The sequence below is a fragment of the Nothobranchius furzeri genome, chromosome 16, assembly GCF_043380555.1.
Source record: "Nothobranchius furzeri strain GRZ-AD chromosome 16, NfurGRZ-RIMD1, whole genome shotgun sequence".
Lineage (NCBI taxonomy): Eukaryota > Metazoa > Chordata > Actinopteri > Cyprinodontiformes > Nothobranchiidae > Nothobranchius > Nothobranchius furzeri.
The window spans coordinates 28,814,419-28,885,028 of record NC_091756.1 but is presented as its reverse complement, the minus strand read 5'-3'; the positions used below and the strand labels follow the sequence as shown (position 1 = coordinate 28,885,028).

General features: G+C 43.9%; 4 protein-coding genes across 6 annotated transcripts; 2 read left to right on the top strand and 2 right to left on the bottom strand.

The window, feature by feature from the left end:
- Window positions 1-17,027: 17,027 nt before the first annotated feature.
- slc38a10 (solute carrier family 38 member 10) lies at window positions 17,028-49,565 on the top strand. Of its 3 annotated transcripts, none has more exons than XM_015963596.3 (18): window positions 17,028-17,415; window positions 17,570-17,814; window positions 18,495-18,612; window positions 18,730-18,775; window positions 18,918-19,011; window positions 19,103-19,246; window positions 23,013-23,137; window positions 40,419-40,521; window positions 40,609-40,791; window positions 42,492-42,603; window positions 43,998-44,104; window positions 44,198-44,348; window positions 45,396-45,569; window positions 45,644-46,048; window positions 46,130-46,216; window positions 46,487-46,507; window positions 46,755-46,895; window positions 47,710-49,565. In XM_015963596.3, exons 2-18 carry the CDS (start codon window positions 17,725-17,727, stop codon window positions 48,849-48,851), a joined length of 3,243 nt encoding a protein of 1,080 aa, XP_015819082.1. In that variant the 5' UTR covers window positions 17,028-17,415; window positions 17,570-17,724; the 3' UTR covers window positions 48,852-49,565. The 3 variants fall into 3 exon arrangements, with proteins under 3 accessions (XP_015819082.1, XP_015819081.1, XP_015819083.1); XM_015963595.3 differs by lacking the exon at window positions 23,013-23,137 and adding an exon at window positions 22,236-22,360; XM_015963597.3 differs by lacking the exons at window positions 23,013-23,137; window positions 46,487-46,507 and adding an exon at window positions 22,236-22,360.
- ndufaf8 (NADH:ubiquinone oxidoreductase complex assembly factor 8) lies at window positions 49,484-51,106 on the bottom strand. Its single transcript, XM_015963600.3, has 3 exons — window positions 50,822-51,106; window positions 49,739-49,849; window positions 49,484-49,668 (listed from the first exon to the last, which is right to left on the bottom strand). The coding sequence occupies exons 1-3, from the start codon at window positions 50,978-50,980 to the stop codon at window positions 49,648-49,650; spliced, it is 291 nt and encodes a 96-aa protein (XP_015819086.1). The 5' UTR covers window positions 50,981-51,106; the 3' UTR covers window positions 49,484-49,647.
- A 121-nt stretch (window positions 51,107-51,227) lies between these two features.
- Window positions 51,228-58,787, top strand: tepsin (TEPSIN adaptor related protein complex 4 accessory protein). Its single transcript, XM_015963601.3, has 13 exons — window positions 51,228-51,344; window positions 51,602-51,674; window positions 51,960-52,051; window positions 52,129-52,222; window positions 52,315-52,382; window positions 52,464-52,545; window positions 54,223-54,294; window positions 54,368-54,559; window positions 54,698-54,869; window positions 55,110-55,223; window positions 56,472-56,550; window positions 56,642-56,776; window positions 56,854-58,787. Exons 1-13 carry the CDS (start codon window positions 51,306-51,308, stop codon window positions 57,412-57,414), a joined length of 1,773 nt encoding a protein of 590 aa, XP_015819087.1. The 5' UTR covers window positions 51,228-51,305; the 3' UTR covers window positions 57,415-58,787.
- Window positions 58,788-61,041: 2,254 nt separating this feature from the next.
- LOC107388188 (protein VCF1) lies at window positions 61,042-63,050 on the bottom strand. Its single transcript, XM_015963603.3, has 3 exons — window positions 62,478-63,050; window positions 62,156-62,261; window positions 61,042-62,020 (listed from the first exon to the last, which is right to left on the bottom strand). The coding sequence occupies exons 1-3, from the start codon at window positions 62,492-62,494 to the stop codon at window positions 61,790-61,792; spliced, it is 354 nt and encodes a 117-aa protein (XP_015819089.1). The 5' UTR covers window positions 62,495-63,050; the 3' UTR covers window positions 61,042-61,789.
- Window positions 63,051-70,610: the final 7,560 nt, after the last annotated feature.

Here is a 70,610-nt window from a genome sequence, read left to right as displayed (position 1 = left end):
TTTTCTCCTTGTCTGGTTCGATGACGTCACTTTCGTAAAGTGCATTAAAAGTACTGGACTTATTTTAACACAAAACCTTTAATAGCGTTTGATAATAAGCACGTTCTTGGTATCAAAATGTTTCTTTAAAATTAATGAACACCATAAGTGAAATCCATGGCACTAAACAAGTCGAGTTAGAAAATAGCGTTTTTAGCCCCGTTGACTTGCATTCATTTTTTCGTTCTTCCGGGGACCCGTGGTCCGGAAGTAGATTGTAGTGGATGGCAAATATAAAGAATCACGTTTGAACTACTGGGCATTAACTTGCTGACTCCTCTCGATATGGAGGAGCAGCGGGTCTACTCCGAACCCCTCCCAGACAACTGAGTTTCTCAGTCTATCTCTGTGAGAGAGCCCAGCCACCTTGCGGAGAAAACTCGTTTCAGCCACTTGTGTCTACGATCTCGTTCTTTCGGTCACTACCCAAAGCTTGTGACAATAGATGAGGGTAGGAACGTATCGACCGGTAAATCGAGAGCTTTCCCTTCACCACGACAGATTGGTAAAAAATAGTAAAAATAGTTATTTACCTGACATGTTTCAACTAATGCTTCTAGTCATCATCAATTCCGGCAAACTCTGATGATGACTAGAGGCATTAGTTGAAACATGTCAGGTAAAGAACGATTGTTTTAAACTGTAATAAAGAACAGATTAGTGGACACTGCTTCTAACAGACACATGAGAGAACCTCAGCTCAGCTGAGCTGCTACAGTCAGTTTCCAAAACCAAAACCAACTCCGAACCCAACCTCCTCCCCCTCGCATTTCAAGGATCCCGGGGCAGAGGTGGCCATTTAGGAAGAAGTTATTTTGAATATTTTGTTTTGGGTTTCTGCATAAATGTTAGGAGCCTGTAGTGTCTGACCTGTAGCTCCTTGTACAAATAACTGCTAGCTCATGTGTCTGGTCAGAAAGAATCCCTTTTTTCAGAACTGGGGTTGTTCCAACTTCTACAGCAGGTAAGGTGTTACTCTTTCTGTAATCAACATTCACCCCAAACTAATCATTCACACATTTTTACAGATAATGAGTAAAAACATACCTAACACACACTCTGAGAGCTTACAGATTGTGGTGGATATTGTGAGACAATGAACATTAGATTATTCTACAGATTTAACCTCCATCATTTCTGATCGTGGATTAAAATTTATGAAATTGGGTGGGTGGTTTGCTTTACTTGAAAGTAGATTTTCTGCTTCTTGGATTGCCGATTTGTACAGCAAATTTTCCCAACATGAATGAAAAGGTCTGCAGTGTTTCATGGTGAAACATGCACATCACGTGAGTATTATTAGGCCTTTCTGGGGAGCTATCCATTAATTTGGGGTTAAAGTCCATTTGCATAGAGACAAAAGGGGCGTGAGACATCCATCTCAATGCTGGGGGGGGGGGGGGGGGGGGAGAGAAGGAAGCAAATGGGGAAGGGTGTGTGTGTGTGTGCATGTGTGTGTGTGTGTGTGTGTGTGTGTGTGAGGGATGGAAGTGAAGCTCCTTTAGCAGATAAATCTAATGCCCTCAGGGGTGCGTTTACATAGGTGAGGGCTGACTGTTCTGCAAGCTGTGAGTGATTTATCTGAAAATACCGACACACACGCACACTGCCTGTGCTTTTTCTCTTTCACTCACACAGTGTGTTGGGATTAGGGCGCAGCTGCACCTGAACTCAGGGTACTCCGAAAAATCTAGACTTTTTCCTAAGAAAAATGCGATTAAAATGTGAGGTGTTTCCTTAATGCTGCAGCCTTGTAGGTCCTCCCTCACAGGCTGTAGAGAGGATTTCCTAGCAACCACACACACACACACGCACGCACGCACGCACAAAGCTCAGCGCTGGAGCTTCCTTTCCTCTAGCTATCAGATGGGCACCCCCCTCCTCCTCCTTTCTTCTCCCTCGCTGTTGCTCAGCCGTTGAGTGAAGGAAGGAAAGAAAATAAGGAGAGAGAGAGAGAGAGAGAGAGAGAGAGAGAGAGAGAGAGAGAGAGAGAGAGAGAGAGAGAGAGAGAGAGAGAGAGAGAGAGAGAGAGAGAGAGAGAGAGAGAGATCCACTGCTCTCCCCTGGAAGCCTGAGCTGCTGGCTACATTGCGGTTACACGGGCAGCCTGCCTGCCTCCCTGCGCACCGGAGCAGCTGCGCTCCGACGAGTTTTAACCTTTTACGCAAAAACGGTAACGGAACTGCACGTGACGGAGGAAAAGACGCAAAGACAACGAGGCTACGTACGCTATAGACGAGAAATCGCGGGAGAAAATCCGATATTCCTCTGGTCTTTTTAAGAGAGGTGGAGAAGAGGGGGATGGGAAGTCCACGGATCTCTGAAACGTGCGCTTTGAAACAAAAAGTCACAAGAAGAGGAGCGGGGAGCGGGACCGCGAGGCTCTGCCGGCGCAATACCGGGGACGGTTTCTTTTCCAGACACTACAACCGACGCAGGAGCGTAGGCTGCAGCTCCCGTGTGCGCGCAGCACGAGACAAATGGCACGCCCTCCTCTTCCTCCTCCTCTTCATCCTCCCGCTCCTGACAGGGAGCCGTTTGCAGGGGCGCCATTTTCAAAAGGCTCCCCTTGCATATGTGATGCGTTTGGCTGCAGCCTTCTCAGGTTTCACCGCCGAGAGGAGCGCGCGGAACAAGGAGGACAGCACGCTCTTCTTTAGTTTCACCTTTTATATTTAAAGTTGTTGCACAGGTGAGAGATAGTTAGATTCATTCATTTTCTCATTTACAATCACATTTAAAAGCATCAAAAAGAACGAGATTTACAAATATTACTAATAATTTTATATTATCCTCAAAATAACCAACATTTCAGTCCTGTTTTCAATTCTATTCTTCCACTTGCAGCCGAGTTTCTATAATTAGAAGCGTGCGTGTGTGTGTGTGTGTGTGTGTGTGTGTGTGTGTGTGTGTGTGTGTGTGTGTGTGTGTGTGTGTGAATATATTAAATAAAGAGAACTTGTATTTTAAAATAATAACAGTTTAAATATTTTGATAAGTATTGAGTATTTATTTTAAAAATGTAAAATTATTAGTTAAAAACACTTTTCTCTCTCAGTTTAAGATCTTTTTCGTTTCGTCGGTTTGTTGTAAAAATGATATTTTATCCGGTTTTTCCTGTTTCTTTGTGGTGCAATCTGATGATGTATCCTCCATCAAAGTGTGCAGGCTTCAGGGAAAAAAGATCCTAAATTACAGGCTGGCAGCAGGAGTAGACCTACTTTACATAATTACATACAGTGGAGCGGTCTGCTCACTTTGAAGGAGACGCTTTTAGTTCAGCTAATCATCACAGCGTGTTCAACAGCAGCAGATTAAAATGCAAACATATTATCCTTATTATCTTATTCGCTGTTTGCGTTGTGCGGTCGGAACATTTACAACAAGCTTTTCTGCCTCTACGGCATTTATTTATTTATTTATTTGTTTGTTTATTTGCTGCTTGCAGTAGATGTAAGGTAGAGTTAAGCGTTCTGGTGCGTTTGGATCAAACCTAGAGACAAAACAAAAAGCTGCACAGGCATGGGGGAGGGGGGGGGGTGCTCGGACGGAGGAGCTTTCTCGTGCCACAAAATAAAAATAAATAAATGAATAAATAAATGAATAAATAAATAAATAGGATATTTTACTAACGATGATAAACCCGCAGGTTTAAAACAAGAATATGACGTTTTCAAATAGTCAGTGTTTTAACCCTTTATTGGAATAAGTACATCAAAATATAAAAAATATAAAATCAAAAATGTAGAATAATTTTCAATATATGTATGGATAGAATGTCACTCTGGGTTTTCGAACAAGAATATTTGACTCAAGAAGCAATTTTCAAAGATGTTTGAAATCGGTTGTGACGCCACTGTCACCACGGGTCCTTAAGGGTTATTTAACTAGCCAACGCATTTTATTTTTAACTGTCAATTTAACTTAATTAGAAAAAACAAAGGAGGGAGGATAGATGTACCAAAAACAAAAATGAAATATTTAAAGAGAAAATTATTATTATTATTATTATTATTATTATTATTATTATTATTATTATTATTATTATTGTTGTCAAAACATAATAAATAATTTTAAGTACTCATTTTACTTTGTATATTTTATATTTGTTGTCGATTTTAACAAAGGTAAGTTAGAATATTGTGCATTTTTTATATTTTCTAATTTCTCCTGCACATTACAATATTGTTTAAATGGTAAAATAATTTTCATTTAAAACAATGTTTGCTCCTCGTACTAAAATAGATTTATACTTTCAGAAAAATGTGGTAATAGAAACACATTAGTTCGTTTTTTAATATTTTCACTAATTATCTGCTTTTATCTTAATGAGGATTTTTTTGTGTTATTGTGGAAAAACGCGTTTCTCTAAAACATCCGGGTGTTTCCATATATATATATATATATATATATATATATATATATATACTAATTTTTATGCTGATTATTATTTAACACGACCTGTTTTCACAAAAAAATCTGTCTGTTTTAACGAAACCTGCACCTTTAATTTTTGATCATTTTCGCTAGCTTTTGTCATTTCCCGCTTTCTTGTGCGGCTAAAAACACAGAATGCGCACATTTCTGCGCATTGTTGTTCTCAGTGCATGGCGCCTTAGTGCGTGCGTGTGCGTCCTCTTCATGAGTTTGTAACTAAATATGCGTCTGGACTATTTTTGAAAATTTGCAAGACAAACATTAACAAACGTGTGTGTGCTTTATGTAAACCTGGAGGAAGGAGCTGCTGCCTCCGCTGAATGAGGAAGGTTTGATTTGGAAAACGCGCTGTGTGTGTGTGTGTGTGTGTGTGTGTGTGTGTGTGTGTGTGTGTGTGTGTGTGTGTGTGTGTGTGTGTGTGTGTGTGTGTGTGTGTGTTGACTCACTGAGGTGCTGCTGTGAGCCTCTCTGGACACTGGGATGTTTAGGGGGGGTTCGGGAGCTGCTCCAGAGCATCCACGTTTCCTAAATTTATCACATCCTTTCTCCAAGATAAGGATCAGGTCTCATTTTCCTAAATTTATGAAGACTTTAGAGAGGAGAAGCCTATTTTCTCTTGCAGTTGATTGTTTTGTAAGACAGAGGCGGAGCTGAGAGGAGGAGGGGGGGGGAGGGAGCCCTTCTTCCCCCTCCCCCCTCTCAGCCCCCACTGCCCTGGGATTGCCCACAGACACAGCTCCCCCTCCCTCATCCTCACATCCCATGTATGAGGCACCCAGCTACGAAATACAATACAAACTCAATTCAAAGCGCTCTCTGCTGCGATTTACGGCAATGAATGATAAATTGGTAGTCGTTCTCACTGTGTAGGATCTCTCACAGTACAATAATAGGCAGAATCATTACGTAAAATGTGCATAGACACACATTTACCAAATTTTATCACGTGAGGGGAGGGGTGGTCTATGCCTTTTGTTAGGAAATTCCTGCTCAAATCAGAAGGGTTAAATCAGAAGGTTGTCAACCTGCTATCTTCACCTCACTGTTCCTCAGACAGGGACTGGAGGACGAACATGGAGAAAGGAAAAATAAACAGAGATCTTTGAGTTTCACTCTATTTAATGATGTCTGTGGCTCTCTAATGTGAAATTGGCACATGACAACAGGAAGAGTAAACAATGATTATATAAATGTAGGAAGAGTCCGGCAGAAAGCAGCTTGTTACCTGCAGTAACATTTCCTGTATTTATTCATGTACATGTGTTTGAGATCGAGTGGTTCATTTGAATTTACTTAGGCAATGAAAGAATATTTGGAATATTTCATTTTCCATATAAATCCACAAACTATTGAAAGATTTTGCATCCATGATTTTGAACCCTATGAAGTTATATATATATATATAATACAAAATGTCTGCTTTTTTAATTTGCTCTTGAAGCCAACCTAATGAGTAACGTTTAGATTTTACATTTAGAAATTAGATCAACTCTTCATTTTCTAAAATAAAAAACATAAATACAATGTCATTAAAATAATGTCAGGGAGTATTCCCCACCCTCAATATTACAACAAAGTATTTATGATATTTATTGTTTTGTTTATAATAAGTTGACCTGAGTGAACATTTAGATTTTATATAAAAACAGGAAGGTCCTGGGTTCGCTTCCCGGCCTGGGGTCTTTCTGCATGGAGTTAGCATGTTCTCCCTGTGCATGCGTGGGTTCTCTCCGGGTACTCCGGCTTCCTCCCACAGTCCAAAAACACGACTGTTAGGTTGATTGGTCTGTCTAAATTGTCCTTAGGTGTGTGTGTGTGTGTGTGTGTGTGTGACTGTTTGTCCTGTGTGTCTCTGTGTTGCCCTGCGATGGACTGGCTCTCTGTCCAGGGTGTACCCCGCCTGATTGCCCATTGACCGCTGGAGATAGGCACCAGCGCCCCCGCAACCCTGCGTGGACAAGCGGGTTCAGACAATGGATGGATGGATAAAAACAAGATGGCGGTTTATTTAAAAAATAAAACATAAAAAAAAACATGAAATTGTCAAATTTTACATCAAGATCATTTTTGTTGAAGCTGCATTTTGATTAATCAATAAATAATTTAATAACCTAGCATATTTCACAGCAAATTATATAACATTTATAAAAACCTTTTTACATATTTTACACCAGGTTAAATGACAAACAATATACAATTTTTATTATTTTTTCAAATAAAAGATTTAAATTAGAAAATTAAAGAACTTGTTTAATTGATTATTGTTTAACTTCTCAGTTAAACCGTCACAGACAGCTTAAATATCAGGTTGATTTGGCTCAAAATTAACAAAAATATTTTGTATAATTTTTTTTATTCACTGAGTTTACAACAAGTGAATGAATCATTTCTTGTGGCGTATTTTAGCCAAATTCATCTCCAGAGTGTATAAATAAACCACAAAACTCACATTCAGCAAATATTTAGCAGTGTCACACGTAGATACCAGCTTCTGCACCCTTGGAGTAGAAATACATCAAACACATCTTTCAGATCCATTCATACACACTTCAGATTCAAAAACTAAACTTAGCCTTTTTTTTTACTAAAGATCATATTTGTCTTTTTTAAATTTGTCATCTGTTAAACGGTGAGGGACTGAGCGGGCAGGGTTCACTAACGCTGCAGGAGAGCGTAGCGAAGCTTCAGGGACGTCACTTTAGGTTCATCATTTAAAAGGAGAGAAGAAACAAAAGGTGTGTGGAGTGGGGGAACAGATTCATAAACAAATCAAATACTACATTTTCAAACAGACGTCTTCTATTAGGTTTACAGTCCGCCTGCAAAACAGGAGACCTTATATTTAGATTTTGATGAGTGTGTCTGGAAGTAGCTCTGCAGCCAAAATAAAAAAAATCCGACCAGAGCCGTGTATCATGGCTAAATATTGATTTTAGAGTGTCTTGAGAAAGACAGAGGAACGCTCAATCCTTCCCTCTCCCTCCATCCTCCCTCTCTCTCGTCTTTATTCCATTAATCTCTTGGAGCGGTGTGAGATACTGGAGGGTTAGTGTAACACTGTGCCGCTCTAATATATTCCAGCCGTCACTTTGCCTGTGGCATCCGTGTGTTTAATTCCACTACAAATGTTTCAGCAGCAAATGAAACTTGTCTCTTTCTCTCTTTTTTCACCCCTTCTCCTACATCAGGCTGTGGTTTGGGGAGGAAACAAAGCTAATTGTTTAGTTTATCTGATTCTAGAGGGATGTTCTAAAATAAGAGCCCAATATCAGCGATGCTTAACCAATGCTCACGTGAAGTGCTTCTATTTCCTCTGGCTGATCTCAGACCTGCAAATCCACCTGTTTATGGCTGAAAATGCAAAAATGAAATGTATTATTTACAAAGCTGATGAAGAGCTAATGTCATGGGGTGTCTGTTGTTTCAAAATAAAGGAAAATAAAAGATTTTAGTTTCACTTTCTGCCTTTCACGTGAATTAAAAGCATCTAAACACACAAAGAAGACAGGCATGATCTGCAAGTGTGTGTCTGCGTGTGTTTAATCGACAAGGAACTCTCTGTACTTCACACACACACACACACACACACACACACACACACACACACACACACACACACACACAAACAGGATTTTGTGTGCAGGGTGAAGAGATGTGGCGACCAGGAAGGAAGGAGGCCTGTGAGGTCAGCGGGGGAGAAAAGGATAACAGCGTAAAGAGGGCTGGAGAAATTTAGAGTTTAGGATGTGTGTGTGAGAAGCAAGGCCACAGTGGCAGGGGAGGTTTCTAACGTGGGCTTCCGGTGCAGAAAAGCCCATTCATCATCCTCACATGCCAGCAGTAGAGAAAAAAGGGTGAGAAGCAGCGCTACGGCGAGAATTAATGGGGGTGAGTGTGTGTGTGTGTGTGTCTGAGTCGGAGGAGGGGCGCTAAAGAAGTGGACCGATGACCAAACCAGATGTGAAGGTGTGTGAGTGTGATTCACTCTCACCTTCTCTAACCCTTTTTGGGGACAACTTCACCTGCTCACACACACACACACACACACACACTTGGGGCTGAGTCTGAATTCTTCTGCAGACACAGAAAACACACGTGTTCACCACACACACATACAAAAACTAAAAAATGACACACATCACAACATGGAGCTTCCCTTGATCACTGTCTTCTTCTGCGATGACATCACACCAGAACTTTGTGGTTCAGGGTCAGGTCAGGTGACATAACAGATGATCTCGTCAGTGTCTCAAACGAACCTCCGTTGCCATGGCAACGGAAAAATATGCAGCTCAAAGAGAGGAGGAGGAGGAGCTTGAGGTCAGAGGTCAGAGAAGGAGGTGGACAGACATCCTCTGTCGGTGTAAACTTCAACCGCCACGTTATCTACACACACACTCACACACCTTTCTGCAGGTTTTTGTCTGTTAGATTCTGAATCAGCTCAGCTGGAATGCCTGGCTGCCTGCTGACCTCTGATCGCAGCAGGATCAGCTGGTTTTGTGTTCTGCGAGGCCAGCAGTGGGGGGAGAGAGAGTGTTAAAGGGTGAGCCACAGCCTCCCCTACTGGCCATGAACCAAACCGCAGCTCGTCCTAACCAAACCAGGATCCATGGGAGCAGGTGAGATCCGATCAAAGGTATGTTTGACTCTTGGGGAGGAACGGTGAGGGTTGAGAGAGGGGACACAGAGGTGAGGACATCGCTGGAACTGAGAACACCTGTGGGATTTGTAATTTTCCAATACGGGCAGAAAACATGCGTATTCCTTTAAGACCGGGACTCTCTCTCTCCTCTGACCCGGCTCAGGGTCACACAGAGGGAGGCCAGAAGGAGTTTCAAATGTTCACATTATTTATCATTGGCCATCATCTCACTGTACAAATCCCTTACAGATGTGTGTGTGTGTGTGTGTGTGTGTCTGTGTTTGATTGCTGATTGACTTGAGAAGAAATGAAGGATGATTTTTATGTGGCAGCTTATTTGTTTCTGAACGCAGGCGGCCCCTAACTAAAGGCACAAGTACAAGGCAAGAGGGGGCATCCGTCAGCATACTGTCAGCACACACGCACACACACACACACACACACACACACACACACACACACACACACACACACACACACACACACACAGCTCTGTCTTGTGATCGGCCCCTTGTGAGCTTCATTTGAGAGAAAATGGCTCCTCTTTTTGCAGCGAGAACCAGATGATCGGTCACACACCAGATGCAGTTTCACAAGGTGGAACGTCTGATGAGTCCACAAGATACAGAGAAGTGATAGTGTGACCCAAAAACGGAGACGTCTCCTGTTACATCCAGACAAAAGCCAGGCTGCTGTGGTGTATCTTACCAAAGCCTTGAGCAAACGTCAGTTAAATATCACAGAAGTTAACAGTGTTGTTGTTGTTGTTGTTGTTGTTGTTGTTGTTGTTGCACCGAAACACGAAAAGGAAAGTTTTTATTTAGTTTTCTTAGTTTCAGGGTAAAGAGTAAATTCTAAATACATCTTAAATAAAACCAAACTACAAGCACTTGTTTAAACCAGTTTTAGGTGGTTTTCTGTCCACAAGCGTAAATTAAAAATAAAATAAAAGTTTTGACATTTATGTTATTCATTCGACCTAGATAAAATATTTCAGGAGGTAATTATTAAATTAAATTAGCAATGAACTTTTCAGTTAATCACAGCAATATTTCACAAATGTTATTTACAGTCTTAATTACTTAAAAAACTTATATTTAGTAACGACCATGTGGAACTTCACTCATCATTTATCCTAAAATTCCTATTTCCTGCCTGTCTTTGTGGTGTCACAATTTAGACAAATGTCCTAAATCCTTGCAGATGAAATAAAAAGACAGATTTTGTTGTTTTATTCCTTCCATGTGTGAACCATAATTAAAACACTGATTATCTTTGAAAGAAAAATAACAAACAGCCCTTAAATCACAATGTTATACAGGCTTTAAAATTCAAATGCAAACATTAGAGATAACCCTAACCTGCTTAATCAATGCTGCTGAAAGGATGACTCTGGCTAGTAGTCACAGGTGACATTCTGGAGAGGGGAGCTGTTCCTGGTGAGGTCTGGTAGTTATGAGACTCCTTTAAAGGTCAGAGGAGAGGAGAGGAGAGGAGAGGAGAGGAGAGGAGAGGAGAGGAGAGGAGAGGAGAGTGCTCGGGTTTATCAAGCTGGCCTTGGGACATGGGGTTGGCCCCGTCACTGCCTGAATGACACCACTGACCTTTCTAATGTCAAACCGTGGTTCTGTGTGTGTGTGTGTGTGTGTGGATGTGTGTGTGTGTGTGTTTGTGTGTGTGTGTGTGTGTGCGTGCGTGCGTGTGTGTGTGGATGTGTGTGTGTGTGTGTGTGTGTGTGTGTGTGTGTGTGTGTGTGTCCAGCCTGAAGGAGGTTTGAGGGCAGGTCACATATAAATAAGCCCACGTGTTGATTCGAGGATACAGATTTTTGTTTTGTTGGGAGGGTGGGAGTTAGATATCTGCAAATAAAAATGCACTAGAGCAGGAGAAGGAGGATGAGGAGGAGGAGGAGGAGGAGGAAGAGGAGGAGGAGGAGGAGGAGGAGGAGGAGGAGGGAGTTTGGTACTTTCTGAAACACCTAGGGTTTCTGTTTTTGGCCCACATTCTGGAGAGTCCTTGGCAGAGGCTAAATGGATGAAAGTAAATAAAAGTGGCCATTATGTGTGGGCTCCAGTAAATAGCTGCTCTCTTGTCTATCTGGGCTTCAAACAGAGGGGCGGAAGATGCAATCACAAGGAAAGCCCGTGTCTTTTCTTCTCCAACAACTATAGCAAGACTCGGGGGTGAGTTTGGCTCGCCCCCCCCCCTTTACTCCACTTCTTTCCCTCTTTTCTCCCATTGCTTCCTCTTGTTCCCTCCAGTCATTCCTCTCCTCTCTCTGACGTTAAAAACTCCCAGCTTCACCCGCCCGGTGCTTCTGCAGGAAAAGGGAGAGAGGGAGGGTGAGAGAGAAAGAGAGAGCGAGAGATCAATGGTGTCCTCGGAGAGGGAATTACACAGCTGAATTTCGATGAGAGTAGAAGAAAAGGAGGAGGAAGGAGAGAACAAGCAGAGGCGGGGAAGGCATGTGAACAGGAAGGGGGGGGGGGGGGGCGTTAAAGGAAAATTGGGAATTAGGGGGAATGTGGTAAACTATGATTGATTAGGAGAGTTAATGCTGGAAAAAAGGAAGAAACATGAATGAAAGTTTTTATATTTGTTACAGAGACAACATTCCTACATGTGTGTGTGTGTGTGTGTGTGTGTGTGTGTGTGTGTGTGTGTGTGTGTGTGTGTGTGTGTGTGTGTGTGTGTGTGTGTGTGTGTGTGTGTGTGTGTGTGTGTGTTTATGAGATTTGCGTAGGCTGTAGCTGATTAGATCCATCCTCTTCTGCTACTTCCAGCTCTAAACTGTAAGTCCTGGTTTCCTTTCATGCTTCTTTAACGCTTTTGCAGCATTTTTTTGGATGTTCTGGTTCCTGTCCGTTCAATCTTTGATGCAATAAATCAGCAAAGCAATAAAAGCTGCAGAATCTTAATATTCTTTGACTAAGGGCCCAGTTGTTCATGTGCTAAGTACCACTCCTAAAATCCTAATGATGCTGCTGGCACCACAGAGCCACATAAAGCTGCTTTTCAAAAAGAGAAGCCTTTTTCAGGTTGAGCCGAGTCTGTGGGGGAATGCGAGGAGGAACTCCGTCTCTCCTGGCTCTGAGCTCAGCAGTGGGCCCAAAACCCTGTCAATTACAGGGAGATATATGGGCTGTCCCGTTTCCACCCTTTCACCGAGTCCCCTTCGGTTGCGGCCCTACTCGGACTGTAAATTATCACCGAGCTTTGCTGCAGATTTTTTGCAGCCGCCCTGTTTGGAGGAATTTCCCTCCCCTCCGTGTGCTGAAGCCTTTTGAGTCTGTGGAGCATGCAGCAGCACGTGGACACGCTCACTCGCAAGCGTTGATTTAAACGCACACAAATGCACACAAATGTTGGGTACATAAACCGTCCCCTGGAGCTGTAGATCACCGGGAACAGGTAGAGAATTTTTGCGTGAACACACAGGCCGTAGATCACCGAGGTGGGCAGAGGACGTCAGCACCCTCACACACAGCAGAGCCTCACAGCGGCTTTAATGGAGCAAACCCAGCATGAATCCCTGCAGTCATTCTGTTCCAGTCAAACGTACCATTCACCCCCCCCCCCCCATGTGTGTTAATGCACACACATGTAGGAGCGTTGGTGTTACACATTACATACTGTATGAGTGTGTGCTTGTGTGATTGCTGCAGTGATGTGTGTGTGTGTGTGTGTGTGTGTGTGTGTGTGTGTGTGTGTGTGTGTGTGTGTGTGTGTGTGTGTGTGTGTGTGTGTGCGCATGTGTGCGTGTGTGTGTGCGCGTGTGTGCGTGTGTGTGTGTGTGTGTGTGTGTGTGTGTGTGTGCGCGCATGTGTGCGTGTGTGTGTGTGTGTCTGTGTGTGTGTGTGTGTGTGTGTGTGTATGTGTGTGTGTGTGTGTGTGTGTGTGTGTGTGTCGGGCATCAGTGCTGCTCTGTCACCTCTTCTCTTTATGAGTCTGGCCTTATGAAAACACTGAGTTTACAGCCTTTTGGGCTCTCTCTAAATGCGCCTCTGATGTACGGAAAAAGTTTCATTTCCAGTCAAGAGAGAGGATTTGAAAGCAAACATTGAAAGTGACGAGGAGATTATTAGCGTTACGTAGTTTGCTGGAAACTTTGCAAGAATGGAAAGTGTTTTAAAATTCCCACTGTTGCTTCTTTCCTGCAAAATTCCTGGGAGAATAAAAAGCAGCATGCGCTGGAAAATAAACATAACTGATAAATAAATAAATAAATAAATAAATAAATAAATAGTTAATGTGTTAATAAATGTGCTTGTGTGACAATTTCAGGTGTAACTATTTTTTAATTCTCTATTCTTAGCGTGAGCTTTATTTGCCTCTTCTGCTGCAGCTCTGGAAAACAGTCAGGATCAGCGAGCTCTGACTTTAGTAGCATTACATAAGGTGGAGTTTGCAGAAAAACGCAGATGTTAATGATCAGAGAACTGCTCATGGGTGAGACAGTTATTTATTACAAACGATAGTTTTTGCACAGTGTAAGTTAGAGGCTTACTTTGTGTTGTCAGGAAGTGACACGACCGTGCTACTGTGGTGACCCTGATGAGCCACTGGCTGCAGCTTTAACATTTCTTTGTACTTTATTTTGTCTTTTGCTGCAATTTGGAGCTTTAAAGAAGTCATTCTCACATTTCTTTTAAATGGAAAATGGTAAATGGCCTGTATTTGAAATAGCACCTTCTAGAGTCCTAGAACCCCTCAAGGCGCTTTACAACACAATCAGTCATTCACCCATTCACACACACATTCACACACTGGTGGGGATGAGCTACAATGTAGCCACAGCTGCCCTGGGGCGCACTGACAAAGGCGAGGCTGCCGAGCACTGGCGCCACCGGTCCCTCCGACATTTTCTAAAATTCCTTGTAGCACAATGCAAACATCATGACTGGTGTTGAGATTGTCACTGAAAGGCCTACTTCTCCCAGGCTGCAAAACGTCATCCAACAACAACAAGAAAAACGTTTTAGAGGTTTTGTTGCAGTGTAAGAATCCTCTAAAAGAAGCACCCTTAGAATATGGAGAGCTGGAGGATTTTCCCTGAGACTAAACATCCTTTATCTGCAATGTTAGGTGCAATGTAATTGTGGATGGGGGTCTAATGTGTGGTCCATTTGCTTCATTAATGGGGCAGACGCTGGCTGTTCAGCCAAGAAAACGTCTATTGTTGCCTTTACCTTCACATTTTTAATGTGTAGCATTAGTCCCAGTGGTTGTTAGTGCTGGGCCGTGCTGCTTTGATGATGGTCAAATGACAAAGTCTTAATAGAATATAGTGGGATAGGCAAGACAAAGGTGGGCAATGTTCAGCTGGATGCAGCCCATTTCTGAGCGAGAGGCCTGCCTAAAAAACCCATTCATGGGCCGTCTAATGCTGCTGCGTAATTAAATGTGATTACTGGAGCAGAGGGCTTCGCTCTGCCTCTCCGAGGGCCACACACAGGACCGGAGGGAACGTGCATGTGCTCATTAAGGAGGCGCTAACAGACGTACACAAGCAGGAACCGCAGGCATACCCCAAAAGCGGAGCTGCGCATCTTTTCCTGACCCAAACACAAACACATGTAAAAAATGACATGTCTCAAAAACTTTCAGACATAAAAAAAAGGGGAAAAGCTGGAATAATTCTTAATTTTTTTTTTTTTTTTACATCCAAACACGAGGCCTCCTGGCCTGACTGAGGGCTCTGAAAGAAGAAAATACACAAAACCAAACTAACACCAAGTCATTTGGGGGTTAATACAATCACAGTCCATCTTTAGTCGGTGATAATCAAACAAGCAGAAATATAAACACAACACAATTATGGTTTCCATCGTCACACACCTTGTCTGGCCCAGTCTCTGCTTCAGCTTCCTGGGCAGACGAAAGTCCCCCTGGTGCTCATGGGAAATCCTGAGCACGCCAGGCCCCACAAAGGCGTCCTTTCAGCCGCCCGCATGCTTGACCTCTGCAGGGTCAGCGCTCCTCTTTGTGCCCTGCGACTCCCGAGTGACCCAGAGGTCACACTGAGGGTTTGAGGTCAAATCCAGATGCCAATTTCTCCCCAACTGGGTTATCCGTCCAAATCTGCCCTGAAATTGGTCCCCCTTCCTGCTCACCCGGCTCGTCCTTGGCCCCCTAAACCCAACTCCACCAAAAACCGAGCCTCGTCAAAAACACAGGGGCACTCTGCAGCCTAATTGGACTACTGTGGAGTAGTGCTCACACTCGAGCTCACACACACACAAGCGGTCCTGACCCCCTGTAACTGCACTAATACCCCGTCCCACGGCCGGAGGTCAATCTGGATGGATTAGGTGCAGAAAGACACAAGCACACACACACACACACACACACACACACACACACACACACACACACACACACACACACACACACACACACACACACACACACACACACACACACACACACACACACACACACACACACACACACACACACACACACATCAGGACAAGCTGAGGCCTTGAGGGATTATGTGCAGAGAGACAGGACCCTCCAGCCAATCAGCCGCTCTGTCACATTGATTTTGAGGGGTCACCGGTGCACAATGGCCAGGGCTTTCCTGTCTTAACCTTTCTGATCACACACATGCACACACAGTCATGCATATGCACACATAAGATAAGGAACATCATTCAACTGGGAGGATAGATGTCAAACATGATTTTCAGAGGGAAAAAGTCACAATAATTAAAAGGTTAAAGTAAAAAAAATGTCTGAAATACACACATGGCCCTCTTCAGTTCAGAATTCCCCTTCTGCCTCCCTCCATCACATCCCTCTCGGGGCAACACCCCCCTACATCCCATACCCCCTCGCTTTCCTGGTCAAATGACACAATATCACAGAGGGCACCAGGCAGGCTCTTTTCCAAACGGAAACCAACCGGGTCAGTGCAGAGACCGTTTCAGGTGTAAGGCTGTTTTCCCACGTCATCCACGTTTGGTCTTTTTCTGGAGCTTGTTTCCTTTTTCCTGAAAGGGATATCTCGGGCCTCTGGAAAAACAGGATTTGAGCAGGTCTGTCAGTGCTTTAGTTAAGTAAATATAACACTGTTAAAATGTTCTTTTACAAGTGAAGGTCCCTCAGGGGGAAGGTTACCAAAGCACTTGCAAGAAAATATCCTCAAATGTAAAATCGCTAACATCTCAAAAGCACATCTCATTTATTATATTAGATTTGCTCTGATGCACCGGCATGCTGTTGGCATTGAGTTGCATGAGATCAAGTCAGTTGTTCTTGTGCTTTAGAAAATAAGGGTTTGGCATTTCCAGCAGGTCACAAAAAATCAATATAAAGAAGAAGAAACAAGAAGAAGAAGAAGAAACAAGTGCCTCTCATGCACAAAATTTTTTAAAATTTAAAAGATTTGTTAAGAAATAAATAAAACATGGAAACATACAAATTGTGAAGAGATAGAAAGAGAAAATGAATTTAAAAAAAGTAATCAGTGGATTCTGGGAAAGGCCGCAATGGTAGAAAGAGCAGAATGAGGAGAGGGCGGTGCTGCTTTTTAAAGGAGACCACTGAGTCCACTGATCTCAGGCTCAGGGAGGGAGAGAACTCCAGAGTCTGGGGGCCACAGCAGCCATGATCTGCTTCAGGAACCTTTGGTCTTTAGCCTGGTGCGCTGCACACCCCCTAGGCTTTGGTCACTGGACCTCAGGGACCTACTGGGGGTGTAGGGACTGAGAAGATCACCAACGTATGATGGTGCTTGTCCATGTAAGGCCCTGTAGACCAGAACCAGGATCTTGAAATGAACCCTGAAGTTGACTGGCAGCCAGTGAAGCTGGAGGAGAAGCAGGGTGATGTATGCCCTTCTGGTCATGTATATTTATATAGATATGATGTGGGACTCCCCCTGGGGATGAGATGTTGGAATCTGAGCAGCAGAAGTTGAGAAACAGCCTGCAATCAGGATGAAGTAGAGAACAACAGTTAGAGAGAGCTGAGATTTGTCCAACAGCAACAGCAGCAGTGTGTCTGGTGTAAAACACTATGAGGCCGTTAGGGGGCGCGCGAGTATTTCAGCGGCCCTGAAAGCAACACGCTTGCTTGTCTTCTCGTCCCTCCCCACTCGTCTACAAGCTGCACTTCCTGGATACGCGTGCTGGAAAACAGCTCACCAGGATTTGTTTTTATTTTCCCATGAACACATTTTTCCTTTTACCTTCTGCTTTTACACAAACAAAAAGCCATTTCTAAACGACGCTTGCTTGTGCTCGCGGGATTACCGATGATAACGTAGCAGGACAGCGAGGTGGAGGGCGGTAAGTTAGCAGCAATATTAATGGTTATTTCATAGTTTATTATTCTTCTGTTAGCATTTTATTACACTAAAGTAACGTTTGACGGGAGGCTGTGTTGAAGCGGAACTAGAGATGAAAGTGCGGTAAACGTAGCTGTATTTCTGTTTCCTCTCAGAGCGCCACGTCACCGATTACCTCTCAGCCAGAACAACAAACCCTCGGCCGTCGCTGTGAAGCAGACCGCGAGCAACCTCCGCTGCTGCTGTCCCCGACCAGTCTGGCTCGGGTTTTCCTTGTTCCTGAGTAAGAACGGTCACCCAGCAGCTGAAGATGACAGCGTCTAACTCGGGCCTAATCATGAACGTGGTGAACAGCATCGTTGGAGTCAGTGTGCTCACCATGCCCTTCTGCTTCAAACAGGTGGGCTGAGTCCCAATTACACGTTATAACTACATCCTGCTCAGTTACAGGATGGGTTTGTGCTCCATGAACTATAAAAATACAGCATGCACTCGGGAGAGCCGACCTGTATTCACACTACAGCTCAGAATGTTTACACCACTGACACAAACAGCTGGATCCAGTCAGATCAGGAAACCAGGACGTGCAGACATGATCAGAGTTACAGGGGCCTTACGGGTGATCAGAAACGCCTACATCTAGCAGAAAAAGCAGAATGACTGGATAGATCTGTGGTGCTACAGGAGCCACAGATTGTACACTTTGAGATCAGGACAAAGACAATAGTTCTTTAGAAAGAATTAAAACTATATTTTAACAAAACAAAGGAGAGCAAACAGATTTTAATGAGAATAATAAACATCTGCTGTCATGCAAAATACTGCTATTTAGGCGTATCTCTCATTATTACACCTGAATCACTCTGCAGGTTGAGCTGTAAATGCCACTCAGAGCTGGAAGGTGTTTTATATTTTGTGTGGTGCTTTAACTTTAGGAATCATTACAAAGCTGAGCATCACGTTTTGCTCTTTTGTTGATGTAATGGTATAAAATGAGCAGTGGTTGTATTTGATCTGGTCACCAGTTTGAAACAGCTCATGGGTGTTGGTGTGATGACCTCTGCCTCTGTTTTTTCTCAGTGTGGAATAGTGCTGGGCACCTTCCTGCTGTTCTTCTGCTCCTGGATGACCCACAAGTCTTGCATGTTCCTGGTGAACACAGCCAGCACCACTAAACGAAGGACCTACGCTGGACTGGGTGTGTAAAGCAGCTTTTACTTTGTCACAAAACAGAAGTTAAATAAACAGCTATGCTGGTGACGTGTTCTCAGCTGTTTATGTAATCGTCACTCTGGTTCCTGTTCCCTCTCTGCAGCTTTCCATGCTTATGGAAAAGTAGGAAAAACTCTGGTGGAAACCAGGTATGCTTCTTTAATGACCCTTCCCGTTTCAACATCCATACTGAGAACACAGCAAGTTTATTTCCTGCATGTTCGTAATCTATATGTGAGGGAGCTGGAGTATTTATTATGCATCAGCTGAATACGTCCTCTGTCCCTACAGTATGATCGGCTTGATGCTGGGGACGTGTATCGCCTTCTACGTTGTCATCGCTGACCTGGGCTCAAATTTCTTTGCTCAGCTGATGGGTTTACAGGTTGGACTTCAGCTCTTTCGCACATCTGCACATTTGCTATCACGGATCAGATCCAGGTGTACGTTCGTGTCCCTCCTGCTCTCCTCTGAAGGTGACCGGTAGTTTCCGTGTGCTGCTGCTGATCGCCGTGTCGCTGTTCATCGTTCTGCCCCTGAGTCTGCAGAGGAACATGATGTCCTCCATCCAGTCCTTCTCAGCCATGGCTCTCATCTTCTACACCCTCTTCATGTTCACGGTGAGCCCAGCACGTCCCATACTGGTGTGTGTGTGGATGAGCTGTAGCATAGAGTACTTTGGTTTTAACAGGCGTTGATCAGAAGAAAATATAAAAAATTATTAATTACGTTTTCAAAACGCTAAATAAAACCCAAAGCTGGTTAAAAAGGTTCAAGTTTGCACTAATAAAGATCAGCGTATTCTGGCACAGAGCCGCTGTGTTATAGCCGTGTGCCATGCAGCGGCGGGTTACAACGGTGCTTTGTCGTAATGTAGTCCCAAGTCTAAATCAGCGCCTGCAAATCCTCCGTGTTACTTCTTACTTTTCATTTGCAGTCGATATGATTATTGAGCTCACCAGGAATAATTGGTGTCATCATTGAGTCGCTTTAATCACTTTTGCACATAAAAAGCTAAAGCGGACGGACGGCTGCCAGACCAGGAGAATGACTGCGCTGGTTACAAAATGCTTTTTTCTCACTTCTCTCTCTCTGGGGAATATGGAAACAGACACATTTTCACCTAGAGGTGGAATATCCCTTTAATGTGGAGTGAGAACTAACCTAAGCAGAGGTTTAAAAAGAAGCTTCATATGGAACCAAGTGAATCTTTATTAGTGCAGCTGATTACCAGTGTTTGTGGTCGTTTAAACACCCATGCACTAAAGCTTTTAACTTTTATAACTAAAACCGTGTGAAGCATTCGTTTTACTACTGATTGATGTTATTTACAGTTCAGCTCCTCTACAGTTATATTTCTGACCAGTGCTGTTTTGTTGAATTGTGCTAATTGTTGCTGTGCCCGTCTGTTTACTTACCAACACAAAGAAGTCTTGCTCCTCTTTTTAAAGAGCAAATCCGCCCTAAATCACCTGAAACAGAAAACTGCTGCTGATGATTCTCATTTTAATTGTAACATCCATGTTAAATATATATATATATATATATATAAAAAACTGCTGTTAAAAGGATATTTGAAAGGCAACGACTAAAAAGCTAAAAACAACTAGCTACCAGGAAAGGCAGTGGTATAAAGACGTGTTTCTGTTTTCACTTCACGTCCAAAGGAAGCTCATTTCACAGCTTCGGGGCCCCAAATGCAAAGGCTCTACCCTAGGGCTTGGCAGTCAATTCAATAATAAAAAAAAGTTAAAATACGCATGTGTGCAGGTTGGCGATATTCTTGTCCCATTAAGAAGCTGTTCCATCTCGAGTCACGTGAAAAAGCAACTCAATGTGATTCACAAGGCGTCCACCATTTATTGGACACCTTGTTTCTGCACATACCTGTAGTTATCAGCCATTTATCGTTATTGAAGTGACTTCCTCGATGTATTGTGATGTTGATTTTAGGCCATATTGCGAAGCCCCACTCTACCCTCACCATATCTCACCTGTGGAAGTACCAGCAGTGACCAAAGCTCACAAGCAGGTGGCCACCGTACCACATGGTCAGATAAATAAGCAGGAGCTGTTCTCTGGAGACGTAGAAACAAAAAGTAGCGCCTTAAATTAGATCCTAAAATCAATTGGGAGCCAGTTTAGAGGGGCCATGACAGCTGTATGTTATCATTTTCATATCTGACCCAGTCCGGTCTGTGGTTCACACTCAGATGTCTCTGAGTGTGTGGCGGCCGTGAGCGGTGAGGAGACTCTGAGATGAAGCACACAGCTTCCTACAGTCTCACTGAGCAGCGGTGCGGCCCAGCAGCCAGTCGTCGTGCGGCCGCGGCTGTTTCCCGCCTAAACATGCAAAAATCTTGCCACAGAGAAATGTCTTGAAAACTATCAACTGGACTGTTAACAGTTTCACACACATTTTGTCAGTGATTCATAAGAAATGGTGTCTGAGCAAAGAGCATTCAAGCATTTTTACCATTTCGATTGATCTGGGCACCAGGATGCTATCATTCAAACGTAAGGAAGAACATTTGTTATTGTATGTTTGAGCAGCACTGAAGCACCAGAAGACATGACATTTGCTCTTAACAGTGGTTAATAACAGTAGTCCAACACACAGCTGGGGCCGTGCTGCAGCAGCTGTGTTAGCTCTCACTAACTACCTAAACATTTAATCAGGCTACCTACGTGTGTCTAACGGCAGCAGCAATTATAAACACTTCATTACGGTATTTTGGAATATTACCTAATTTCTTCTGGTGTGTCAGGATAATTCAGAATTATTTGATGATTCCTGATCATTTCTGATCAATTCTGTCAGTTTAAGAATTTTTTCTGAGCAGAGTTTGATCATTCCAATAAAATATAATATGTAAATGTCAAATAGCCGCAATAACACTCCCTATTAAACAGATACTAACTGGCAGCGTTTAAAGGCATTGTCCTACGTGGTTCATGATTGTCCTGCCTGAGACGCGTCTGCCATGATGCCAGATTCAGCTATTCGGCCCACCTCATACAAGGAGATGCTGGCTGGTTGAGAATGGGGTGTGAGTTTACTTCATCGGAGAAGTGAGAAGAAGACTTGATGCAAATTCAATAAGAAAAGAAGAAACATGACTGTGAGTCTAAAATAGATGATGTGGTGTTGCTTTAAACAGTTCAGCCGGCCTGCACTGGTCTGGACCGGTCTGGACCCTGAGAGTTCAGCAGCAGTTTTCTGGCCCATGTGGTTTAGCTTGTTTACTCTTTAAGCGTACACACACGTGATGTTTACAACCCTTGTTTTTACTGAACCTCAGTGCTGCTTCCAAGCCATGTTCTCTCTGAGTGGTGTAGCATGTTGATAACCTACAACCCTGGTGTGGTGTGTCCGGCGCTAGACCCAGGCCTGACCCGGCCAGAACCTCTCACCCTTCTAACAAATAATGTATCTCCTTCCCTCCCTTCTTCCATCCTGCCCCTAACCATTCCCCTCTTTTCTCACTCTTTCGTATACAACCTCATTGTTTCCCTCTCCTTTCTTCCTTGTCCTGTCTTCCCCGTCTCACCCTCTGCACCTTTACGTGTACACCCCCCCCCCCCCCCCCCCCGCTTCTGGTGCTGTAGATAGTGTTGTCGTCTCTGCGCTACGGCTTAATCTCGGGCTCCTGGGTGAAGCAGGTGCACCTGTGGCGCTTCAAGGGCGTCATTCAGTGCCTGCCCATTATCGCCACAACCTTCTGCTGTCACCCGTAAGTAAAACCCCTCAACAATCACCACTGTAGGGCAGTGGGGGAGGGGTGGAGAGTGAAGGAAGCCCAGTGGGTTTCCCCCTGCAACTTTACACTCCGTAAACCCTCCTCATGCCTTTGTTCACTTTCCTCATCCGCATTGTTCCCCTTCAGTTCTGGTTTGACTCATCTGGGGGTGTGTGTGTGTGTGTGTGTCTTTGGTGGCAGTAGTAACAAGGCAGAGGCGTTAAACATGGTGAACTAAACATAACTTTGCTGCCCTCCATCCAGCGACCCAGAATGAGCTAGCTCGGTGTGGAGGTGTTTATCAGGCAGTGAAAGGAGCAAGACGGAGGAAATGCATGCTGGCGAAAAACCTGCTGGGTTTCTCTAGAGTATTCCGTCCACACTTGTTTACTCAGCGTAACTATATATCCAGTGAAACAGGGTTTTCCGTCCAGCATACAGTTTCTTTTATTCCACTTTTTTCATTTTCTCTTATTTGTTTTCTTTCCTTCACTCATTACTATCAAAATGTGCGAGCTGTCGACATGGATCCAGCCTCCCCGCCTTCACCTCCTCTTATTCTGCTGTCCGTGTCCTCCCTCTCCACCTGTGTTCATTTGGTTTGGGCTGTAACTTCCCCTCCTCCTCCCCGCCTCCTTCCCCTCAGATGGTGCTGTCCTCGTTCAAACACGGGCTGCTCAGCGGCTGGTGGCTAGGGCAGGTCAATGTGGTGCGCTGGGAGGGTGTGTTTCGCTGTTTCCCCATCTGTGGGATGGCCTTCGCCTGTCAGTCGTAAGTACTCCTCACGCTTTTAAGGTGACTTCTTCAATTATGAACAAAAACTAGAGTTTGATTAGAAAAGGGCATGTTGTGATGTAAGAAGGGGTGTAACGGTACACGCAGGTTATGGTTAAGTACACACCTGTAGTCTAGTCTGGTGCAGGTGCATGAGAAACAAAACAAATCTATTTCATATCAGCCTCAAAATAATATTCTCTAAATTTAAAAAACAAAACACAACTTGCATATTTTAAAAAAATGTTACCTGTCCTGTTTTTCTTTTTGAACGTGGCACTGTGTAGTTTCCTGGCACTAGGGGGCAGTACATACAAACATTTCAGGGTAGTTTTACATCATAGTTTAATAGCAACCTCAGTGTGACTCCTCCGACTGTGATGGTTAATTCTATCGAGAGAATCCAACGCTGATGCTAGTTTAGTGGTGCCGTAGTTTCTGGATCTGCTTGGGATCCTGCGCCTGCTGATGACGTCTTCTTCCGGCTCTTGGAGAGTACAGACGCTTTTTTCCTCCTCTCCTCCCTATCTTATCCCAAGGCTCTTTGTCTGTCTTTGGGTGCACGGCGCTTCTGCATTTTTTCTGTAAACTGGAAATGATTAAACATGGACCTGGTCAGTTGGTCTCTCAACGCGATTGACAAGATTTTTTTCAACGATGAGAACGGGAGAAGGAGCTCCCGGGTACCCCTCTGGGACAGAGCCAGTTGGGCATACCATGGACTCCTGGAAACAGTGGAACCTGATCTGCCTCTCCCAACTGTCTGTAGAGGATTCTGAAGACGTCTGGATATTTGTTGTGTTGGTGTCAGGTTTCCTGCTTTTTGGCCTGTGTGGTTATCTGGCTTACCAGAAAATTAATGAGCTGTCGAGAACTATTGGCTCAATCCTGGAGCTCAGGGATGGATTACACCACGCTGTGAATGCACAAACTCATATAATTGTCGAGATGAGTCGTAAGCTTGGAACTTTGGCTGAGATTCAGACTCTGGCACAGAAGGTTGATTCGATCAAGGAGCAAGTTGACGGGTCAGCGCGGGATGGGATTGATTAATTACGCCATTATTGGATTTAGAGGGGTTGAGGACCAACTGAACTTTAAGACAGAGAGGAAATGATCTCTGTCTGGCCCCAATACAAGTGCCCTTGAGCCCGTGAGGCTGAAGCGATAACTCCCCTCAACTCAACTTTAACTTTATTTGTAAATCGTGCCTTACAGGCAAAAAGATGCCACCAAGGCGCTACACTGATCAAGTAAAAACATAAAACATTAAGTCCAGAAAATAAAAACATTGTATCACAAGATACAGATAAAAAATACAGTGAGTACACAGATTGCTGTAAGTAAAACAATAAGACTAGTTCAAAAGATTAAAAGACAGATCATAAAAGTAGATTTTTAGCCTTGCCTTAAAAACCGCAACAGAAGTGGAGGTCCTTACGCCGGAGACACACTGGCCGCAGAAGCGCCGCGAAAATGGGACCGCCTTCATTCGGCGCCCTTGTTAAGCCGGGCGTACACTGTGCGACTTTTTCACTCGCAGCGTTCAGCTTCAGCTCAAACTGTACGACTTCCTCGCAGAGCAGATCTCACGAGTCATGTGCTCACACTGCACGACCCAGTTCTAGCATGCGACCTGACTGCTCACACTGTACGTCTGGTAGCAACACGTCGGCCCTAAAAATATGCTAAAAATAGCAGTTTTTACTCAACACGTCAGACTTTTTTGTCTTGTTTTGCCTGTTGTCCTTCGGGAGCGCTGCAGGAGGACACACAGGGATTTATGGGGGTTGGATGAGGAAAACAAAATAAAGAAAGTAAATTTGTGTTTTGTGATCAGTTTAATTTGACATGAACACGACAAACACGCTTTCTTGACAATCTTTGTGAGTAAAAAAACGTGTAGAAACAAAAATGAACAGCGTGTTTTTAGGGAAATAGCGAGCGAGCTGCGTTGATGCGCCGTGAGCGGTTCTGATACATTTTGGGTCGCAGCTGCTCGCAGCACCGCTTCAACAGTGCGATACCCTCACGAGGGACGAGCGAAATATTAAACATGCCAGAAGTCTGTGCGACCTCACGATTGCTGATCGGCAGCTGGTCACGTGGTGTTAATCGCCTCTCGTAACCCCGTGTACACTACACGACCGCTCGGCGCAAAACTCGCCCCGATGTCGTGGATTCTCGCACGACTGGAAAATCGGCTCAAAAAAGTGAAAAAGTCGCACAGTGTACGCCCGGCTTTAAGCTATTCTATAGACCACATGGGCCGCTGAAGCGCTGCGAATTGCCTCGTGCCGGCGCTCCAGCCCGCGCCGTGCAGCAATCATTTCGGTGTCGGCTCTATTTTTTTCGCGAGCCGCGGGTGAATCGCGTCAATTCTGGCAGGAAGTCAAACCTAGACATAAGAGGCAGGCCGGTAAAGTTAACAAAATAAAGCATTTCAAAATAAAATTCTGCAATAGTCAAATGTGTTCGTAATCAGACACTGCAGAAAAACCACACAAACACGCACACACACATACACACACATCGAACTTGTGTGCGTGTGTGACCACGTGAAGGGGGTGTGGTTTGGGGTGTCTTTTCACCGGAGCAAACAGGACAGAGAGGCAGAAAGTCTGAGGCAAGCAGTTAGGATGGATGACTTTAAATTAATTATGGAAGTTGAGAAACACAAGGAGCTGTACGATCCCCGAAAAACGTTTATTTACGTACCCATTTCAGAAGAAACTGCTAGGATACAGCTGCAGAACTGGAGCGGGTTCCAAGAGATTCAACTGGCAGAAACAACTCATACCATAGGTTCACACACACACACACACACACACACACACACGCACACATGTACAAACACTCAAACGTAGAGGAAAAGAGCTGAGAAAAGGCAGAGAGGAAATGGAGGACACCAAGTGTTTAAAAGAAAAACTACAGCTGAGCCGAGGCGCGCCTCGACTGGGGCGCGTGTGTTCTGAACTAAGGAGCAGCGAGCAGCGGCCGAATTTCGTGAGCGATTCGCTTCTCTGCGCTTCCGCGGCCGGTGTGTCCCTGGCGTTATGCTGAGAGGAAGCTCGTTCCAAACCTTAGGACCTGCCACAGCAAAGGCCCTATCACTACATGTCTAGGCACATTCTTGGGACCGAGAGAAGCATGAGGTTCTCCGAGCGGAGTGACCGTGCAAGGGTGTACGGTTGAAGTAGTGACACCAAGTAAGGAGGGGCCAAACCATTTAATGTTTTAAAGACCAATAAGAGTATTTTAAAACGAATCCTTACATCAATGGGCAGCCAATGAAGGGCAGCCAGGACAGGAGTAATGTGGTCATACTTGCGCCTGCCCTCTAAAAATCTGGCAGCAGCATTCTGCACCATTTACAACCTGGCTATTGAGCCCTTGCTCACACCGAATAAAACAGAGTTACAGTAGTCCAATTGCACCGCAATAGAAGCATGGACTACCGTCTCAAGATCATGACGCGACAAAAATGGTTTGATCTTTGCCAGCTGACGAAGGTGGAAAAAGGAGGTGGAGATCATGCCATTGATGTGGGTGTCAAAACTAAGGGCGCTATCCAGTTTAACACCAAGATTAGTCACTGATGTAGTCAGCTGGCCATTGAATGCACAGTCAGTTAGGGAAGAGTCACAATGTATGATTGGAGCAAATAATATAGCCTCTGTTATGTGATCATTTAGGCTCAGAAAATGTTCACTTATCCAGGTCTTGATCTCCCTCAAACAGTTAGTAAGAATAGAAATAGAGAGACCACTTGACGTGTTCAGAGGCAGGTACAGCTGACAATCGTCAGCATATAGGTGGAATTGAACTCCAAGCTCACGACAGATGTCACCTAAGGGCAGAATGTAAACAGAAAACAACAGAGGTCCCAATATCGAGCCGTGTGGTACCCCCCCAGGGTAGATCAGAGTACTCTGAGGAATAACTTCCCATCCTAACACACATTTTTCTATTTGTCAGCTATGATCTAAACCACTCTAGGGCTAACCCTGAAATCCCGACATAATGATGTAGACGGTGAAGCAGCACTTCATGATCTATCGTGTCAAAGGTAGCCGTGAGGTCCAGCAGAAGTAACAACACAGAATTACCGCTATCAGTCACTAGATAAATGTCATTGAGCACTCTAACCAGTGCAGTCTCCGTGCTGTGTAGAGCTCTGAAGCCAGACTGGAAAGTCTCAAAAATGGTATTCTCATCCATTAAAACCAAGATCTGGTGGTAAACACATTTCTCTAGTGCCTTACTTAAGAATGGACGTTTTGAAATGGGCCTGTAGTTTGCAGCCAGCGAAGCATCCATTCCAGGCTTTTTGAGCAAAGGTTGAATAACCGTCTTTTTGAAATCGTCAGGGACTATACCAGAACTGAGACTCATGTTAATTATGTGCAATATTAAAGGGGCGACCACTGGAAAGACTTCTTTAAAGAGGCGCGTTGGCATCACTTCATCCGGCGAGCCGCTCAGTTTAGCCTTCCCAGCGATCTTGATCAAATCACCTAGACTAATTTGTTGAAATGCTACCAAACCTCTGATGCCAGTAGCAGAACGGCCACATACCGGTGCCCTAGACATGGTGGCCCGGAGCGCAGCAACTTTCCCAATAAAAAAGTCACGGAACTCATCACACGTTTTAGCTGAAGCCTGCAGCACATGATGATCATTTAATTTCAGAACTGAGTTAATTGCTGTATAAAGTGCTTTGGGGTTGCTTGAGTTTAAAGAAATGAGATTGGAATAATATGCAAATTTCGCAGATCTAACTGCCTCTTGGTATGATTTCCAACTGTCACATAGAGCAATTAGGGAAGCATGCAGATTATCCTTCTTCCACTGTCTCTCGTATTTTCTACATGTCCTTCTTGCGGCACGAGTAGTGTCCGTTGACCATAAATTTACCGAACGCTTTCCCCTCCTGGGCCTTAACGGCGCAACAGTGTTAAGGATAGCCTCACAGGTCTCATTTAAACAAGTAAGCAGTCCATCCAGTGAGGACTTGTCTGATATGTCAAAGAAGGCTTGTTCAAACAGCGAAGTGAAATGAGTTGCAGTGTCAGAGTACGTATGACGACTATACCTACTGGGGGCAACAGGTGCCAACAAATTGTTATGCAGAGTAGTCTCAAATAATATCGGATTATGGTCGGAAAAATCCGAACTCCCCCTCAGAAGAAATGTGGGATGCTGCCGTCGCCATGGCAACTCTGTCTCCCTATCCCAGCGTGGGCGGGACTGTGACCGATTAAGGCCCTTGAATCGTTCCAGGAGTCACTGTGCTCTCTAAACCCAACGACCTCCCTCCCCTGTCCAAACGGAGGTGACGAGTGCTGCTTATCGTGGCTACATGCACTGATGTGAGGAGAGTCCCCAACCCTACCTCCCCACCTAGTGGACACTTATGTTGTGTAATGTCTGAAGTCTGTTGCATTTCTGTCTGAGGTGTTTCTTGCATAGCAAAGCTGCCCTCCCTGTGGAAGGCAACTCTGAAGTGCCTTTTTTTCCTCCACCTGACCCAGTCCTCATGTATAAACCCCTCTGATCTCTATTAAGGTAGCGCGACTCGGGTTGCGAATGACCACAGTCACAAATTCTTGTCATGTGTCTATGCCTATGTATTTATGTCTGATCTCAGAACTGTGTGTACTGAAACTCTAATTTCCCTCTGGGATTAATAAAGTATCTTTGAATTTGAATCATACTACGACAAAGGCCGTGTTCGAGATGAGCCGGTTCTGTGCAGATTAGATCACCGGTGATCGGCGAGCAGTGCATGCCGGTTAGATTTGTGTCCAACTTAACGCTGACTTGCTCTGACGTCATGCCTACGTAGACAACAATAACCTCATGAGATCAAGGCGGCCGCAGGTTTTGGAGCAAGGCGTTGCAGTTGCTCTCCACCGGCTGCAAAACCTAGAGCATGACGGGAAATGCCTGGCTCTTGCCTGATCTAAGATCTGATTGGTTCCCATTTTGATCCAAGCATCCTGTGGTAGAATGCAAAATGTTAGTTGGTCATGTGTATTCTGTAAATCATGTTACGTTGATGACAACTATAGGCCATAAAATGTGATTTGATTTCTTTTGTCACATTTCCTATAAGCAGACTAAAAATCGACAGCTGAGAGCCTTTACTTATTACACTCATATCTTCATATGCACGTCTACAATATACGATATCCACAAGCATGTGAGGACGTTTCAGCATCTAACAGGCACCAGAATTAAAATAAAAAATGAAACAAGTATGAACGCTAACGCGGTATCGTCATCCATCATCACCCGCAAGCTACATGTAGGGAAATCTGTCCGACTTAAACGCCGGCTTCCAGCCACTCCCCCTGCTGCTTTCCAGACGAGGCGCTGCTCAACTCGAACAAGGACAAAACCACTTGACCAGATTATATTGCATCTCATTTTCAATTCTTGTTCTTTCACATATGTTTTGGAAAGTGTTCAGCAGTTTTGTTTATTAAATTCATGTTTCCTACTGCCTAAATGCTTTTAAATGTGGTAACGTAGCATCCATAATATTCAGCCAATAATCTAGTGTGACATCATCGGCAGGTACAGACACCCAGGTGTGACTGAAGGATAGTTTATGCCTCTACGTCTGCTTCAGTACATAAACACGCAACACTATTATCCGTCTTTGCAAGCCTGCTGAAGAGCCCTCACAAGGGCGGACGGATTCGAGGCCACTTTTCTAAACATCCGTTGAACGAGAGGGAGAACACAAGCTTGTGATTGGACAGGACGCCGCTTTCGTCAACAGCACCACCACTAACCACTCAAGCATTTTATTCGTGGATGGAAATGATGGGAAATATGGGTTTAGAGGTGGCGAGCGCATGAAGAGGTGGAGGAGAATGAGGGACACATTTGTTCGTGATAAAGTCTCTGAAATACAAAAACACAACAGTAAATGCACTATCTTCTCTGTAACGTGACTCTGATCTATTCATGTGTGCATCATGCAACATTAACATTTGAGTTACTCCATTAGGGTTGTGTGGTTATTCAGATTTTGTACTTAGATTCTGGTTTTGCTCCAGACCGTCACAAAACAACGTGGAGGAAAGAACGGTTATTGACATGTTTTGTAACAAGCGTGCTCTTCTTCATGACTCCCAAAGGATGCTTCTAAAGGCTTACCTCATGCAATCTGTGTTGGTGTTTTTAAACATCAGCACAAATAAAGATTACAGGACAAGAGCAAAACACACTGGTGGTGCATCAAAAATATGACCCACACACACACGCTGGTGCATCATCTGGAGACATGTGGTGTTATTTCCAACGTTCCCTTTTCACTTTTCCTATAAAACAACATTTTAAGCGTACCGACTCCCAGTTGTTAAATTCAATGATCCACTTTTCTTCCTCTGTCCTCGCTGTAGGCGACTGAGAAAACCATGATGCCACCAAATAGCAAACTTGACTTGAAGCACAGTTGACTGCAAGTAAAAATACTTCTGCACATTTCTGTACTTGTACAAATTAAGAGCATGTTCACCGTTACTCTATGCGGGCTGAAAATAAAAATAGTGTTCTACCCCTTTTACCTGCTTTAGCAGGAAATGGACAGAAAAACTCTGTTCAGAATAGCCTGACAGATTTATGTCACACTTTCACTTAACATTCATGGACTCGCCCATCCTGACTCACAACGGGGAAGGCTGTTGTTGTTTTAGTGTCCAGGAAACGGCAAAGAACGCCTCGACTAGTTGAAGCTAGGGCTGCAACTAACGACTATTGAGACGATTAGTCGACTAATCAGATAATTATTTAATTTTTCTTAAATTTACTATGAGATTGCTTTAATTATGTGAAAAATGATAATAAACACAAGAAAGATGGGTACTTCAATGGAAAATGCATATTTTATTGAACTTTGCTGCTGATAGGCCAATTCATACTACAAGTAAATAAAAATGCCCTGTCTAAACACCAATTAGGCACAGTGCTCAGTCAGTATAGACATAAATGCGTAAATAAAATTAAAATACTTTTGTCAGGCATAACATTAAATCTCTTTTTTACAAGTGAAAATACACTTTTAAAAAAAAGTACAATGTACATCCAAAACAAAAAGTGTTGGCTTTCGTGTTATTTAAATCTTACAGAGGTGATCAGACTCTGTTTCATTCAATTGTCCGACGTGCTTTCTCTTTAAGTGTTCATGCATCAGCGAGGTGTTGCCGTGATACGCAAGGACTGCTTTGCAAATAATGCAGGTAATATTTTTATTTGCCAAATCCAGGCTAGAATGCTCCCAAACTTTTAATGTTTTGGTACGCGTAGATGCGGTGTTGGACGCTGCCATTTCTGTTAGTTGGCGCTCAGCAGAGAAGCTATTGTGCATGTGCAACTCTCGGCAGAGATTCTAATTTTTTTCTTCTCTCGGTCGGAAAAAACACGTCTGGCAACAACGTCGACAATGAAATTCAACGTCGACGAATCATTGCAGCCCTAGTAGAAGCTAATCGTCAGCATTAGCAACTCCACCACACAGCAGAACTCCTTCAGGCTTGAGTTATTTGTGGAGATAAAACATCAACATTACGGAGCAAACAGAGTCAGTGGTAGAGTCCAAATCCTGCCGTCTGAAGCAACTTTCTCCTGCAGCTGACTGTGTCCTCAAACAGGTGCACCTGAGCTTTGTTTCCCCAGTGAATGACTTACAAGGCATTCATCCTACTAGAGAGCACTGAAAATGTATTAAAATATGAGTAAAGTTTACCTTTAAAAACAAAGCTGTATTTGTGAGATAAAAGAAGCCTATTTAAGCAAAAGAGCGTTATAATAAATGTTCAGTATGAATATGTGTACCGTTGCACCTCTGACTGTACGGTCTGCCTGTCCAAGACTTAACCTGAACTTTAAACCTCTTTGTGCTCCTTTTAATCCTGCAGTGCTGAGGATAAAAAATAGGGGGAGAATAAATCTTTGACACCTCAGCATTTTTATCAGTAATGTCCACCACTGTCAATATCAGCTCGGGTATTTAATTCATGCAAAGAAATCTAAACATTTAAGTCCATAAACTGAGTCATGTGTATTAAAGTGAAAAGACACAGGGAAAAAGTATTAAACACATGAAGATAACAATAAACGGAGAAGGAAGTGGAAGTGACGCCATCATTAGCGGCTAGCTCTGTAGAAGATCGCAGGAGCGATCAAAACTGTTAGCAAGGTAAAAATAGCCTTCCCTATGTTTAAAAAATAACTTAAAAAGTGTTTAGAAGAAAAACACTGAATGAATACACAAAAGATGAAGATAATATGGTACAAAATGACATAGAAAACCAGGAGCTCACTTGAAATCTGTCAGTACCGAGAGAGAAACCCTGCCACCTATCAGTAGTAACTGATATCAGCAGCTTTAGTCCTAATTGATGTCTTATAAAGGCTTCTCATTACCCAGGAAGCACGAAGGAAAGACTTCATGATGGGCTAAGCAAAGAATTCTCCCAAGATTTTTGTAATCTTATTGTTGAAACGCGTTCTGGTGGGAAAGGTTTTAGGCGTGTTTCCAGAATGTTGAATGTTCCTGTGAGCATTATCCTGAAATGAGAGCATCAGTCCACCATAAACTGGCCCCAATCAGGTGCTCCACATCAGATCACTGTCTGAGGAGTTCAAAGAATTATCAGGTGAGTTCTCCAAGAGCCAAGAACCACTTGGGCAGAACTTAAGGAAGACCTTGCATCAGCAGTTACTGTTGTCTCAAAGAAAACTCTAGCAATGCTCTGAACCGCCATGGCATCCATGCACACTCACTACACAAGACTCCATTATTGAACAAAAAGCATGTTGAGGCTTGTTTACAGTTCGTAAAACAGCATTTGGAGAAGCCTGTGTATTACTAGGAGACTATAGTATGGTCAGATGAAACCAAAATGGACCTTTTTGGCTGTATCCTACACACCAGGTTTGGAGAAGAAACAACACTGCCCACCACCCCAATAACTCCATACCAACAGTTACGTTTGGGGGTGGAAGCATCTTGGTGTGGGGGTGCTTTTCACCAAGGGGTCCTGGCAGACTTCATATTATTGAAGGCAGGATGAACAGAAATGTACCGGGACTTTCTGGATAAGAATCTGCTGCCATCTACCAGGAAGATGAAAATGAAGAGAGAGTAGACATTTCAGCAAGACAATGATCCCAAACACAAGGCCAAGGAAACAAGAAGAAAGAAATCAAGAAAAAAATCAAGTTGCTTGAATGGCCCAGTCAGTCACCTGACCTAAATCCCATAGAAATCTATGGAGAACTGAAGATCAAAGTTCATAAAAGAGGCCCAAGAAACTTTAAAGATTTAAAGAGCGTTTGTGTGGAAGAATGGTCCAGAATCTGTCCTGAGCAACGCGGATGACTGGTTTCTCCTCACAAGAGGCGTGTAGAAGCCGTAATCACCAACAAAGGCCTTTCTACAAAGTATTTAATAAAGTTTGTTCAGTACTTAATGCCTGTGTCATTTCACTATAATGACTCAACTTGTGTACTTAAATGCTCTGATGTCTTTGTATGAATTTAATATTTGGCTTGATAACAACATCTGGTGTAAATTTTGTGTCAATACTGATAAAAATGCTGATGAGTCAAATACTAATTCTAGTCCGACAGCTAAGACCGGCAAATGTTAAGTGAATAGAGCCTTAGAATCTGAATGAAATCAGTTTCCTAACAGTAATCTGACCTGATCCTAGGATATAAATGCTGTCCTCTGAGTCAGTCGTAATCAGCTCTACCTCTTCACTCTGTCCCTCTGCATGCCCGATCACTGCCTCCTCCGTGCTGTCCTCTGATTCAGTGTTTGTTCTGGGTCAAGCGGGTTGGGGCAGCATGAAGAGTCTCGGTGGATGTGGTTTATATTTGATGGTGAAGGATCAATCGGGGCGTTACGGTGAGGTCATTTGGGGCCAGATGTTTGGGGGGGGGGGGGGGTTGTTTGTGTGAGGTAAGTGATAGGATGGTGAATGCAGCCTGGAGACTGACTTTTAATTAACGTAATCACACAAAGCTAACAAAACCCGGCGTGGTGGGAATGTGCATGTGACTGAAATGACGGAAAGTCTGAGCTTGTTTATGTGTGTTTTGTGCGTCAGCCCCCACTAGTTGTGCTAAGTGATATTTGGCAGGGGGATTTCTTGGCCTGTGGTCAGGCTGAGCGAGGCAAGCGCTCAGGCAGCAGGCAGCTTAAGCCAAAGCACTAATCAACACATTGGACCGCCGCCATCTTCCAGACACACTGATGTATTCACAGGCTGATTAAACAGCTCTTAGCACATTGGATTTTTATTACATTCATGAAATGTGTTTACTTTCAGTTAAAACATTACTTAACATCACTATTATGATGATGACGGGTGGGGGGTTCCCTGTCCTATTGCTGGGAGGGGGGGTGTTGGGCTTGAGCTGTTGGCTCATAACAAGGACGTTTCAAAACGTGGAAAATGTCCCAGATGCCTCTGCGTGGGGACGGAGGCATTCTTAAGTCTGGACAATCTAGACAGAATGTCCATTTCTGTGAATAGTGAAGCGAGTACCCGATGAACTGACTTTCAAAAAGCATAAAATGAAAGAAGACAACATTCTTAGTGATGCGAGTAAAAGTTGGTGTTTTACCTGTTTAATGTCAGCAGTTTTGGTCGGCCAAGTGAGGGACACCCTTTAAATGTTGTACTACTTCGTAGTGTGGTTGTGTGGAGCTTTTCTGACCACTACGTAGCTCACCTACTGCAGATCGAGTTCTCAATTTGGAGAATCTAAAATACTTTTCTGCAAAGAAGTCAAGCCAAGAACTCTGGGGTTTGAGAAATGAAAGCCCAGATTAAGGATTTAGGTGTTTCCTTTGTCTAGAAAGGTGGGAATGGTTGGAGAAAAGGCCAAAGTGCTGCTCTAATTAAACAAAGAGCAAAGATTTAGATTCAGATGTCAACATCTGATGTTTTCAATCAAACATCTAAATAGAAAAGGTTTTGTGTGGATAGACACTTCAGACAAACTGTTAGAAATATGTTAAAAGACAAACTGCCTATTTGACTGATGGTGGATCATTGACGTTTTGGACTTCTGTTAAAATCTGTAACAAGTGACATTTCAGTCAATCAAAAGTTTATTTATATAGCACTTTACATGCAACAGTGTTGGCCAAAGTGCTTAACATAAAAAAATTACAAATACAATGAAATGACAACAGTCAATTAAAAAAACATAAAATAACCCCAAAAAGAAAAATCTGGCACAAAGAGTCACAATCAAACAGAAGTACCCTGTCAGCCCAATGTGTTAAAAGCTTTTGAGTAAAAATAAGTCTTCAGTAACATTTTAAAAATAGTAACAGATGATGCCTGCCTGATGGTGACTAGTAGGGATGTGTATTGGTGAAATTCTGGCGATACAATACGTATTACGATACAGGGGAGACGATACAATATATCACGATATATTGCCATAATCGATATTTTCTTACATCCCTAGTGACTAATAACAACCAAAGAGTAGATGCCGCCACTGAGAAAGACCTAAAGCCTCTGCTCTGCAGCCTCACCCTAGGGACATTCAGTCGAAGTTGGTCAGCTGACCTCCGTCTATGAGATGGAACATAATGCATGAGAAGCTCAGAGAGATGAGACAGGTGCACGGCCATTTAAACATTTATACACCAGAACAATAATCCTGAATTGCACACGGAACCTAACAGTGCAGAGAGGAAAGAACTGGAGTGATGTGATCAAATCTACAAGTGCCAGTCAAAAGGCTGCAGCATTCTGAACTAGCTGCAACCTAGAAATACACCTATGATTAATGCCATGGTAAAGACTACTGCAGTAGTCTAAACGAGATGTTATAAATGCATGTATAAGCTTCTCTTCTGCAGTGTTTCACCACTGTTTAAGAGAATTCTACCAGGAATCCTGGAATCTAATCCTAACCCTTAAAAACTGTAGAATAATTAACTGGAGCAGAATCGTTTAGCATAAAGATTGGAAGAAAATCCTCATTGCAGTCCTGACCTAAATGAAAGATCTGTAGCTGTCTGTGGTAATCCTTTGTCTTTGTGTCTTTTCATCTGTTACTGATGTTGTTATTGTTAGAAAGGATGTTCCAGAAGAAGTGAGCTGACGCACATTAGGACATTAGCTTTTGAGTCGAGACTATTGAGTGGCCATTTAGATACTTTAGCTTAGCACAAACTGTATACTGTTTTAATTAACCTTGGCTGTGAGATGTACTGGTTTGTGGATGAAATAAGCGTCAAGAAATAGCATCATGGGACGGAGCAGGCTAATAAAACCGGAGTGTGTGAAAGTGAGTCAGGCAGAGAAGGAAGGAGGAAAGAGAAAGTTACGGCTCTGTGCTCCCTCTCTCATTTCTGCTTACTGGTTCTTCCTCCTTCCTCTGTGCTTCCTCTGGGGGGGGGGGGGGGGGGGGGGGGGGGCTGCCAAGAAAGTTTATAATGCTCTAAAACCTGTCAGGCACTCGCTGTTATATATATGGCCTGTAAATTTACTGGTTAATGTGCTGATGCACCCCCCCCCCCCCTGCCCCCGCCACTCACAGTCTTACAGCACAGGAAATGATGGAGGGAGACAGACATCCACTCAGACAGACAGACAGGTAATTTTAGGTCCAGCCTTGACTACTGTCACCCATTCTGTCACACACTGGTAACATTTTATGCACCCTTCACCTCACTGCCACCACATTTGCTTCATCTGCTGTCCTTATGCATGTACCATCATGGATACATCAATGTTAATGGCTTTTTATAACTTGCATGAGTGGATGATCTTTGTGAGAATGTTTGCTTGTTTTTGTGGACAAACATCTACTGAACCAGGTGTTTTTAAGTGTCAGTGAACCTTTGATAAAGTTTGGATGAAAGAAAGCCTGCTTACTAAAATTAGCTCCTTAATACCTGTGAGATCATTATTATTTAATCAGTCAGAAAAAGAGTTTTATAATGCATCCAGAACCACGTTCTAGGGTTTGGTGGTCAGTTAGAGCTGCCCTGAACTTATACCACCATATGATGTTCCCCGCCTGCCTAAAAACGCTGTTTTATTACAGCGTGTAACTCACGGCGTTCCAAGATTTCCAGTCTAATTTAAAGCTTCTTTCCGGAGTATTTCTCTTATCCGATGGCACCATCTAGTGGCTGACAATCATATCACACTCCTTACAGAGCTAAAACACGTTGTTTTTAACGAGTATTTTTCTCATGTCATGTTGTGTTCTCATATATTTATATTTTAGAGACTTTCTTGTCCGTGAAAAGTTCATAAACTCTGCATTAGCCGAGGTACTCCTTAAATTTGAAGCAATTAGCTATTGGTTAGTTCTGGTCGGCGCTCGGTTTCCTATTGCACAGAGGTCTGCGGGGCAGGGGGTGTGCGTAACAAAAAAATTAAAAAATAACGACTTATTGCTTACATTATATCAAGCACATGATAAGATAATCACTTTAAAGCCCCAGTGTGTAATATTTTACCTGTTTACTACCAAATCCTGTGTTTCCAGTTCACAAACGTGTCCTTTTTCACTAATATTTCTCACCAACATCAATTCTAACTATTCCTCTCAACTTGAAATGATACATTTTTAAATACATAAACTATGTTCGAGGCTCCATGGTCATCCCACCATCTTAAACTACAGTAGCTGTTTATGGACATGCGAGCTTCATGTTACCCGTTTAGACTATGACTGTAACCTGACAGAACCAGCAGAGGGCAGCAGTTTGCCCTGGAAGTATGGAGTCTGCCAATTCAACTAAGAAATAGAAAAGAATAGCTACACGGTTGCTGTACTTGTTAGTTTGAATAATAAACAATTAAATCAAAAGCCACATATGTTCAGACCCCCGCCCGCTATTAGCTGGACGCCAGCCTCGGTTTAGTGTCTCTGACTCCCAAACTCACCTCAAGTTGTTCATCCATCTTTTCCTTGTAGCAGAACTCCCAATCCAGTCCCAACGTGTCCGTTCCAAAGTCCTTCTACTCAAGTCTCCTCTCTTCCCGCAGCCTGCCGTCTCTCCCAACACGCTCCAGCACTCGTCCGCTAGCCAGTGGCTAAATCAGTGTTGTTTACCTCCACAACGTTTTACTAACGGCGATGTAGTTCTACACGTGTTACAGAGACACTCCGACACAGAGGGCTTCTTCTCAAACGTTACCTTTAGGTTTGGGTCTCCTTTTGCTGGTAATCTGTGAGTTTACGCGCAGCATACACAGCGTCTCCCCGGCTCTGGCCATGGCTAACTAGTAGCTCTTGATGCCCATCTCCACCACGCCAGCCGTGAGCCACGAGTAGCTGGTGGATAAGTCAGAATCGTTTACTTGACTTCTACAGCGTGTCCTCGGCTCACTAACACTCCTTCACCAGCCGTGGTTAACGATCAGCCAGTTATCGCTCCATAGATGGTAGCAGCAGCCAGTTTGTTTACATCGAGGCACCGTGATCCACATGAAACGGGTGTTGTGGGAAATTATGTTCCCCTGAAATATTCTGTTTTCCTTGGGCAGTCAAGAGCAAATATTTCCAAATCCACAGAACTTCTTGTCCATTATGACGACTTAAGCTTGGTTTATGCTTGACGCATTCACTTTCCGCGCGGTGATGCGGCTCGCGGATGGAACGCGCTTCACAACTCGCAGCGTTTATGGTTTGTGCGGCTCGTCTCTGCGGTGAGCCAATATTCTCCCAAACTGAACGGGGCAGCATGGAGCTCTACAGCATGCATCCAACACTCCACCATAGTAGAAGTAGAAATTACTGTTTACAACATGGCATTTCAGCATTTTTAACAGCGTTCTCATCTTTTCCGACAGTGCGAGCTATTCCTCTCCAAGAATTATTAACAACATGTTGATCACGGTGATCTTTGAGAGCTGAATCATACAAATGTCTGTATTTACGAACCTCTGCCGTGCCGGTCCGCCATGTTTTTCCGCGTCCGACCGTCCGCGTGGTTAGAAATTTTCCGAGGTGCGCGTTGCGGAAATCTTGGGCCGTGCGGAGACGCGGTGGAGGGGCGTGGTTGTTAAAATGACGCAAAATGACGCAACTTTTCCGCGCGGAGCCGTGCGGACCTCGCGGACGCGTCAAGCATAAACCAACCTTAAACTACCTCAAATAAAAGATGGTTAAACTGAGTGAGATTACATATTTTTACATAACTATAAAAAATTATAAATAAGCTTGCTGCAAAAGAGTGAACAAGAATGTTTTTACAGTATATATTTTTTATTGTTTTTAGGAGGAAATACACATAAAAAATCACAAGCATAACATTATTATATTACATGACATCATTTTACCGTAAAAGTTTATCACAAATGTTGAGAAAATAGCCAGATATGCGATCTCCCGACACGGGGGACAGAATATTTCAGAGGAACACAATTTCTCACAACACCTGACCTCCCGGCTGACGTCACCCCCCCTCCGTGTGTGAATCGTGACCGCTTCAAGATCTAACAGAACTAGCTTGCTTCAGAACCGGTAGGCTGATAAAACAGTCATAATTATAAATACTTTTTAAAAAGGTCGAGTAGCTCGTTTTTAGCTTTGTGTGGGTTAGACTACACAGGCTGGAAATTGATTATACAGTCAAACTCACGAGTGAGCCACCGTAGCTGCAATACTTCCTCTGAACTGCACGGCGCTAAAGAGTCGCATTTTTTCATCAAGGTTTCAATGGATTTCACACATGGCGCCTTTAACAGATTTCTGACAAATCATACATAATTTCTGAAGGGGGAAAACTCTGGAAAGATACTTTAACAGTATTTTTAAAATAAAAGTGCTACAGATAAGTACCTGTCGTAAACAGCTGGTGTCCGTAAAGGAAAATTAATACAGCTGCAGCAATGGTAACAGAAGAAGAGTTTACAGGAAGTATTCTTCATACACAAGTTAACTCAAGTTTTAGCATATTTATTTACAAAATCAATTATCATTTACAAAACTAGCATGGGTAAAAATGGACCCAAGACTCCTTAAAACATTTTATTTTTCACACCTGGCACTAACTGGGCTCCGTAGGTATTTTTCTACAGACATACTTTTGATTCTTTAGCTTCTAACATAACCTACAGCTACCTCCACAAAGAACACGAGCTCCACTTGTTGACCTGGCTGGAAATTGAAGCTTCTATAGAAGGTTTTGTAGTAGTGACACACAGCAGCAGCACTTTTGTGCTGTGCGGTGTGTCGACCTTGTTGTTTTTGGCCTGCTCATCTCTCACAGGCAGGTGCTGCCAACCTACGACAGCCTGGATGAGCCGTCAGTCAAACGCATGAGCACCATCTTCACCTCAGCCCTCAATGTGGTCACCATCTTCTACATCACTGTGAGTGGAGCTCGCTTATTCACACGCATGCGTTGATGTCTTTGTTTACTCCCCATCACTGAGTCCTTGTGACTCGTTGTCATCCAGGTTGGTTTCTTTGGCTACGTCAGCTTTACCGAGAACATCGCCGGCAACGTGCTGATGAACTTCCCATCCAACCTGGTGACTGAGGTGATCCGTGTGGGTTTTATGATGTCTGTGGCTTTTGGGTTTCCTATGATGATCTTACCGTGCCGCCAGGCCATCAACACCATGCTCTTTGAGCAGCAGGTGAGCTCAGACACCACTCAGCTACACCTCCTGCACAGGGGACTGTACGTAGAAACCTCTATACTTAATAAGCTGAAAATTCAATTCATCCTGATGTCAGAAAAAATGGTGTGTGTGTGTGTGTGTGTGTGTGTGTGTGTGTGTGTGTGTGTGTGTGTGTGTGTGTGTGTGTGTGTGTGTGTGTGTGTGTGTGTGTGTGTGTGTGTGTGTGTGTGTGTGTGTGTGTGTGTGTGTGTGTGTGTGTGTGTGTGTCCACTGACACCTCAGGATAGGTCTTCTGTCTTTAAAGAGCTCCTACTTGAAGCAGAGTTTATCTGTGCATAATTTAGCTAACAGGAAACGGTTAAAGTTACCATTTATAGAAAATTCAAAGAAAAGTTTAGATTTTTCACTGTGATTTATTTTTAAACAGATGACGCACTTCTGGGTTAGAGTAGAAAAGAATTTGTCACTATACACAAGTTCAAAGAGATTAAAAGCAGCTCCTTCAGTGCAGTCAGACACATAATAAACAACAAAAACATGATATTAACGAGTGGGGTAAAGTTGCTCTATATACATATTTGAAATTGTCAGGTTTGGGCAGAAAGGACACCTGAGGTCGGGTGGTGTTGGTGCATGTGAGTTTAGGGGGTTATGGCTTTCAGGAAAATACTGTTCTTGAGCGTGTTTGTTCTGGTTGTGATGCACCTGTAGTGTCTCCCAAAGGGCAACAAGTCAAACAGGTCACAGTCGAGGGTGGGGGGTGGGGGGGTCCTTGATGTCTTTTGCTCTGCTGAGGCGGTGGGAGGTGTAAATATCCATCAGGGAGGTGAAGCAGCAGCCGATGATCCTCTGTGCTCCCTTTGCAACTCTCTGAAGCCTCTCCTTGTCTGCCATGGTGCAGCCGCCATACCACACTGTGATGCAGTAGGTCAGCAGGCTCTCGATGGATGAATGGTAAAAGGTCGTAGCAGGTTGGAATCCAGGTTGTGCTTCCTGAGGACCATCAGGAAGTGTAGCAGCTGCTGAGCCTTCTTGATGACAGCTGTGATGTTGTTTGTCCAGATGTCAGCGGAGAGGAGCACGCCAAGAAACCAAAATTTGTGGACCCTCTCTGCACAATCCCCATTGACAAAAAGGGGGGGCTAATTCGTTACTGTTCCTCCTAATGTCTACGATGGTCTCTTTAGTTTTCTTGGTGTTCAAAGCAAGGTTGTTCTGCGAGCATCAGGCTGACAACTTGAGGACCTCCCCTCTGTAGTCCGCCTCGTCACCCTTTGAGATGAGTCCAACCATTGTGTGGTGTCATCAGCAAACTTAACGAGGCTGCTGTTGTGAGCTGGACTGCAGTCGTGGGTGTAGAGATAGAACAGGAGGGGGTTCAGCACATAGCCTTGTGGGAGTCTGTGTTCAGTGTGTGAGTGGAGGAGAGGCAGGGTCCAAGTCTCAGTGTGAAGGCGTTTGGTAAGAAAGTCCTTTATCCAGTCGTGTGTAAGAGGAGGGAGTCCCGGTGATGAGAATGTCAGGAAAGATTGCATTAAAAGCTGAGCTGAAATCCACAAAGAGCATCTGGACGTAGCTCTGCTGCTGCTCAGGTGACTCAGCAGAAACCCCTTCAGTTCTTACATTGGAGCTCGCTTAGCCTGAGTGGAAGAATTGTGTGCTTTAATTTTTTTCTCTTTTCTCACATCCTGATCTGTGTCTCCTCTCCTCCACAGCAGAAGGATGGGACATTTGCTGCCGGAGGTTACATGCCTCCTCTGCGCTTCAAGATGATCACCCTCTGCATCGTGTTTGGCACCATGCTGGGAGGCATTCTCATCCCTAATGGTACATTCTGTGTGTGTGTGTGTGTGTGTGTGTGTGTGTGTGTGTGTGTGTGTGTGTGTGTGTGTGTGTGATGGGGTACCCTATGTGTTCCTCTATGTGGGCGGGGCAGCGGGGAGCTTTACGATGTGTGTGAATGTGACTTTACGAGTCAGTGACTGTCACACTCTAACACAGTCTTTAAATCAGGGCCCCAACTTTTATCTCCTTTTAGATGGGCTGACAGGTAGATAGGGCTGTTATTCTCCACCACACACACGCACGCACGCACGCACACACACACACACACACACACACGCACGCACGCACACACACACACACACACACACACACCAGGATTGACTCCCTGTCAGCAGCTTTAGGTCTGTGTCCCTCTCCCAGACACCTCCAAACTGGCTGGAGATGAAAAGATGAACAGCTTAGTATTACTTTGTTTTATTCATTCCTTTGGTTGTTTGTTAAACCTTCGATTGGATGACCCAACACACACACACACACACACACACACACACACACACACACACACACACACACACTGGCTCAGGGAGGGGGTTGGTTGTATCTTTGTGTATCTAATCAGACTAATAGACTGAAGAGAAAGGAAGTGAGGACCCCGGGGAGAACGGACACTAAATCTGAGGGAAACAGTATGGTGTCCGTCCTCTGGATGAACGATAGGTTTCCGGGCCCGACGCCCAGCAGGCTGATCTACAGATGAGACTTGGGTCGGGCCAGAGCTCTCTGCTGTCCGCCTGGGCTGTGGGTGGCCGAGGCCATGCACGTTTTAGGTCTAGGAAGGTTTTCTTTGGCTGAGCTAGAGCCATCTTCTCTGAATAAACACATTTATTTACCGTAGCTTCTCCGATTTAAAAGACCCGTTAGCCTTTACATTAGCTCTTTATCAGATTGTCTAGCTGATGATTGCAGCTCTGATCCAATTCAATCTGTTTTTAATGATAAATTGTCCTCACACTCACTGCTTTTTACACTCTATATGCAGCACCACTGCACTCAATCACACACCAATAAACGTAGAAGTAAGGAGTGCCTTGCCCAAGGACACTTCAGCATGCTGCAGGGTCTGGAGGTCAAATCCCATCCCTCTGACTGGGTTAAAGCCACCTTGTCTTTCTGCAGCTGGTGAAAATGAACCAAAGAATGAATTAGAACGATACGTGATCCTGTCATGAACGTCTGCAAATGATTCATTTTTAGAGTCAACCCTTGTCAAGATGGCCGCTACAGCGGATCAGTGTCACCCAGCACAGTGACAGTTGTAACTCAGTCAGCTTTACACGCGTTAAAGTGTCCTGTGGTGGTAGCCGACAGTTGTTCCTAACACTACCAGTTTAGTTAGACTCTGGGAATACTTGATGTTTGCGTTTCTCTCTGATCAGTGGAGACCATCCTGGGTCTGACTGGTGCCACCATGGGGAGTCTCATCTGCTTCATCTGTCCTGCTCTCATCTACAGAAAGATCCAGAAGAATTGCTTTGTTTCTCAGGTCAGACTCTTCCCGCCCTCTCATGTCGTTCACAGTAAATGTCTTTAGAGACGGTTTTTGACTGAACCATTTCCCTGTCCCTCTGTGCTGCAGCTGGTGCTTTGTGTTGGTCTGGGAATCCTGCTCATCAGCACCTTCACCACCCTCTCCATTTCTGCCAGTGGCCCCAGCTCCAAGGTTCAGCATCCTCCCCCAGCACCAGACAGGAACATTGCCCCGCTGCCGAACCTCCCTGAACCACACGGTAAAGATCATGACTCCCTCTAATGGCTGGCAGGCACTTAGCCAGTTGATGGAGTGTAAATGAAAGCGGTTTCCTAATGAGGCGTGGAAACATTTACTTGGACGGGCCGGAGTCGGTGCTGAGGCTGAATGTAGCACGTGTGATTGGACGGCGCCACTGCGTGTAATTACTTCCTGTAAAAAATGCCCCCACCATACGAGAGGCGTGTTTATTTCCTGTTTTCTTTCCTAAGTGGTGGACTGTCACCTGCACCGTAAATGAAGCACAAAGAGAACATGGAGCAGAAGGAAAGGGCCAGTGAGACTAAAACAAAAGCACAACAGAAGAAAGTTTCTTTTATCTGAGAAGAAAAGATGGAGACAGACAGGCAGGAGGAGAGATAACCTCTTGATAATATCTGAAAGCAGCACCGAGTGCTTGACATTGATGAAGCGAGATTGATGCCCTTCAAACTAGAATACACCCCCCCCCACACACACACACACCCCTATTAAATCACTTTGTCTTCAGCCTCCTCTACCCTCCTATCTCCTGTGGAAACTATAAAACGTCTTAGAGCTTCGGCTGCTCAACGCAAAGGGCTGATGGGAGAGATGAAAGGAGTGGAGACGAGGCTCTGAGGAGACGGTTTCTGCTCATGTTTGCAGGTTTGGGCTAAAACAAGGAGAGTCTGGAGGGAAAGCTGACAGTTCTTCATCCTAACTGTTCATCATCTCATCTTTTGTTTAGTTCCCGCCTGTTTGTTCGTGCAGGAAACTTTTCTTTGTCCGTTTCTATTTCCTTCTGTTTCCTGTTCATCACCCTCTCTCTTCTTTATGCAATTCAGAACACTCAACTGGCTCCTGTTTGGCCTTTGCTGCCCTCTAGTGGTTCTTTTCTCAGTGATCTTTTATTAAAAGCCTCTGCAGGGTTTCCAATACAAGAGATTGACTTTTAAGAAGGAAGTGTTTTCCAACAAAACAAAACCAGAAACAGAACTTATAATTTTAGTGTTGTCATCTCTGATTGCATTCAGCAACAGTCATTTTGTTTGTTATTGTCAAACAGACAATCCTCCAGACAAGAACCCAGCGGAGATAGAACAGCCCGATCTTCCACCTGTGGATGTCGTTCGACCCGCAGAGAAAGAGCAGGCTGAGCCGCCTCAGATCAAAGGACCAGTTGAACAACCTGATAGGAAGGAGGAGGAGGAGGAGGTGCAGTTGGACCGCCCTGACGCTGGTAAGGAACCTGAAGAAAAGCTAGAGCTTTAAGCAGCCTTTTAGCTGGAGACTGATGGTGGTTTAATCTGTCAGGCGTAGCAGTTCCAGAGGCTGAAGCCCACCGCCACGAACCTCCCAACCCTCATGACAACGTCAAGGTGGATTCCAGAAAGAACAACGCGGAGCTGGAGGAGGTCAAGCAGCAGCCTCCTGCTAAGAGCGTTGAGGAAGAACCCAAAGCTGAGGAGCAGGAGCATGCTCCCAAGGTGGAAGACACAAAAGACAATAAGGTCAATGAGAAACACAAAGAGGCTGCTGCAGGAAAACCAGGCAGTCGGGTCGTGTCCAACGAGGTGCTAGATAAGCACGATGAAGACGCTGGCAAAAAGGAGGGTGTAGCTGCGCTAAAACAGGTGGAAAACCTCAATCCTGAAAAAGATGGAGGACATGCAGCTGCAGAGGTGAACGCTGCTAAACCTCCTAAATCTGCAGAAAAGGGTGAACATTTAAACTTTAGAGCAGCAAAGTCAAAGGGGGAAAAAAGCTAAATTTAATTAGGGATCTGTGTTTTCATTTTAGCTCCGCCTCCTGACGGAGAGCATCATCCTGCTGCCGATGAAGCTGCAGCTGTTGACAGCAAAGATGCAGCAGATGAAAAGATGGAGGGTAAGTTAACACCTGAAGCTTGTTGCATCATCAGGGTTTGGTGGTTGTTTTGGTAAAAGTGACGATTGCTTTGGTCTGAAAGGCTCTTCTGTTCTTGGTTCTGACCTCACTTTGCTCGTCGTATTATCTCGCCCAGCTGAGCTTCTGATTGTGGCTTTGTTTTCGAGTGTCCTGATGCTCTATGCTTTTAGCGTCCTGATTTTGCTCGCTCACTTTCTTGTTCTGTTGTTTACTTTGCTCTTCCTGCTTCCCGCTGGACTCAAATCACAGTGATAAAAAAGCTGGTTGCAGGTACGGATCTTCTCTTGCTTGTCTTTCTCCATCTTTCACTCATGCCTGTTTTCTGTTTAACACCTTGTAACTGTTACATTACTCAACACTGCAGTCATGAGTCAGTAAAACAAGCATCTATTCATGTAACATAGTGTAGTTTGTGTCCATGGCGACGTCCCTGCCTCTCATCCAGAAGCTTAATAACGCCACGTTGTTCTCTGAGCAGCGTCCTGCTCGTTTTAACTGAACGTTTGTCTCTCTGCAGAGGGCCAGCTGGACCATGCGGTGCTGCTGCAGGTGATCAAAGAGCAGCAGCAGCAACAGAAGAGACTTCTGGACCAGCAGGAGAAATTACTGGCTGTCATCGAAGAGCAGCACAAGGAGATCCACCAGAAGCAGCCAGCTGGTGGGTCTAAGCCCCACGTGTTGCTCAGGAAATCTGGTAGAAACACAGATGTGCAGCTTGGTGGGATTTGGAAAGCTATAATTACAGATTGTAGATATCATGGTGCTTGAAGTTTTGTAAACCCTTTCGAATTCTCTCTGTTTCTGCTTAAATATGACAGGAAATATCAGAGTTCATCATTTATGGATCGTTCAGTCAATAGATAAATGAGCAGGTAATCTCACTTAGGTAACTGGGTTCTCCTTCCCCACTTTAAGGACTTGTGTGAAAACCTGATGATGTTTGAGGTCGTATTTAAGCAGAAATGTAGACTATTTTAGATGCTTCCCAGTAGGGATGGATGCTGATTCAGTAACAGTTATATCTCTGGACGGACGTGTGGTGCGATAGATTAAAAATAAGGGTTGATCAAAAGTTGTCCTTTGCTTCATTCTAGCCTACTGGGTCGCTTAACACTGGAGTTGCTCTGCCCTGGACCAATAATGTTGGTAGAATAGGCAGACGGCACAGTAGCAACCTGACATGCTAACGTCTAATGTAGCCTATAGCCACTGAGTCAGCGTTCTCCAGCGTCTTGCATCGTGACGATTTTAACTAACCAGGAATTACTTTTAAATCACTGGGACTTGACTCTTTTGGTTGTGTGTTTGTTCAGTGGTCACATCTCAGCAGTCTAGTCATATCAGGAGAGCTGCATGCATTTAAACTGGACACTAAATAGTTTAATGTTAAAAACTGAATATGGAGCACTCTTAGAACAGAACACGTCACTGCTGGGTGTTGCATTAACACGTGGCTCTCTTGTTTCTGACAGGAGCTTCTGATGTGGAAGCTGAGAAAAGTGTTCAGGAAGGTGGAGCAGTGAAGCCCAGAGATTCTGGCCTGGCACCCGAGCCCAGGGGAGACGGAGGGGCTCCAGCTGCAGCAGAAGGACACGCTGCAGCTCAGAATCAAGCGCCGGCCGGGGAAGCTGAAGTGGCTCCTCCAGCTGCTTACAAGGAGGACGACGATAAAGCTCCGCCAGTAGGAGAGTCTCAAAAGCAGAGTGAGCTGGGAGCTCGAGGAGTCCCGCTAGGAAAGAAAAGTCCTGATGACATTCAGCCTGTGGTCCAGAACGGTCAGGCTGAAGAGGTGAAAGGTGAGGAGAAAAGCATAGACAAGCCAAAGGAGACAAGTGAACATCTAAAAAAAGGAAAGCTGGAGAAAAAAGTTGGTGAAACAAACAAGAAAGAAAAGCATGATGTGGATCTGAAGGAAAGAATGAGCAAAGAAATGCAGCTGGAAAAGGAAGATCTGGACCGAGAAAGGGTAGAAAAGGAGGGAAAGGAAAAGCTGGTTCTAGAGCAGCAACGAGAGAGAAACGAGAAAGAAAAGATGGAGAAAGAAATTCTAGTACAGTTGGAAAAGGAACGACTGGAAAGGGAGAAAAGAGAGGAGGCGCTCAGAGAGCGGGAGCTGCAGGAAGCAAAGCTCGCACAGCAGCGTCAGAGAGCCGACAGTGAAATAAACGACAGAGCCAAGAAGGTGCTGCAGGTGGAGGAGGCTCAGGAGAGGCTGGCCCAGCTGCAGAGGGTCGTGGAAGCCAAAGTTGCTGGGAAACCTCAGGGGAGCGAGGGAGGAGAAGGAGAAGCTCTGAAGAATGGAGGGCGAGACCTCAAAGAAGAAGCCGGTGCTGAGGCAGAGCCGGGAGGAGGAGGCGTAGACGGGGCCCTCAGAGATGAACCCCACGAGAAGCTGAGTGAGAAGGGAGCCATGGATCTGAGGAGGAGGAGGAGGAGGGCACTGAGACCCCTGAGGGACTCGGGAGAGTCCAGAGGTGTTCCTGGGCTGGAGCCCCTACTGGAGCTGGGGGGCTCTGACCTGCATGCAGCTCTGGAGCTGCAGCTGCTGGGTGGGGCAATGGTGCACTCCAGGCAGATTAAACAGGCCCCCGAGGAGGAGGATGGGGCCAAATAACACACACACACACACACCCCAAATACTGTGGACCGACTTTCCGCTGCCTTACAGTCTGAAAGGTTTTGGACCAAATATTCGCCCGGGTCTTTACTAAAGTTTGTAAATATTAACTTATTTTTGACTTTAGAGGGGACACGTCTAAAGAGGTCACTGTGTAAATGTAAATACATCCGTGCACATCCCATCTGTGGAATAGCTTCTGGAAAAATGCTGTTTTTACGTATTTGTGTGTTTCCTAACTGAGCAGTTTGAAGTCTCAGTTTGAGCGTTATTCGGTTTCCTTTTTGTTGTTTGTGTGGAAACGCTGAAAGTTTCTGTGGCTTTAGGGTTCTCACCCAGACGGACCACTAATGTGGGTGACAGCTCCTCTGTGTTAAACAGAATTTACCTCGTTAATTTTCCACGGCGTACTCTGAAGTAATGTCTAAATATCCCAGATGATTCACCTCTTCCTCTGACTTATTAGTGCCTTTTGACCCACATGCTGCCCTACATTTAAATAAACAAGGCATCTGTTTTCCTTTGTTCTAAATATTGTTGAAAATCTGAACTTAGTTTTATCACATCTTTGCTTTATACAAGAGTATTTTTCTATGTGTAAAGTAAGAGTCAATAAAAGATGGACAAGATTGAACTTTGGTCTGTTTAAGTAAAACAAAGAAGGAACATGTTCCTCTGTTACAGAATAAAGTTAAATCACACAAAACTTCATCCTGCATCAGAAAATCTGTTTATCCCTCAGATCAGATGAGAGGTTTCCACCTTGTTGCTCCACAAACCAAAGACTCGTCGTTCATTTAGTTCTTTTCTTGGCCTGTGCGACAGAAAAAAAATTTAATTGAGTGCATCTAAAACAAGCCTGGGTCTTTCTGCTGAGGACTCACGGCGTGGGTGAAGCAGGTCTTTAGTGCCTGGAACTCTCGAGCACACAGGTCCTTCTTCAGCTCCTGTCTGCCTGTCGTCGTAGCTGCTACACACTTCCCATACGCCGCTGCCTGAAGCACAAATCATTTTTCATTCCTAGGACTTATTTTTTAAATTAAATTTAAAATTTGCAGCGACTTCTCTAAGGTGTTTCTGTCATTCAGCTATATCCGTTTCAGCTCAGCTTGTTTTCTTGTTCAGGACGGGAAACGGGGGTTTATTGCGCTACAAATGTTTAATATTCAAAGCTACACTTCAGGAATAGTACTGAGCAGGTGTCGGCATGTTTGCAGGCACTCGGAGAACAGCCTGGTGTGCACTTTAGGACATCCTCAGGTCTCAGACATCAGACAATAGAGGACAAAAAATCTGGTTTCATTCAAAAACCCAGACGTCTAATCAAATAGCATCAGACGAAAAGGTCTCAGGAAAAAAGTCTGTCTGATGACACTAAGTAGTTTTTCTTTCTCTGTGGTCTGATGTCTGAGGACGTCCTAAACACCAAACTGGTGTCGCGAAAGACATCAGATTAAATAAAGATTAAAGTCGTTTTCTCTGACTGATTGGAGCATCATCACTGTTGATCAATTTCCCTCTGGGATTAATAACGTATTTTTGAATTGAATTGAAGTTCCTTGTCACACCAACCTTAAGTCACCATCCTGACACCATGATCCAGGTGTGGGGTTGGCAGGTGGACAAACAATTCACCCCTCACCTTCTGACTGATTAGGAAGATCATGGACTGTCTCCAGTCAGGATTTGAACTTAAAGTCAACAGTCCAGATGTTGACTCTGCACATTATGGTGGCTGTACTGATCCCTCCTCAGTAGCAAAGCGTTTATGCATGTGTATAGTTTAAAGGGTAGATTAATCTCAGGTTTTAGGACAAATTGATTCAAAGTATTTTACAGATTAAACGTGTCTAATAAATAAAGCAGAGCTCTACGGGGCATTTTAAAAACAATAAAGTTGAAGACTTAACTTTCCGTTTAACAGCAGGCGGTCTAAATCCTCTGAACCTGCCTTTATGAGAGCTCACCTCATCCGCACACTGAGCAAACACTTCAGAGAAGAGTCGCAATCTCTCCCGGTTTCGACTCCACACATTATTAGACCCAGACATGTTGCGCATCAGACAGCAGCAGAGGAGTCCTTTGTGTTGTTGTATTAATGAATGGTGAAAAATATTGTTTGTCATTGGTTTAAATGCATTACAAAAAACCCCAAAAACATCTTAAAAGCAATCGGGTAAGTCACCGACAGCGCCATGTTGGTGTTTCCTTCACAAAACTACATCCGGGTCAGATATTCCTATACGTGATAGGCTCGCGTACTTGTCAATCTAAAGAAAACGTCGGAGGTGGTGGGAAAGCGTTATTAAATTTAATTGGCTGTTTGAATCGAGCTGAAAGCCAATAGAAATAATTGCTGCTACTGACTAGTTCGTGATTGGCTGTCAACTAAAGTCCCGCCCTCCTTTAGCAGCAGGAAAATGAGTAACCTGCAGCTTGGTTTGCTAAATCATGGCTTCATTTATGGAACGAATAGCTTTTCTTCAGAAAGTAAGGAACATTTACATACATTGTTAGTTAGAAACGCAAATAATATCTAAGAAGACTCTGACAAGTGAGACGTAACGCTGACGTGTCTGTTTAAATCTGTTTTAGCTAGCTACTAGCTAACATCAACATTACTAGTCTCATTGGAAATGTTGGGTTGTTTCTTTAACGTTAAGTCATCCTGTAGTTATTTTATGATGTTTTACAATTAGCCAGTCTTCTGGACACATTTATCTAAATATTAATTCCTTTAATTGAAGGTTCCCATCCTGATGAAAGCTACAGCAGATGATGAAACGCCCTGTCCTGGCTACGTTTTCCAGGAGATTGGCAGTATCCATGTTGGCATTGATACACCTGTTAATGTGTATATACACATACATATATAATCATATAAATGTCATTGTTATTATCTGAAACCAAATTAATCTACTGCTGCTTTATGTGTACTGTCTTGTCAGAAATCAATCTGAGTCTTGTTTATTACAGATGAAGGTGGATTTGTAAATCAGGCATCACACCAATTGTTCATTCATCTCAGATCAATGTTATGCAACAGCAAAGTGAAAAGGGCTGTTATAGTCTGATTATCTGACTTTAACAGTGAGCATCTTGCAGAAATCTGCCACGAGTCTTTAGGTTATGGTCAGTGTTTGTTGGAATACCTTCTGGAGAGGCTCCAAGTCGAGTCCTGCCATGTTAAACTAAAGGTGAGAGCTACTAATCTGTAGCAAACATTTTCGATTCCTCTGTGTGATTAATTCTCATCTTATCTCTTGTGAACCAGGTGCTAAAGATCTTCGTCCATCTCTGTGGTCATGGATCGAAGCCTTTCCTCACGGAGCTCAGAAGGAATTCCACCTTCATCCAGCAAGCATCAGGTGAGATTAGAGCACTTCATCTGCTTTCCATGATGCTGGAACAGGGTTATAATCTCAATATTAACACTGCTGGATGGCTTTTCTTTTATTAGTTTACAGTGGTCCCCCTGATCCCATCCATGGCACAGCACTTTACCAGAAAGTGAGAAACACAGCACAGGTGAGGCACTGAGGTAAATCTTTCAGGTCAGTGTTAACAGCCTGACAGCATCTCAGCAACCGTTTGGCTTTTCTTTTACAGGAAGTGGCTCGTTTACTTTTCACAGATGCAGTTTCTGTCAAAAGCAGCATAGCTCCTCACAGCATAGCACCCCCGACTATGGGTGAGTAAACATATATGCTGGGATGTTGATTCAGAGTGGGTTGTTCTTCATTTTTAGCTGTTTTGGTAATAATGAAATTAACAACTGAGGTAGCAACCATGAGACAACGCCTCAAACAGGAATGGTTTTGCAGGTGGAGGCGCCAGACATTTTCTCCCTCCTCATCTTTTTTGACTGCTGCTTCTCAGGAGTTTGCCTGGGGATCAATTTTACTAATAGTAGTGTCAGGCCATTCCTACAGAGCTTGCACTGGTAGTCCTGCTCCATCAGGAGACAGTTAGGAGTGTTGGACAGGACCATCAAACAGGAATGATAGTTTGATGTTGGGTCCATGTTATTCCAGAGAGACATAACCCTAGTGAAACACACAGACCTGTGCAGGATAGATGATGGCGCCCTGGTTGTCTTCAGAATCAGGATGGAATCCTTAGACCCTTTGCCGGTGCAGTGGGTCCTGGGTTCGTGGTGCATGAAAATGCCCGGCCGCATGTGGTAAAAGTATGTAAGCAGGTTCTGGAGGATAAAGCATCGACTGGCCTTCACACGCACCTGACCTAGATTCAACAGATCATCCATGTGACATCATGTGTATGTCCATTCAACACTACTAGGTTGCACCTCTGGGAGCTCAGTGATGCCTTGGTCAGGATCTGGGAGGAGAAACCCCCAGACACCAATCACCACATCATGAGGAGCATCCCCTGACGTTGACCATTCTGAGCTGCTGCAGTGACATTCCTTACATCTTTTTTTCACTTTTCCATATTTCTCTTGAGCATGTGGGCGGGGCAAAAGACGCACGGAAAAAGTCTGTGGTGTCTCCCTTAAACAAAGGCCATGCAGCTCGAGGCACGGCAATGCTGTGTGTGTGTGTGTGTGTGTGTGTGTGTGTGTGTGTGTGTGTGTGTGTGTGTGTGTGTGTGTGTGTGTGTGTGTGTGTGTGTGTGTGTGTGTGTGTGTGTGTGTGTGTGTGTGTGTGTGTGTGTGTGTGTGTGTGTGTGTGTGTGTGTGTGTGTGCATACGCTCCTCACAGCATTGAAACAGAGAGCTGCCGCAGCTTCAGTCAGAGGCGACCAATGTTTACGTCTCAGCATCCAGAATACTGAGTCGCACCTGCGGGAAGCTCCCGCCGGTTCGTTCTATCAGCCAATTGGAAGCTCCCCTTAACGCTGGGCGTGTATTTGAACCGGCCAATCAGTTGGCATTGGGTGTGTTGGACCTGTTCAGCTTGAAACAGACCGCGTTGATATGTAGGCCAAAAAACTGGTCGAGCATGGATAAATACACGGCCACCTAGATGTGAACACTTTAAAGCTACCCAGTCCGGTCCATGCTGGCCCAGATGTGAAAGCACCATATGTCTCTTGGCTGGTCAGGAAACACCTTAGGATTCCCATGGAGGAGCTGGCTCAAGTGGCTGGGGAAAGGGAAGCCTGGGCCTTCCTGCTTGGGCTGCTGCTGCACGACCCGACCCCAGCTAAGCGGCTGAAGAAGGATGGATGAAACTTCTGTGGTTTTATTGTTAATTTGATCAAAGTCAAACACTGGAACTCTGCTTGTCTAATGTCTTAAGGCACACACTGTGGGTTCTTTCAGGTTGACATGAAAACATAATTCAATATAAAATATTATGTGTTTTATGCTACGTGCATGAGGCCCCCATTTGTTTATGTCCAGGTATGGGGTCGGCAGGTTCCCTCAGGTCAGGGCTGCAAGGCTTTGGCTATAGTCCAGGAAAGCAGGGAATGGGTGAGCATCACACACATACAAAAACACACATTACGAGGATTTCTTCACATTTCTCCTTTACCCGGACTTGCAGCAGGCAGCGACTCGCTCCTGGACAAGATCCAGAAGGCTGCCGAGGTGGTCGCTAGCGCCGTCCTCCCCCCAGCGGAGCAGCAGGGCATCCGTCTTCATGACAACCATTACCGTGCAGTCGTGGCTCCATCGGCACCCATAGAGGTGGCTGTGCCGGCGTGTGCCTATAACCTGCCTATCAGCAGATCCAAAGGTCAAACATGAGATTCTAACAATGCTGAATCTCTGAAGGGCTGTCATTTTTAAATATACGTCCCTGCAGCATCACCATGTGGGTGGAGTACACACTTTGTCACCTGACCTTTAAGCGTTTGGTGTGTGTGCACCACAGCGGTGAGCCAGCGGTGCCCCGGGCAGGTGGGAGGTGGCTGGGAGGAAACTGACAGCAGCAACAACTCATCCCACAACTCGTCTCAGGAGATCACCACCAACAGCAGGACGTCCGTGTGCACGAGGAGCCAATCAGGAGCCAGCAGAGAGAGCAGTGGGGACCTCTCAGAGAGGTCAGTGGCGACCATTCTACCTTCACAGCAACACTAAAGACAACACTTAGGGTATAGTGTTTATAGGAACCGGGGTCCATAAAATGTGACTGGTGGTGTCAGTTAACTGTGGCAGCCATCTTGAATCGAGATGTAGACGTGGTGATTGTTATTTAAATTAGTCTTTTGTGTCTAGAAGACATTTTTCCGATGAGCCAGTGTGTTGGTGATTCGATACGTCTGATGGTCTCCCTTCTGCAGGACTGAAGCTCTGCAGCTGGGTGACTGTGGTCAGGAGACGGCTCTCATCAACAGACTGACCGAAGGCTCCAGAGTTTTTCTGACCAAGGAGGAGAGTCAGCACTTCCTCAAAGAGTCAGTGGGTCCTCCTTAATAGGGATGCACCAATACGATACCGGTATCGATATCAGCACCGATACCAATACCAGTATCAGTATCGTTAAAAGTTAACCGATACCAGGAACCGATACCAATGCAGTTGCTTGAAAATGGCTTCACTGTAACTCGTCATTTCTGTTCACCTAATATTTTAGTTTTGTGATGAATTCCATTCATATATTTTACTTTTTATCGACCTCACAGTCTTTTCCTGTTGAAAGCAGAGAAGAAAATAAAATCTGTATTCCAAATCACTGCATTTTTTTGTGTGGTAGAAGTATCGGTATCGGTAATCGGTATCGGCGAGTACTCTGTTCAAAGTATCGGTATCGTATCGATTTGGAAAAAAGTGGTATCGTTGCATCCCTACTCCTTAATGTCATGACAGAGGGCTGTCGGGCCTGGTGAAACGTTAGCGTTTAAACTTCTGGTGTAAAATGGTAACAGCACCATTTTACACATGGATATGAAATTCGATTCACAAACTTTCCATCTCTGGACCTACATAAAAGTGCTCCTGGACGGATCTTTGCTCAAAAACATTATTTTGCTGTTCCACATGTGTCTAGTGTCTGTGTGGGTGTGGCCAGAGCACAACCTGGACTTCTTACTTTAAAGTCTTAAAGTGCTCTAACGTTCTCATAAATATCTCAATACGGTGTCCTCACAAAAACCCCGCCCACGTTTTAATGGTGGACCTCCTGCTGTGAGTCTTTGGATGAGAAATTCAAACTTTGGCTAAAAATTGACTTTTTCTTCTTTGGTGTGCCAGTCTAAAGAGTCCTTCTCACCATGACCATATTTAGACACGGATGAAAATGTTGGAACCACGCTAAAGAGAGAGAAACCCACCACTACAGTAATTACAATTCACTAATGGAACCAGACCCAGATGGGGTTAGAACCCAACACTGGACGCTCTGAAGTCTTCTTCTATGAGATGTGATCTAGATCCTCTTGGAGAAGGAGCCCTTCAGACCTGAGACAGCTGGAGCAGGCTGCTCATGAGCTGAGGACCAAACACCTATGGACAGGTGATTGTTGGTTGTTCAGCATCGGGTTTAATGGTTCTGCTGAACCACGACCCAAAAGCCAAGTCTGTTTCGTTGTGAAGTTTTTCCCTTTGACCTCTGTCGTCTGATACCTTCATCCATGCTTGTAAAGTGCCATGATTGTGTTTTGTATTTCAAACTGCAGCCTAATTAGTCCTAATGACCCCTTCAGGTGTTTCATTCTGAACTGTGAGGTTGTGGTGGAGCTGCTCTCCAACAAGCTTCAAGAGTCCTCCTGCGCCATTAGGATGGTAAGCGTGATCCTTCCTCCTCACGTATGAGCCCGTTTTGGGTCTGTGTGTGTTGTTCCTGCTCTAACGCCATCTGGCTTGATTCGTGCAGCGGGCTCTGTGTGCTGTAGCGTGCCTCATGACCTCTGACCTCCTCTCTTTGGAGCAAATCTTTGGAGCTACTCGGTGCAGACTTCAGCAGCTGAGCGAGGGACCTCCAGGACCCGTGGCAAACAAAGCTACCAAGGTAGGAGCTAAGCCAGGACATTGTGAGGGCCCGCTGAATGAGAAGGGGTTGTATTTGTGCTTCTCTCCTCCTGACAGATCCTCAGGCAGTTTGAGGCTCTCATGGGTGGATCTCTACACTCTACCAGCCAACAGGCAGCAGCTACTCAGCTTCACACGTCCCACAGCTCCAACTTTAACCTGTATCAGTGTGAATCCTCATCAGCATCAGATCAACCATCTCCTCCTCGTGGTCCAGAACGGGCGTGGAGATACTCCACTGAGGAGGACCACAGGGACAAGAACCTGGAAGAATCAGAGGAAAACGGTGTGGAGACGATCAGAGCTGCTGATGTAAAACCATCCCCTGGAAGTCCTGCGTCAATCAGAGACATTATCTCTGAGCCTCCGAGCGTCCTGACTAACCAGAGCAGACCGTCTCTGTTCAGAGGAATGGAGCTGGTGGCCAAAGGGAGGGTGCTGCATGAAAGTGTCACAGAGTCACATCAAACGGGCGGCAGCTCGGGGGGTGACCCCGAGGGTCGGTTAGACTCTCCTGTGAGTTGTGGTCAACCTGGAGAGGACGCCATGTCTGGTTTTGGTCCAGTCACGGCTGGTCAAACACGGCCTGTGTCGGCGTTCGCATTTCTCAACTTTTGACAACCAACCATGCTCTTAGAGGGGCAAACCTTAAACAGTGATGTCATCGATAGTTGTTTTATCTTACAGCACCCAAACCTAAGTTGTGCCTGATGTGCATGTTTGTTAGCAGCAGTGTAGGGTTTATGTGTATTGTCAGAAACAGCAGAGAAATGCACAGATACAAACGTATCATGACAAGGACAGCGCTCCTTGTCCCCGAGGACTCGTTTAAAAGAGAGCAACATGATGATCCAGAAGGTAAAGCCGAGGGGAATGCTTCTAGCCCAACTCCACGCAAACTAAATCAAAGAGAACAAGAACTCTGTTACGGTTTGTACCTGTGAGAGCTCATTTTCAGCTTTTCCTTCATTCAAAAGTAGAATTAAACCCCTAAAAACGTCCGCTAACAAACAAAAGTGAGTCTTTGAGCTGCTTATGTGGCTACAGTCCACTACTGGTTCTAGTTCAGACTGAAGGTCGTATGCTGCCGCACATTTAACTCTTGATTTGTAATTGGTAGAGATGATCCGATCACGTTGTGTTTGCTCCCAATCCGATTTACCGGTATTTGATTTTGAGTACCTGCCAATACTGAATCCTAATCTGATTCTTTTCAGGAAAGCATTAAAATTTAAAAAATAATAATTTTCAGGAAGCTGCAAGCATTTTAGCAGAGGTGTGGGCTCGAGTCACATGACTTGGACTCGAGTCAGACTCAGGTCATTATTTTAATGACTTCTGACTTGACTTGATCAAATCTATAAAGACTTACGACGACTCGGACTTGAATGCCAATGACTTGCGACTTGAATCGACCTGCATCTGTTGACTTGATGATGACTTGAGCATAGTTGATATTTTAGCACAAAAGTGACACGACATGGACAAAAATCATAAATCATTCTGGGTTTGGTCTTGTTCTGCTAACTGCAGCAGCACGTTGTTTATAATCAGTTTCAGTTGCACTTCCTGCTGTTTGAGCAAATAAATGAAGCTTTAAGAAGCTTTATTTCTGGAATTTATTTATTATCGTTGTCGTTAACTTGAAGTTGGACAGATGACTTGATTATGACTTGAAAATTCAAAGTTAAGGACTTGGACTTGGTTGTCTTTGACTTGGACTTGACTCGAGACTTGACTGGAAAGACTTGTGACTTGCAAAGCAGTGACTTGGTCACATCTCTGCATTTTAGCTCTCCTTAAAAGGCACGTTAGCTCTGCGTTAGCCTGCTTGCTAACAGCTGCATCTTGGTGTCTGAATCCCTGCCTGCCGTATATGTGTGACCTACAGTGTTGTTTTCGTACAAGAAGCAAATAATACGGATGTAGAGGAACTTAAATGAAAACGAAGCTATTGTTATCCCATTATAAAAGCTTTGTCTCAGGATGAATTTAAAATGTCATGTTTGTTGTTTTAAAAGTTTAAATCCAGTCTTTTCATCCGGATCCTTTTAAAATCACGTGATCGGACCCGATTTCAGATCATGTGATCAGATCGGGGGCATCCATCGTAACTGGCTCTGACCTGACGAACCTTAAACATGATGTCTGTTATAAATCAAAACCAGAATTGAGTTAGTATTTAAAAGAAGTGGAAAACCAGAGAACATTACTGCTGAATGAGGCTGATTAGCTTCATTTGCATCAAGACTTCGTTAGAAATGTAATGGAAACACATTTACAGATGCCAGCGTAGGAAATGTATATAAATGAGCCTAAAGCAAACCAACTGCTGATCACAATAAATGTGATCACCCTCTTAGCAGTGACTCAAAGTATGAATTAGGAAAACAGGAGTTTGGGGGGAGACTTAGGGAATAGTACGATGGAAGAACCCATTTAATCGGGGTTGTGTTCTACAACAAACCAATGAAGAAGTGAAAGTGTCCTCAGGTGTGATCAATAGCCTGCTGACAGGGTTGTTTGACCTCCACGTGCTGCCCTCAGCCTCTGGTAGAAAAATCTTTCACTCAGACCTTTGAATGACCTTTGTCTTCCGTGTTTATTTTAGTACCAAGCAATCATGTTGGCGGGACTTTGGTGGATTACACTATATTTATATGTATTACATGTCTCCTGTTCTAGGGTCCATGATTTCTAACTAGTGGAGGAATTATTGAGCTATCGTGTGAAAAATCAGTGTTCGATGCAACATCAGAAATATTCACGTGTCATAAAACGGCGTCGCCGCGACTCAGTTGTTTGATGTTTTGTGACCTACTTGAGTGCAGTGTTGCCATGTAGAGCCCCTACATGTCCAGACTGCTGCTGGTTGTTTGGACAATAAAACAAGCTGTTCTTGCTACAGCACCAACTGCTGCTCTAGTCTGCTTAAGGTGGCTGAAGGTCATCAAAAGGTCTAAAGACTACAGAACAATAAAAGAACAGGCTCATCTCATTTTCAGCACAATGTATTGGTCTAGTTAACCACCTGTTAACAAATATGGATGCCAAAAGGCTTATGACACACACACACACACACAGGTGTAAAATGTAAACTACTGGTTAAAAGTTTATTGTGGTTTTACATGAAGCAGGCAGCAGAACCAGCTGTCAGCTCCTCACTTAAAGCTGGTAAGGTTTCTAAAACATACGGTGAAACTGCGAAAAACTAGAATCTGGTGTAAAAGTTCATTTATGTCACTAACTCAACTCAAATGTGAATCTAATACAAAAACCTCACAACATCTCCGACAATTACAATATAGTGAAAAGGGTCAATATTCTAGACTCGGTGTGTAAAACTAATGAGCTGATGAATCTAGAACACCATGGTCCTCTGAGCTGAAATAAACCTTTACACCACATTTGAGTTTCACCAGTATCTGCTTTATTAAGGATTGTCCAGCTTTGTTGAAGTGTTTCTGTGTAAAAGTAATAAAAAAGGACTGATGAGCAGAAAGTCTGACCAAATAGGCTTGGAATCATAAATTTAACAGTGCATGTAAATGTCATTTTTAACCTTAACATTACACATTGGTTGTTTAGAAGGATTTCAGCCCTGAATGCACGAAATGCTGGATGTTGTAAAGATTTATGCATTTGGAGAATTAGAATCTTGCAATGTGATAAATATTACAGGGGAGATATACATATGCTAATAAAAGAAGAGTGATATTTGTGATTTTTACGACAGAATTTAATTAGAAAATTCAGGCCCAGGTGCTTCAGAGCCACATCCAGATCTCACTATTCTGTCAGAATGAAGGTGGTTAAAACTGCTGACATCTAGCGATTTGAGTTTGACTTCCACCGCACAGAAGAAATCTAGTAAATGTTTGGTATGGTTCCTCAATACAGAATCATGACACGACATGCTGGGTTATTTCAGTGTTTTCTTAAATCCCGTTGATGGCTATAAATATCCACAGAGATCTGTGTAAATCTATGGCTCATGAAATTTCCAGAATCTGACTCACAAAATGACATGCTAGAGGGTTAAACTAACATGATGAAAACACCCCTTCAACTCAAAACACACTAAAATCCTTTTTTTTTTTTAATTATTTATGTTTAGCTTTGAAATCACTTATACTGAAACTCGGATTTGTTTTTTTTGTTTCTAGAGAGCATCTAAAACCTTCTCACACTGGGATCCCCGCTCCGACTTTGGAACTACTCAAGGGAAATGAATGCAAAAATGAAACCAGTGTAAAGGTTTATTAAAATAACATTGGCGTTTTCAAATGACAGAAACCCATTTTGGTGTTTGCTGCATTCATTCTGGATTAGCTCATCATTCCTAGAGGATGTAATCTAGTTCTCCCAACAGGCTGTTCAGAACGTTACATTTATACATTTTACACAAGACACACTTCAGATCAGCTGAAATATCCCTTTAAAACACTAGTGTAGCACACAAGTACATTTTAAAGATGACTAAACTAGTTGGTGCTATCGTTATCATGTTGGTAAGACAAAAGCTGTGTTTTAACTGAACTAATTCAGTACCTAATCACCCCTGTAACACCAGTTTCCACCATTCAGACCAGCAGCTGGCATGTTCGGTCGAGGACTGGTTGAGTAAAGTGCATCACTTTATTTAAATGTACAAGCACTTTGGATCGTCATCACGTCGTTTTATCATTAGCACCAATGGAAATGTCCACGCACCAACCACGTAAAGAGATACTATCTCCTACTAAAGTGCACAGGGTGCATACACACACACACACACAAATATCAATACTGCACAGACAAACCACAGTGCCTGGGCCATGGAAAGGTGGGTGTGCTTATGGTCTCAAATGATACACGGCGAAGTGGGACCTCCCAACTCCCCTCACCCCGACGCTTGAGGCTTTTCACCAACGGAAGGGAAGAGATCATGCCGGAGGCATCAGCACTGATGGATGGCGGACGAAAAGGTCAACAGGGGTCACACAGGTCGCGGTCATGTCGAGCCTGGACGCCCTCGGTGCTGCAGGCTGCTGAAGTGTGCCTCCCTCAGGACTCCGTTGATGTAGTGGTAGGAGACATTTTGCCCGTCGTCATGGAGACCATGCTGCATGGAGCTGGCAGGATCTTTAGGCTTTGGGCTGGTGCAGTTTTTCTGAATGGGCATGTATGGGCTGGTGCTGGCCTCTGGACTGCTGATTCCAGTACTGCTGTCACTGCTGGAAGACTGCAAACACAGATCAGTGGAAGGATACGGACTGAGAAAAACTTCAGAGGCGCTTTTCCTGGACGGAAGGAAAAAACACTGGAGAAATACGTCAGTGTAGTGTTTATAGATCACTATAAAGAATCTCGGTGTCACCTCCGAGTCCAGATCCGACACAAGAAGGCAGGGACCCCCTCCTAACCTCTTGGCCTGTGGGATCAGCTGCTGGTCTTCCACGCTGTCACAGCTACGGTGTCGCTTCCTGCACAACAGGATCAGAGGCAGTGGGACAGGAATGATGCAAGGGTGGGAACATCGGGATGAGAGAACATGAAGAGGAACCCAAAATAGAAGCGCCCACACACACACGGGCGTGTTGCATATCCAACACACATCGGAGGCCCACTTTCAGCTATACGACATCCACCCATAACGCAGAGTAGCAAGGATCAGTAACATCCGAAGTAATCGATCTTACCGGTTATCAGTCAGCATTTCCGCAGCGAAAACAGACGATTTCAGGCCAAAGAAAACGTGAGACCCTCCCTGTATTCTTTAAAATTCTCGCCTGGGCTCTACGATCATTCTCTCCGAGTGACAAGCCCTGCCTCCTATCTGAGTGCGTAAGGGAGCTTCGACCAGCCGCGGCTCGCTGCTTTTAACTCCGTCCCGTCACCTCTCCAAGCTAATCCTTTCCAATCGAAACGACTCGGAGCGGAGAACTGCTGCTCCGAAAAGCCGAGAGCAACCTGCTGGATATTCTTGTTCACGCAGCGAAATCTCGATAAACTCCAGGCATGACAGTAGAGGGAGCAAACCCCGTCGCTGAAGTTCTTCCGCTGTCGTATCTGTCCTCTAAGCGTTAATCCGCGTCATATGCTGCCTGTCGTTGCCAGCAGCTGTGCTACACTGTTTAATGGTTTACGGTGAAAGAAAAAACGGCGTAATATTGTCTGTTAATAGAAGTTAACCGCGACTCCAGTTTTTTTTGTTCCTTTTTTTTCTAAAGACGTTACTTCTTCCGGTTTTGAAGCCCCACCCATGTGTTTACTCTACGTGACGAGTTCGAACTTCCGCTTTCGACTGCAGCGTAGGCTTTTTTTTTTTTTTTGTCTTTGCACGAAATATAATGTACAACAATTATGGCAATCTCTACAAAGATTCAGTTTTACCAACATAATATAGTATCAGAACAGGCTGAATTCCAACATATAGAAGGATAATGAACAAGAAGTACAAACAACAACAAATAAATAAAATAAAAACAAACCCCAAACAGAATCAAAGTAAACAAATGAGCAAAAAGACAGATAATAAAAAAAAAAACATAAAAAAGTTATACCTTAGGGGCTTTCTAACAGATCTAGTTCAACAACATATATGATTCAAATCCAGAGCTTGTTTTTTGTCCACAAATTTAACAGATGAGAAGAGGCAGAGTTCTTTGTGAAAAGTAAAAAAAGACTGCTTTGTTTTCAGAAAACGACATTTGTGACTGAAGAATTTGCCCATAATAATTATTACATTTAAAACATTTTCAAGCTTCTTTTCTTTTCTTAGAGAACCAAACATAATATCATTTTTAGAAAATTCAAGTAAGTTTGGGATCTTAGGGAGGAGCCAGTAGTGCACATCGTTCCACAGGGCTTTACACAATATACAGTCATAAAATAAATGTTCTGTTGATTCAATATCCCCATTACAAAAAGAGCAACAATTATCATCAATAGGGAAGCAACGTCTGAGAAATTCTTTAGAAGGGTAAACACCAGAGAGGATTTTGTAGTGGACCTCCTTAGCTTTGGGAAGAATGGGAAGTTTTAGGTAATTTTTTTTCTGATCTCTTTCTTTTGCTCACCAGAGAACAGATGTGAGATGGAATTTGGATTGGATATACCTGTATAAGGAGAAAAAAACATTAGTAAATAATTCCCTAATTTGGTGCAGCGTAGGCTGTTGTCCGGTGTCGGTACAGGATCTGTTTGGGTGCATGAAAATCATGTTTTTCTTGAAGGATGCAGACTTCTTCCTGTACCACTGCTTGAAGAAGGTGTCTTCCAGAAACTGGCAGTGGGACTGGGAGTTGAGCTTGACTCCATCCTCAACCCGAAAAGGCCCCACAAGCTCATCTTTGATGATACCAGCCCAAACCAGTACTCCACCTCCACCTTGCTGGTGTCTGAGTCGGACTGGAGCTCTCTGCCCTTTACCAATCCAGCCACGGGCCCATCCATCTGGCCCATCAAGACTCACTCTCATTTCATCAGTCCATAAAACCTTAGAAAAATTAGTCTTGAGATATTTCTTGGCCCAGTCTTGACGTTTCAGTGTGTGTGTCTTGTTCAGTGGTGGTCGTCTTTCAGCCTTTCTTACCTTGGCCTTGTCTCTCAGTATTGCACACCTTGTGCTTTTGGGCACTCCAGTGATGTTGCAGCTCTGAAATATGGCCAAACTGGTGGCAAGTGGCATCTTGGCAGCTGCACGCTTGACTTTTCTCAGTTCATGGGCAGTTATTTTGCACCTTGGTTTGTCCACACGCTTCTTGCGACCCTGTTGACTATTTTGAATGAAACGCTTGATTATTCGATGATCACGCTTCAGAAGCTTTGCAATTTTAAGACTGCTGCATCCCTCTGCAAGATATCTCACTATTTTTGACTTTTCTGAGCCTGTCAAGTCCTTCTTTTGACCCATTTTGCCAAAGGAAAGGAAGTTGCCTAATAATTATGCACACCTGATATAGGGTGTTGATGTCATTAGACCACACCCCTTCTCATTACAGAGATGCACATCACCTAATATGCTTAATTGGTAGTAGGCTTTCGAGCCTATACAGCTTGGAGTAAGACAACATGCATGAAGAGGATGATGTGGACAAAATACTCATTTGCCGAATAATTCTGCACTCCCTGTAGTTTTAGTTGACGATGGCATCTGAACTTTAGAAAACCTAGTGTCACATGATTTCTGAGCCTGCAGTACAACCTGTTTGTTGTGGGTTGATCAGGGAAAGTTGGTGTAGAGAGATCCATGTGACGAGTGGCTCTGAGATTACTGATGCTGTCAGATCTTTCTGTATCTAAAACTGGATGCTCTTTATTAACAAAAGCCCAGTTTTCAGATCCTTACAGGTAATCCAGAAAACATGTAAAAGAAGTGATTTGGTGTTTGTTGTTGTCTTGTTTTGAAAAGAAGGTAATCTATTGTGATTTGTGAGGAACAGGAGACTAAAAGATGCTTGCTGCATTATTGGAATCACAGTCAGAACCCCAAAGAGGACATGCTCCTCTCCAGAGTTCCTACGGACACGGGCCGATTTAAGATGCTGATTAGAAAAATCCCAATGTTTTCTTTAAGTAGTAGAAAGAGAATAAAATAATCCATCCATTCACATAATCTGTATTAAAATGATTTTAGTAAAAGAGTGTTGTGAAAGTCAATTATTTTCCATTTCCTTTGTGATGTAATGTAACTAAGTGGCCACTGGAGAGGGACAAACACAAAACACTGCTGTCTGACTGACGAATGGGTATTTTCAACTTCACCAGGTAAGGTGACAACCTCTGAACCTGAGATTATGCTGGGAGGGTAAAGACTCAGATCCAGCTGAGGTGAGCAGATTACTGGGTGTGCTTTAGGAATTCTACCCTCCACAAGGCAGCAGCACTTTGATCCTGCCAGCGCTCCAGCAGTCACTTTTGATGATTTGAATCTTCACAGACTCTTAACTGCTGAATCAAACCCTCCACCTGTTGTATTTCAAACCCTTGATTGTTAACTATCTTTCTTCTCTCTCAGCTGTTCCCTTCAGCAGGAACTATTAGTCCAATGTTGCACACCACGACTCGTGAGCATGTCCAGATATCTGGAATACACCTGAAGTAGTCTGATGACGGACCGCTGGATCGGTACCTTCTGCCTTCACAAACACCTTCGTGGGATTTAATACTGAACGGTGACAACAGACTCGTCAAAAACCGTTATTCCAGTGGGGTTCAAAAATGAAGGCAACTGGACATCTTTGATTTCTTGAAGACATTTTGCTTCTCGTCCGAGGAGCTTTGTCAATACGTGAGGGACAATCCGCTGTAGCTGTGGCGCTTAATGAGCAGAAACTATCTATGCACACCTCTCCTCCCTACCTGCTGATGAGTCGTCAGAGTCGTTAGCCTCTGTTGTGAGGGAACTGTTTTGATTAGATGCGAGAGGGTGTGACCTAGACTGAAACAGTCTGGAGATAGGTTCAGAGCTGCATTGTAGGCGCTGGAAAGGTGAAACCTGAGACCTCCCCCTCTATTTATTAATGTAGGTTTTTCATGTTTGACGTAGATGGCTTCCTTTTCTTCTCTCACAAACCATATCTTCTCTGTCCAGAATGTCCTCTTCAAAAGTGTGTCCCTTGTCCTTCCCGGCTGATGCCATCCCCTCTTCAGTGGGTCAGTCGGGCCCTTCCGCTCCTCCAACTGCACGCTGATGACAACGCCGCCATCGCCAGGCTGCTCCAGAGATCAGAGCTGTGCCGCCTGACCTAGAGGCCCCGGCCCTGCCAACCTATCTGCAGCTGCAGTTCTGTCCAGATGTCTCCCGTATGTCCTGGTTTCCTGGGGCTCAGTCCAAGCATCCTGTCCCAGGGTTCTTGTGTCTCCGCCTCCCGAGGTCCAGTCTCCTTGCCGCCAGCCTCCTGTTGCCTTCATCTTGCCAGCCTCTGGACTTCGTCATTAAAGTTAGAGTCGATTCTTGTGTTTTAGCTTACGTTGTGATGTTTTTTAGTTCAGTTTTCCTGCCCACGTGGGTTGTTATTTGTTAATTTAATCCCGCCTCCCCTCCCCTGTGTTTCCTTGTCTCATGTCTGTTTCTTTTTTTGTGCGTCTGGCAGAACAAGCATCTACTTCAACACCTACCGTTTAATGACAGGCTGCAGCTGGAGCGGTCAGATGAAGTTGTGCTTGTAAAAAAGACGAGGTCACATCGGTTTTACAGACCTGGTTTGGGTTTAAGGAGTCTGATGTTGCGCAGAAAAACATTCTCAGTAAAATATTCTGGGCGCCTGTAAAGTCACAGACTATAGAACTTTTTATATTTTTATGTAAAGAGCATTTTTATCACATTAGACTGGGACTTTTGTTTATATGTTCAAATAAATGAAATAATCAAATCAAATCTAACAACAAAATACTAGTATGATCATTTAGAAGTGAATGACTAACAACACAAATGTTTCAAATTAATAAGAACTCATTAAAATTAAATGTTAATTTTTAATTGTTTGGTGACCTCTGGCTAAGTGATGCTGTAGCACAGCGCTCACCAAGGACGGGGTTTTGTTGAAGATTCAGTTCATTCTGCTGATTTCCTGTTGATACATTTATTTTAATAAAGCATTTCTATAATCTTCTGAACCAAATAATCTTGAATTAGGTCGTTGGTGTTTTAGTTTGAAAAGATTCTGTGAAGACAGGATGATGCTTGAAGGCGTTTGAGAGTTTATGTTCCACCAGTGAACAGCTGTTCGCTATAAATAATCTAATGTTAACGTTTCTACAAGCTTTAGTTAAAATCAGACGATTCACGTCCACTGTGTTTCGTTTTCAGACGTTTGTGTCTCTTTGAGTTCGCTGATGGTTTGTTTGAATTAAATCGTCTAAACTTTACATTTAGTCTGATCTGCAGGTTTTGAGACCTTGAAGTCAGAAGTGTATGGATGTGGAAAAGGATGGGTGGAACTCATCTGCAAATATCCAGACACAAACCGCATTTATCAGCACGTTGGAGTAGTTGGTAGTCGCACTAAACAGCACTGGAACAAACGAGTGGGAAAAAAGAAACCGGTTTTCTTTGTACCATGACACAAAAAACCCTCAGGTTTCTGATCACCGATCCGACACACAAGGACAGAGGCGCACAGACGTACATATTTTATGATCCACTGTATCGAATGCTTTTTTAAATCAATAAAGATACTTATGAGATGAGTTTTTTTGTCAATGGCTTCCGATATTTCTTCTGTTAATTCCATTAATGCCATGGACGTTGAATGATTTGTTCTAAAACCATACTGACTGTCATGTAATATCTCTTCTTTGATCAGGAATCGGTCCAGCCTAGCAATATATAATTTTTCTAATATTTTTGAGAATTGTGACAATAAAGATATTGGTCTGTAGTTGGAAAAGATATGTTTGTCTCCACTTTTATGAAGTGGTATGACTTTTGCAATTTTCATCCTGTTAGGAAATGTCCCTGTTGCAAAAGATAAATTACATATGTAAGTCAATGGATGAATAATACTTTCTATTATATTTTTTATTAATGTTATGTCTAAACCGTCACAGTCAGTACTTCTTTTGTTGATGCATTTATTGATAATATTTCTTATTTCATCACTAGTTACTGGACTTAAATATATACTGTTTTTATTGCTTTTGATATTCTCGCCTATACTATAATTTGTTCTTTTTGGAATGTTTTTTGCCAGGTCAGGTCCCACATTAGTAAAAAAATTGTTAAATTCATTTACTATTTTACTGGTTTCACTAATTTCAGACTGTCCGTTTTCAAAAGAATTTGGAACAGTTGAAGCTATTTTATTTCTTTATATGACATTATTTATTATTCCCCAAGTTGCTCTAATATTATTTTTGTTTTCTTCTAATAAATTGCTATAATATTCCTTTTTTTGTCTTTTGATGATAGAAACTAATTTATTCTTATATTTTTTGTATTTCCTTTCTGCTTCACTTGTTCTTAGTTTTTAAAAACATCTATATAATGTATTTTTTTTTTCTTACAGGCGTTCAGCAGCCCTTTTGTCATCCATGGTTTGTTCATCCTCCCTCTTTTTGTTTGAGTTTTTGTTTTACAGTTTTTGTCACATTGACTACATAATATTCCTATAAAAGAATTGTAAGCCATGTTTACATCATCATCATATTCTTCTTCCCAGTTTTGTTGTTCCAGATCTCTTTTTAGTGCGTCTATAGCGTTTTGTGACCTGTCCCTTATAAGTTTTTCAATTTTTTGTTGATTTTTGATCTGGTGATTTTTATAGACTGTGAAAATTGGCAGATTTAATACACTGGCATTTTTTTGTCACGTATTCTTCCACATCTTGCTGCAGGTACGGCCAATAGAACCGTTCTCGGGCCAGATGGATCACCTTTTCAGAACCTACATGCACCATGTCGTCATGTAAGCTTTTCAGTACTACTGATTTGAGCTGTTCAGGGAGTTGTCGGTTTTGGTTTGTTTTTCTGTAAAGTAGTCCATTTTATACTTCTAACTTGTTCCACTCATAAAGCAGTCTCCTTGTCTGTTTAGCCATTGTTTTTTTTTCTTTTTCATTTGGAGTCCAAGCTCTCAGTTTCAAAGAAATAACTTCTTTAATAGCTGGATCTGCCTGCTGTGCAGCGGTGATATCCCTGGGAATGATGTCTGAAACGCTATTGTGTGGTACAGCATTCCCATGATCACCGTTTAGTTGCAATGCAGCCACCCAGGGAACATCATTGTCTTGCACCAATTTTGTCCCCTGCCACACAGCAGAGACCACCTCCGGTGACACTGTCTCTGTGTGGTCATTCATCTGCTGCTGCAGGTTCACGGGATACCTGGACAACATATCGGCATCCGCATTCCTCATCCCTGGTCGATACTTAATGTCAAAATGGAAATCCGCCAACTCCCCAACCCATCTATGGCCCACAGCATTCAGTCTTGCGGAACTCAAGATGTAGGTCAAGGGGTTATTATCGGTATAGACCGTGAAAGTTGGTGCATAATACAGGTAATCCCGGAACTTGTCGCAAATAGCCCATTTAAGTGCCAGGAACTCAAGTTTGCCCGAGTGCAGATGATAGTTCCTCTCTGCCGGTGTTGAGATCCTGGAGCCGTACCCAATGACACGCAGTTTGTTGTTTTGGCGTTGGTATAATACAGCTCCCAGACCTTCGTTTGAAGCGTCTGTGTGTAACACAAAGGGAAGATCGAAATCTGGGTAGGCCAGGATGGGGGGAGTTTGTCAACATGTCCACCAACCTGGACACCACGTTCTGATGTTCAGTAGTCCAGGTGACAGGTGAGCGAGAGGGAACCATGTTTTGTTTTAAAGCCAAACTGATTATCCAAGGAACTGAGGTACACAGTGATTCTATCAAATATAAGTCTTTCAAGAACTTTAGACAAAACACTGGCTAGTGCAATCGGCCAATAATTATCCATACTGGTCACCTTCCCAGGTTTGTTCTTAATGACTGGGACAAGCAGAATTGCCATCATTGAGTCTAGTAGTATGTCATGAATCATAAACCCTGTAAAACAAAGAGCTAAAAGGGGAGCTAGTAATTGGCTAGCGTATTTCAAATGCTCTGCACCAATGTGATCCAGACCACAAGCCTTATTATCAGCTAGTTTGTGAATAGGATCATGCACCTCATGGGTCGTTAAACATATAGATTCATCGTTAATAACAGAGACATCCTCATGCTGATCACTTTTTAAACAATTAAACAATGCATAATAATGATGTCTCCATAATGCTGCAATATTATCTTCCCAGAAACACCTTCAACAGTACCAGGTAGAGATGATTTGCAATTATTAATTGTTTCCACAT

Bases quoted from the DNA above. Each gene is read 5' to 3' on its own strand.
- tepsin (XM_015963601.3), top strand. From the start codon at position 51,306: ATGGCTTCATTTATGGAACGAATAGCTTTTCTTCAGAAA. The intron at 52,383-52,463 runs GTGAGGCACTGA...TTTCTTTTACAG, and splicing joins AAGTGAGAAACACAGCACAG to GAAGTGGCTCGTTTACTTTT. The intron at 54,870-55,109 runs GTCAGTGGCGAC...TCCCTTCTGCAG, and splicing joins AGTGGGGACCTCTCAGAGAG to GACTGAAGCTCTGCAGCTGG.
- LOC107388188 (XM_015963603.3), bottom strand. The intron at 62,021-62,155 runs GTGACACCGAGA...CTGTGTTTGCAG, and splicing joins TGTCGGATCTGGACTCGGAG to TCTTCCAGCAGTGACAGCAG.
- slc38a10 (XM_015963596.3), top strand. From the start codon at position 17,725: ATGACAGCGTCTAACTCGGGCCTAATCATGAACGTGGTGAACAGCATC. The intron at 23,138-40,418 runs GTAAGTACTCCT...CATCTCTCACAG, and splicing joins ATGGCCTTCGCCTGTCAGTC to GCAGGTGCTGCCAACCTACG. The intron at 46,049-46,129 runs GTGAACATTTAA...TTTTCATTTTAG, and splicing joins TCCTAAATCTGCAGAAAAGG to CTCCGCCTCCTGACGGAGAG.
- ndufaf8 (XM_015963600.3), bottom strand. From the start codon at position 50,980: ATGACAAACAATATTTTTCACCATTCATTAATACAACAACACAAAGGA. The intron at 49,850-50,821 runs GTGAGCTCTCAT...TTTGTGCTTCAG, and splicing joins TTGCTCAGTGTGCGGATGAG to GCAGCGGCGTATGGGAAGTG. The intron at 49,669-49,738 runs GTGAGTCCTCAG...TCTGTCGCACAG, and splicing joins AGACCTGCTTCACCCACGCC to GCCAAGAAAAGAACTAAATG.